This window comes from Lissotriton vulgaris, chromosome 4_1 (assembly GCF_964263255.1).
Source record: "Lissotriton vulgaris chromosome 4_1, aLisVul1.2, whole genome shotgun sequence".
In the NCBI taxonomy this organism is placed as follows: domain Eukaryota; kingdom Metazoa; phylum Chordata; class Amphibia; order Caudata; family Salamandridae; genus Lissotriton; species Lissotriton vulgaris.
This window is the reverse complement of record NC_141691.1, coordinates 18,601,675-18,673,763: the sequence shown is the minus strand read 5'-3', so window position 1 is coordinate 18,673,763 and position 72,089 is coordinate 18,601,675. Positions and strand designations below refer to the sequence as shown.

Genomic DNA, 72,089 nt, shown 5'->3' with positions numbered 1-72,089 from the left:
TAAAGGCCGATATTCTTTTCCCAGCCCGAAAAAGTAAAGTGTGGAATGTTGGTATTCTCCCTAATAGACTGTGCAAACGGTTCTACATATAAATTAAAAATAAGGGGGGATAAGGGGCAACCCTGCCTAGTTCCTCTGCTAATTTTAAAAGGAGTTGTTTGTGTACCATTCATTAATAGTGATGCTCTAGGGTTAATATATTGTAAGCCTATGGCCCTGCAAAAGTTGGGCCCCAGATGGAATTTTATCATTATTGCGTTCAAGTATGCCCAATTTACCCTGTCGAACGCTTTTGTGGCGTCGAGGGTCATAATGGCCAGGGGTAGGCCAAAAGTTGAGGCGATGTCCGTGGCTCCCACCAAATCGTAAGTTAAGTCGGTAAGTTGCCGGCCTCTGATAAATCCCTTTTGATCAGGGTGAATGATCAACCCAATCTCGCTTCCCAATCTTGCGGCCAAAATTGAGGTAAAAATCTTGTAATCATTATAAAGAAGCGAGATTGGGCGATATGATCCACATTCGGCTGGGTCCTTGCCTGTTTTTAGTATTAAGGTTATATTGGCTTCCCCCCAGGAACTAGGTGGTACCTGCCCTCTAATCATTATATCATTAAAAAGGTTCGTAAGGACTGGGGTAAGAGTAGAGTTAAGTACCCTATATAATTCTCCTGGGAGACCGTCTGGTCCCGCGGCTTTGCCCTGTGATAATTGCTTGATGGTATTAGAGACTTCTAATTCCGTTATATCTTTATCTATATTTTCAGTTTGAGAACTTTCCAGTTCCGGGAGAGTTATATTATTCAACCATTCGTTCCCTTCCTCTTTATTAACGTTAATTTCCTCTGTGTATATATTCTGGAAGAACTCATTAAAGGCTTCCCTATGGCGATGTCTGTTGACCTACTTTTAGCTTCTCCAACGACCCTCACTTCTTTAATGAAATTTCTAGACTGGTCAGCTTTAATCTTCCAGGCAAGCAATTTTCCTGCAGCTTCACCGTATTCGAAGTGGGCGAGTTTGCTTGCCTGCCATCTTTTGTTTATCCTCTCCTGCAGTAGTATGTCTAGCTTGGCTTTTAATTCTGTTTTCTCCTCTTGATTGTCTGAGAGGAGCTGATCTAATGATTCTAGATGAATCAATTCTTGCTCTATATGTCGAATTGCCTCTTCATATTTCTTTCTCCTGTATGAGGCCCTGTCTGTAATGCAACCCCAGATAAAGGCCTTCCAAGCCTCCCATACCATGACCAGGGAGGTAGAGCCTAAATTTTGTTCTAGAAAGGAGACAGTTTCCTGCGTCAGATAGTCTCTCTCCTCTTCCTCCAATGAAATTGTTCGGTCGAAAGACCAAGATGGATGAGTGGATTTCTGCTCTAATTTTACAGAGAAGAGAATAGCAGAATGATCTGACAGATGTAGAGGCAGATATGTTATACTTTTAACCTGATCTTTAATGGAGAGACTGAATAGAGCATAGTCAAGTCTTGATTTATGTCTGTATTTGTAGTTGTGGTAAGAGACTCCCATTGCATTACCAGCCCTTTGTCTCCATATATCTATTAGGCCAAGATTCGACATACATCTAAGTAGTATATCCCTCATATTACTATGGGCAACAGCTCTAGAAGTAGGAGATTTGTCTAATTTTGGATCTAAGACAAGGTTGAAGTCTCCAACCCATATTATTGGGTCAGAGCAGGTAATCAGATGGTTCTGCAGGATGTTTAAATAAGAAGAATCGTCCTGGTTAGGACCATAGTAGCTGATAATAGTGACATCATTTGAGTGTAATAGAGCATTGACTATCAACCATCTGCTGCTCGCATCTGTTTTCCAGCCCGTGATCTGGGCCCTTGCTGCTTTTTTAAAAATAATGGCAGTGCCACGGATACTAGTATTATGGTCCGTAGTTATAAATTTACCAACCCATTTGAGCTTTTTAAATATATCTGTGACCTCCTGTTTATTCAAATGTGTTTCCTGGATTGCAATGATCTGTGCGGGTGAATCTCGTAGGTATTGATTGTAAAATTCTATTTCTCCTCGCCCTAACACGCAGACCATTTACATTCCAGGATAGGAATTTAATATCTGACATTAATATTTAACAAAGTTTCCCAACCCTCCCCTCTGATACTTTTTTTGCAAAAATGCCTATTGTTAACTAAATCTCTATCTCTTTCTATTTTGGACGAACAGCCACTTTGAAACACTGTTGGATCCATATTCTTCATGATTATAAGATTCGGTTTATGAGGACTTTATATTTTGCCTTTCCCTTCCCACCCCTTCCCTTCCCATGCCGCCCTCCCCTGGAAACCCCCCCAACTTACTCTGGCATGATGTATTGCCAGCTTGTCGTCTCTGACGTGTTCCTGCTCCATGCCCTAATAACTAATATCTATCTTATAGGTCATTATTCTTTAAGATATAGACAATGATAGTTCATAAAGCCTTATTTTTTACCCCTTATCTAGTGGTTATTTTATAACATTTTGTTACTATTGAAGGTACTCAGATGGCCAAGGATGAATTTGGGCAATAGTGTGGGAATTGAGAGTAGCTCCATTGCGATCTAGTGCCTCAAACTTTTGAGAATAAGTATGCTGGGGGTTTAAAATCTATAGTGAGATTCCCAAGTTTGAAGTGGATGCAGCGGTGGTCGGTCCAGTGGAGTACCATGGTATGGTTGAAGGAGACGTGGGGGCTTGCGGCGAAGATGTGGTCAAGCATGTGACCGGTGGAGTGGGTGGGTGTTGTGATGAGTTGTGTGAGTCCGAGATTGTCTAGGTTGTCATTCAGGGTGGTGGAGTTGGTGTCAACATTGTTCTTGAGGTAGAAGTTCATGTCCCCGAGGAGGATGTAGTCCGTAGAGGTGAGGGCATGTGTGCTGATGAATTCGGCAATTGAGTCGCTGAACTGTGATCAGAGTCCGGGCGGTCTGTAGATGAGGGTTCCTCTGAGGGTGGTGTTGGGGTCCGTGTGGATCTGGAAAAGCAGGTGTTCGGCAGTGCTGAGGGTGTCATCGGTGTTGATCGAGACTCTGAGAGTGTTCCTGTGGACGGTGGCGATTCCTCCTCCTACTCTGTTGGTGCGGTCCTTGCGGGTGATCTTGAAGCCTTCTGGGATGGCTATGGCTATGTCGGTGCTGAGGTAGGGTTCAGCCAGGTCTCCGTCAGGAAGGCGACGTCTGGGGAGGTTGAATCGAGTAGGTCCCAGAGTTCAACAGCATGTTTTCGGGTGGAGCGGGTGTTGAGAAGGATGCATCTGAGGTGGTTGGGTTCTTTCCTGGTCGGCAGCACGGTGGGACGGATGCTTGTGAAGCAGCAGTTCCGGCAGGTGAAAGCTCCGTGGGTGCGCTTCGGGGTGGCCTGGAAGCAGGTGTGTGATTGTCCGGTGGTGAGTGCGTGAAGGGCTCTGGGATCATAGCGGTGTCGGGCGTCATGGCATTCGTGGTGTCCAGGGGTCCTGGCGCTGGGCGCTGTCCAGGCCGGACAGGCACAGACGGGCATGCCTTAGGTGCATCACTGGCATACGAGCGGCGCGCACGCAGCACGCGGCCCTGTAGCGGCTTCCATATGAGGGGATGTGGAAGGGAGGAGCAGCTGGGAGGCGGGAGCGGGGCGCGAATGGGATTGCAGGTTGGCGGGCCGCAGGGACACAGTGGCGGGAAAATCGGGCGGGGGCCACGGGGGAACAGGGCACAGGAAGGAAAAACAAGTTTAGGCAAGAAAACAAATACAGGTACAGAAGAATAAAAACAAGTCTGGGCAAGAAAGCAAGTTAGGCACAGGGGAATAAAAACAAGTCTGGGCAAGAAAGCAAGTGCAGGCACAGGGGAATAAAAACAAGTCTGGGCAAGAAAGCAAGTAAGGCACAGGGGAATACAAATAAGTCTGGTTGTAGTGTAGTTCCTAGTTTCCCACTAGGCCCTGCGCATTGGAATAACATAAACAGTAGTATCGACGTAGAAGTGCGGATCTTCCAGGCCTCCACTGACTATGCTAAACTTAATTGGGTTTGTTACCAACTAGCTCAGAGGTCACTGGAAACTTTCTTCTCTGCATAGGAAGTGATCAGCTTTCCTGGCACAGACAAGAAGGGATTCAGTTTTCCAACAACCGTGCAACATGACAACTTTGCTCCTCAGATCAAGAGTCGATCTCTAGGGTCGTGTGAAACAATAGACAGTTATTTTACTCAGTCAGGTTAGTGCAGTTTACTTTCACGATATGTAGAGAATAGAGAGACGGGCATTTGTCAATAAAAGGTTAACATTTATTGAACAGTCTTTCTTCTCGTACAAGAGAAATGTATTGCCACAATTGCAAGACTTGTTATGATAAAAAGTACGTACAGTAAGATAAGTATTGCGAGATAATACTGTAAAAGCATTGATATGGTTTCTTAGCCATACAATGGTTTAAAAGTAATAAAACATATATACAGTCATATATACATTAGGCTAAAATACTCAACTGGTGCTTCTAACTACGCCTACCCCAGTGTACCTGACCTAAGCCTAACACCTGGGAGGGGAGTAAGTTAGTAGCTCTAAGTTAAGTTGGTTTTGCCAAGGTTTGCTTCAAGAATTCTCTTCTAAGGGTTTAGTCAACACCATACCTCTGAATAGAATGATGGAGGTCTGGTATCTCCTTCAGGGGGTCTCGGTATCCCAGTCACCCGCAAGGGTAGACCAGAAACGCTGGAGCTGGATTTCTCTGCAGGAGAAAGGCAGCGTCTCTCTTCAGCGCGTCGAGGAGGAGGAGGGGGGACAGCGTCCGCGGGCAGCTGGCATCTGCTTGGGCTCTTCGCAGAGGGACGGCTGTTCAGCTCCTAGTGTCACCACACCATTGTTCGCGCTATAGCAGCGATAATGGTATCAGCAGCTTCAGGCGACGGGCAGCAGGCTGCAGCAACAGGGTGCTAGCTTCAGCTAACAACGGGCAATTGCTTAAGGCAACGTTGGTATTATTTATACCTGACAGGTGCCTGGTTTGAGGTAAGTTTGCTGGACATAAGACGTCAATTAAAGATGTCACTAGGAAGTGATAGCTATCAGTTGCTCATTAGAGTTCCATTACTAATCAAAACACAGCAAGCGGGGATTTCCAGGTTTGCTGAGTTTTTATCTTGTTGAAGAACTCGGAGTGTTAATCTAGGAATATCAGATAGTGACTTCTGCTCTGTCATTGCACTAATTGGTTGCAAAGGAAGTGGCAGAGAACTATTCTGGAATGTGGCTCTCTTCGTGTGAGGCCAGAGATGACTTTCTGAATATCGCACTTGAACGGTTATGCCAATATAGGGAATAAATGGATTTATAGCCGAATAGGGGCATAAGGTCACAGTATCGATCAGGATCCTAGATAAGCACGCAACACCCACTCCACGGGTTCATGTCCATCAAATTACTAAAACTAGAGCAATAAGATGCATGTGTAACATTGCCCACCCCAAAATACATATATGCATTTGAAATAGGCGTATAATGTAATACGTGAAATTTAGGTACTGTACGTTTTTTAAGCATAGAAATCAATCAAAAACTATAGCATATGAAATCAATGAACGAGTATGCAAAAAGAATTACACATGAAAAATCTCAGAAACAGAAGAAGGGCGAGATAAATCATCACATATAAATGCATTGCAATAAATGTGCTAGAGGCTGGTGTAAGGTTGTTATGTCTCTAGATGTGTTTAGAAATAGAAGTGTGAAGCTTCTGTTCTCTAAGAATAGTTTTTACTTTAAGCAAAGAATTTGTTTGTGCCAAAAAAAAGGTGAATATTAAAAAATGTTCAATTCAAAAGAATTATTGCTTGAACGGGGAAATAGAGTTCCATCGCTTTTAGCAGTTTTTGTTGATCAAAACTGAAGGCCGAATTCAGAGTTCATGGGAACGCTGTGTGTCGGAAAGCTTCTCAAAGTTATTATTTCTGTTCGGGTGAGAACATCGTATCAGACAGGCTCTCAAAGAATTGGTCTACAAAATCAGGTAACAGTTCAACCAAATTCGATAGTGCTGTAACTTGGCAGGTGTGAGAATGATTGCTGTCATCATAGTCGGGATCAGCAATGCTCACAGTAGGTCGTACCTGGGTGATGTTGCTTTTGTCACTCGCTCCACTGTTACCACCTAGTCGTAGCACAGGAGTCTCAACGAATGCCGTCATCAGGATTGGTAGCCGCTGGAACAACACAATGCGTGAGCCGTTATCGGACTGAGCAAAGTATCGACGTCCATTGGTACTGCTGATGGAAGTGAAAGACAGATGTCCAACACGCACTCATCTCCGCATAGCATACATCGTAGTACCGGTAAGATACAGTTCTGCCATATAGGTCTGAATGAAAGGAACCAGGTCATGTTTAGATCTCTCAGCGTTGGCCAATCCAAGGACGTTAGTTATCCTGTCCCGGTAGCGCATTGCTAGGATTGTCTCTTCCATTCCCATGGGAGCTATGTCTGAGCTTTGGCTTGCCATAACGAAGCAGGATGGTCAAAAATAAAATCCCTGCTACAAGTCCCAAAAATAGGGGTATGCCGCTAAAAACAGAGTGGACAAAATTAGGAACTATTCCCAAAATTGCTTGAAAAGGTGTTAGCAGTCCCGTAAAAATTGTCTTAAATATGCCTGGGATGCCTGTGGCACTAGACATGTTAAGGAGTTGGCTAAGCATTTCTACGAAATGCACGGGGCAATTTGTTGATAAAAGTTCATGAACTTCCGTAGCTGTCCTTGCAACTAGAAGATCATACGTCTCTTTTGATGACGTTATGGGCACTGTTGTCTGCAAAAGCACAGACTTCATTTTGCTTAAATTATCAATTCGTATAGAATAGAGATTCAGACGAGGCCAGATGGGAGTCTCTGTGTTTACAGGCCCACTCGGGAACAATGCTGGCATACAGCATTTGACCATGGATGTTACTCTTACTAGATAACTTTTCCCTGGCACAAGGCCACAACATCTGTGATCCGTTCTAAGAATGTAACTCCCGTTTGCAAGTTGCATAAAGAAGGGCTCTATCTGAGTTGCAGGTGTGACAAGCTGGTGGCATGAAAGGTTGTTAGAATTTCCATCACAAGCTCCGTGTAAATTAATACCCTGACACAAAAGTATACCGCTTAGTGAATGTTTATAATTTTCACCACTAAGAAATACATTTTTGTCGCTGTCACTATAGCAAGAATGTGTGTATGGTAATTTCCATTCTGATTTTACATATCCTTTACCCAATCGTTCATACTGGCCAGTAAATATGTACTCAAGGCACTTTTTAAATCGGAAAGTTGTTATCAGAATGGTGATAATTACGTGTATTATCCATTCAATGACAGGACTTTCTGACATTGTCAATGGTAATCTCTCAAGTTTTTCGATGTTCAGGATTGTATAGTCTGCTCCTTTCTGTGCCAAACTGATTTGTTTATCAGTAAGGTTAAAAATGGAAAATAATGACGTTGTGTTGATTAAACGCCAACGCACATAGCCTGAACGAAGATTTTGCAGCATCCAGCCCAATTGTACAATAGAACGTAATTGAGATTGGCCATGTTGTAACATTAGCAAGTCTCTATCTATTATGTCAAAGGCAGAAGATACAATATTGTCCAACAAATATATTCTGGAGGACAAAGTCATTAACCCATTGTCCACTACAGAAAGTGATTTTTCCAAATTAATACGATCAATTTCTCGTATTTTCTCTGCTGTTTCAATTCGTGTGACTTTCCAAGCCTCGTTGTACGCAGCATAGATACTGGTCGCTATGAAACGCTTTTGACGCTGTTTGCGTGGTCCAAGAATGAAATCGCGCAAATCAGCACCATCTTTTAGTAAAGACAAGTGTTGCTTAATTTCAGCCAGTGTGGATGATGTTAGCCATTCAAGGCAGAGTTTCCCTACACTGTATGTTGTTATTATCCCTGGATGTTGTCTCTAGGAGTATCTAGGGTCTAGTCTGGTCATTGTTAACCGCTGTGTTTTGTTCAGGAATCTATCTTGACAGTTGTTTGTGTCAATAGGCCAGATTAACCACTTTTTCCAATCAGGATGTGTTCTGTTAAAATGTAAAATTTGTGACACGTCTAACTCAATATCTGTAGTTGTATTTTCAGGTATTGGCTTTGAAATAGACGGTGTGTTTAGGTCTTTGATCTTAGCTAAGCCAAGACAGGATGTTTGGTGTATTCTGTCATTTAAAAACATCATTTGTTCTGGTATCATGCAGCTTCTGAATAGTGCTTCAAGGCCTTGTACCTGCCAATCTTTTGTACCCCAAATTGTTTTCGTTTCAATGTTATTTTTCCAATAATCAAAACCAAATGTCAACATGTTTTCATAAAATGCTTCTGAATATATCAATTTAGAATTTGTCAGCATTGTTGTCATTCCTGTTTTATCTAACAGTTTGTAATAAAACGTTTCTGCATCACTGGTGTTAAACCCTGAGAAGTACTTGAATTTCTCAAAGAATGTCTTAGAACTGCTTTTAGGTGGTGTAGTACAATGTTCCCATTGATTATACTTAAAAACATTTCTAGGCTGTGCAGATTTATGCAAATAATGATCACCATAATGTGTATAACAGAATAATTTCTCATAACTAGATGAACCTTGTAAATAATCATGATCTGTGAATCTAGCTGACATTACTAAATCAGACATCATGTCATTATTACTGTTAAAGTCCCAATCATCAGAGAATGTACTAGGATTTACAAAGTCACTTAAGGAAACCTTCAGTTGATGAGGATACTTCAGGATTTCGACCGGACCATAGATCTCATAGTCAGTTTTCTCCCATACTACCCCACCAGGTATTGGAATTGCTGTGACATTTACTGTTGACAGTTCTCTTTTCTCCACGTGGGATGATCTGTGTGGTTTCAGGACTAAGTTGATGTTCTGACTTGCTTTGTCTGTTGTACTATATTTTCCCTTAATGAATTTTCCCAAACAAAGTACCATGATGAGCCAAAGCAGGAGGAAAAATACATCTAGACCGAACCAGAACTCTAACCAAGGTGAAATAAGGTAGATTTCCTTCAGTTGATGAAAGAGTTCCGTTGCTTTTTCTTTAAAAGTCTTTTTTGTTTCTGGCATCACTTCGGGGTCGTTTTGATCCTCAGAGAAGTTGTCGAAGTTGATGAAATAACTAGAGGCAGTTCTGTCAATTGTTGGGATTGTTCTTTCAATCTGTCTTTCGGTAGCACTTTCTGATGCCACATTATTGTAGACTGGTGTTGTTTCTTGACCAACTGTTTCAATCTGTGTCCCAAGAGGCACGAGTTCCATGGCATTATTGCATAGTCCTTCATTGTGCACTGCAGGCTGATCGAATGTGGTGAGTCTTTCAGCTTGAACCTCTTGGATTGTTGCAAGTTTGGGTATTCTGTTGTTTCTTGGGAGTCCACTGGGCCTACTGTTGATTATAGGCCACATGCTTGTGGTTTTACCAGGTCGATAGACACGACTCTGTTCTCCTTTTTACCAGCAAGGGGCGGTAGTACAACTGATCTTGTTCCGGTGACTGCCAAGACAGGTACTGCTTTTCTGTAAGAGGGCCCAAATTCCTTCTTCACCGCGATTTTTTCTCTGACTAGATCCCCAATCTTTGGAATCCAGACAGGCCTTGCTGGGGCTGTTGCTTGTGGTGCCTCGTCAGTGGTAGATGGCTGTTGCTTTAACTTTATGTTGCTTAAGGATTTTCTTGTTTCATTCAGTTCCTGTAAAACAGCCAAACGATCTTTGATGTCAAAGTCTGTTGTTTTTTCTTGTACCACTGATATCTGACTATCGAGGTCCTGAATGTTCATTCTAATTCCGAACAATAGTTTGTATGGGCTGAAACCTTTTAGAGAATTTCTTGGCAACTTATTAAGACTAGTCTGGACACTTATTAGATGTTTGACACACCCAGGTGCCTGAACCTAATACCTTCGCTGTTATAGATCGCTTTATGTCCCGTTTTTTTCTTTCAACCACACTATTCCCTTCGGGGTGCGACGGACAAGAATACCGCAACCCAATTCCCATGCAGGCCATGGCCTCCTTATAAGCTCGAGAGCTGAAAGCAGGACCCTGGTCAGAATGGAACGTGGTAATTGCGTATGTGCCGATAAAGACTCGCAAATCTCTTATAACCGTTCTAGCGTCAGCCGAGCGCTGGAGACCTCATTTTTTAAGTGTGTTTAGCCTTAACTATTAATAGGATGCAGGATGGGGTGTAGACAGCGTTACGCTGTTTCTGATCGGTAGCCGGTAGCATGGTTCACCACTGCGATCCCTGTTGCAGTTTTCACAGTTGTTTGCATATATTTGGTGTTGTACACTCATTCCCGGCCACCAGTATACTGATTCTAACTCTCTCAGAGAGTCCCTGATTGTTTGGTGTCTCAGACCCAATCCCATGTGTGCGTCTGCTATTAAAAATATTCTCCTGTTCGTGTTTGGAATTACCCTATCCCCCACTCCAGGGATTCAAGCAAAAGGAACGGAGTTTGCATCGATTACGTATGCATAATTGAGTGGATAGTTCACGGGCAGTGCTGCACAGTCGCCTTTTACGGTCGTTTTTACTGCCAGCATGGTTTCCCCGTCTGTGTATTTTTCTGTACGCTTTTTTGTGGCTACGGAAGCCGGTTTAGTTGCTTCCGCTAAGGCTGTATTAGCCAATTAATTCCCTGCAACGTGAACGCCATCACGTTGAAGACTCTGTGCGTGAATCACGTGAGTCTTTTGTAGTTCTTTCTGTAAAAGAGCTACCTGTTTCCAGAGCAATTTATGCTTTATTGTGGCACCTGTGTCATCTTTGTAGTCGTTTTCAATCCACCTCTGCAATTTATTGTTGTAAGAGTTGACGCAAAAATGAGAATCGCACACGATAAGTGTCGGGAATTCACGTTCTGCATTTTCGAGCGCCATCTTTAAACATCTAATTTCAGTTCTCTGAACCGAACAGTTTCTTACAGATTCAGTTTTTGTTACTTTCGGTCTGAATTTACCGCACAGCCAACGACCTTTAACAATCGCACAGGCTGCATCGTAGGATTTGCTCTCTACGTTGAAATGCTGTACAAAGCTATCTGTATAGATTATACAGGCGTACTGTGGGAGAGGCAGAAGTTCGATTGGCAGAGGATATTCTTCTTCATATTCTAAATCATTCAGTTCTTCGAATTGCGGGGCGAAATAGTATTTTACATATTCCGCTCCTAGAGAATCTACACACTGTATCCATTTAGGATCCAGTGACACTGTAGGCAGGTTTACTGGGCTGAATAGCACCTCGAAGGCGGATTCCGCTGTGAGGATATTAATCCGTTTGCCGTGTGCTAGTTCTCGTTCATTTGCTAATGCAATTTGCACTGCTTTCACAGTTCTTTCTGTGTGACTGAATGTTTTTTCTACTTGTGTGTACAAGTGAGATTTAATTGAAATTGGTACCTTTTCTCCCTCATTAGAGGTCAGGTACGTGAATCCGCATCTTCCTGGGATGACTCGGATTACAAGATCGCGTGTGTTGTCACGCGTATCTAATTTTGTTTTTGCTAACATGTCTGTTTGCAGTGATCTCAAAATTTCTGTGTGTTTTTGAGTCCAATTGATTTGTTTAAAATCAGGTTTAATTAGTTTGTAGAGAGGATTAACCCTCTCTGCGTAATTTAGAATGTAAGTTCTTCTGAAATTCAGAAAACCTAGAATGGATTGTAAATTCTTCAGCGTTTTTGGAGCTTGGAGTACAGCGCACTTCTCTAAGAAGTTGTCCACTAGGCTTTTCCCTTCACTTGATAATTCGCACCCTAAAAATAGTACTGTCAGATGGGCAATTCGAGACTTTTTAAAGTTGAATTTGTAACCCTCTGCTGCGAACCCAAGTATAATGGTGTTCACTCTTTTCAAGTGAGTATCCAAGTCGTCGTCTGTGAGATAAATATCATCTACATAAGATAATGCCTCATCATCATACATTTGTAGTAACTCTGTTACCCTAGCTGAGAATAGTCCTGGGCTGTTCTTGAACCCCTGTGGGAGTCGACAGAATTTTTTCTGCGACCCAAATGCTGAGAAAGCGGTCAAATATCTGCTTTCTGGTGCAATGTTTTGACAAAAGAAGCCATTAGATATGTCTAATGTCGTTTTATATTTTTTCCTAACTATGTTATTCATTAGGGCTGCACTACGCGAGTTTTGGACTGCAAAAGTTTTGCAACATGCATTAAGGTGTCTGTAGTCCAAAACTAGACGATATGAATTGTCTGGCTTGGAGACAGGAAACAAAGGATTGTTCATTTGGGAGGTGCATGTTTTAATCACCCCCTGGTATTCAAGTTGATCTAAAATCTCCCTGACTTGTTTTTTAGCTTCTTGCTTAATGGGATACTGCTGTTGGGCAGTTGGTTCACTTTTTAACTGGATTTTGTGGGGAGGTGAGTCCTCATCCCATCCTACATGATTTTTATATAATGCCGGTGCCTGGGCTACTGCCCATTTCCTTGCATATGTATATTTTTTGTGAATCGGAATGTGATTCGAGAAGGCAGGCATAAACACTTGTTCGCCACGAGGGCACTCCCTGACAAACTCTGGGGGCCAATCTTTTTCAGCTAACAGAATATCATAGCCTTTTGAGAGTTTATCCCAAAATAGACCCTTTATTTTCCTAGTCTTATCACCCTCCATACGCAATGTTATTTCGTATATTGTATGGTGTCGGCAGTTTCAACCTGAATGTATTCATTCGTGTCCACTGTCTCCAGATGACTCATAAAGATCTTGCGCGCTATACTGACTGCTCTGTCCAACATTGTCAATGCCCACTCCCCGTTTTTCAAATGTGTCCTCAGTATTCTCGGCATGTTCGATTACTCTAATACTGGCTACCTTCTTTTTAGGAAATTGTGATTTCTTATTTTGAGCAGGTTCCTTGTCTTTGGACTTGGTGTGCTCTCCTGGGTCTGACCGTCCTCTTCTTTCCGAATTCTGCGAAAAAAATCGAGAGGGACGTGTATCAATACTTTGATATCTATCAGGTTTTTTCAGATTATCCCTATTTCTAAGGTTATATCTTTTCTCAGAGGGCTCCCTCTGGGGAGACTGGTGTTCTCGAGTCGGAGTTCTTTCCCTCCATCGAGAAGACCTTCCTCTGGACTGGAAAACGTTTTCCTTGGGAGTGGATTGTTTATTTCCATCCTAGCTCTTTTTAGGAGTGTTTGAATTATTTTTAATAAATAATTTTACTAACTCTCTATATGCGTTTGTTAATTCTCCTATGTTAACTAAGAGTTCTTATTTTGACATTTTTGCAATGTCCGGATGTGGTGTGTAGCCGGCTAGAACCAGCCACGTTGCTCCTGGTCTACCTAGTAGACCGAGCCTGGTAATATGATCACTATGTTTTAGGGCGCCATTAAACCAGAGCAGGTGCTCTTGGAATTTTAGTGGGATTTCAGTCTCCTCGAAAGGAGCGTACTCTTCCGGAGGTTCCTCTATTTTGTAATAGTGAAACTCTTTTGTTGTAGCCTTTGCCGCTGGAAAGTTTATCCATGAATAGAATACCTCTCTCTGCCGATAATCGTGAGCCTCTATCACGAAAATTACTGTACCACCTTGTGGTGTCAGTCCGTTCTCTATAAGTTTTAAAGTTATAGATTTTCTCAAGTGGACCGGGATGTCGATAGCATCCGGGTCAATCTGTAGGAGACTCGAGTCTTCCTCTATTAGTAGGGCTGCCAGTCTAACTGCTTTCCTTTCTTCTTCACTGTCTGTCATTTTATTAATGCAGGCTTTGCAGAGTTGGTCTCCAAGGAGACAAAGATTAGGTGCACAATATTTTGGAACACTGTATCCTTCAACGTTGAATAAACCAGAGCTTTACATAGGAATCTCTTCCTACTAAGGTCGGGCGGATTTTAACCTTTCACCCACTCCAGACGTCTATTGGAGTATTTACGGGAGAAAGGGGTCTGTGTGAAATATGCACGACTGAGAGACTCTAACGTCTTGCGTTAGTTTATCACCTTACCAAACGTTGGGCGCCATGTAGTGTAGTTCCTAGTTTCCCACTAGGCCCTGCGCATTGGAATAACATAAACAGTAGTATCGACGTAGAAGTGCGGATCTTCCAGGCCTCTACTGACTATGCAAAACTTAATTGGGTTTGTTACCAACTAGCTCAGAGGTCACTGGAAACTTTCTTCTCTGCATAGGAAGTGATCAGCTTCCCTGGCACAGACAAGAAGGGATTCAGTTTTCCAACAACCGTGCAACATGACAACTTTGCTCCTCAGATCAAGAGTCGATCTCTAGGGTCGTGTGAAACAATAGACAGTTATTTTACTCAGTCAGGTTAGTGCAGTTTACTTTCACGATATGTAGAGAATAGAGAGACGGGCGTTTGTCAATAAAAGGTTAACATTTATTGAACAGTCTTTCTTCTCGTACAAGAGAAATGTATTGCCACAATTGCAAGACTTGTTATGATAAAAAGTACGTACAGTAAGATAAGTATTGCGAGATAATACTGTAAAAGCATTGATATGGTTTCTTAGCCATACAATGGTTTAAAAGTAATAAAACATATATACAGTCATATATACATTAGGCTAAAATACTCAACTGGTGCTTCTAACTACGCCTACCCCAGTGTACCTGACCTAAGCCTAACACCTGGGAGGGGAGTAAGTAAGTAGCTCTAAGTTAAGTTGGTTTTGCCAAGGTTTGCTTCAAGAAGTCTCTTCTAAGGGTTTAGTCAACACCATACCTCTGAATAGAATGATGGAGGTCTGGTATCTCCTTCAGGGGGTCTCGGTATCCCAGTCACCCGCAAGGGTAGACCAGAAACGCTGGAGCTGGATTTCTCTGCAGGAGAAAGGCAGCGTCTCTCTTCAGCGCGTCGAGGAGGAGGAGGGGGGACAGCGTCCGCGGGCAGCTGGCATCTGCTTGGGCTCTTCGCAGAGGGACGGCTGTTCAGCTCCTAGTGTCACCACACCATCGTTCGCGCTTTAGCAGCGATAATGGTATCAGCAGCTTCAGGCAACGGGCAGCAGGCTGCAGCAACAGGGTGCTAGCTTCAGCTAACAACGGGCAATTGCTTAAGGCAACGTTGGTAATATTTATACCTGACAGGTGCCAGGTTTGACGTAAGTTTGCTGGACATAAGACGTCAATTAAAGATGTCACTAGGAAGTGATAGCTATCAGTTGCTCATTAGAGTTCCATTACCAATCAAAACACAGCAAGCAGGGATTTCCAGGTTTGCTGAGTTTTTATCTTGTTGAAGAACTCGGAGTGTTAATCTAGGAATATCAGATAGTGACTTCTGCTCTGTCATTGCACTAATTGGTTGCAAAGGAAGTGGCAGAAAACTATTCTGGAATGTGGCTCTCTTCGTGTGAGGCCAGAGATGACTTTCTGAATATCGCACTTGAACGGTTATGCCAATATAGGGAATAAATGGATTTATAGCCGAATGGGGACATAAGGTCACAGTATCGATCAGGATCCTAGATAAGCACGCAACATGGTCAAGAAAGCAAGTAAAGACACAGGAGAATAAAAGCAAGTCTGGAAAAGAAAGCAAATACAGGCATAGGGGAATATAAACAAGTCTGGGCAAGAAAGCAAGTTAGGCACAGGGGAAAAATACAAGATTAGGCAAAAACAATGCAGGCAGAGCCGTGCAGCAGCGTGGGGAGCTACCTGCCTGCGAGCAGGGAAAGATCTTTTTTAGCATGCGGATTAGTCCAAAACAATTACCAGTTAATGTCTTCACATGCTCCACCATGGATAGTTTAGAATCCATTAGCACATCCAGCTTTTTACCCAATTTTTGGGGCGGGGAGCTTCTCCAAGTTCCTCTGGCCACCAGTCCTTGGTCCATATCTGCTCGGCTTTGCTGAAATCTAGGGTCTCAGTTTTATTTGAGTTCAATTGCAGGAAGTTATTTTTCATCCCTACTGCGATTTTGGACATGCATGACTTGAATCTGCCTTTTGTACCTCCAATGTCCTTCTCCATCGGGGCAATGATCTGCGTGTCGCCGGCGTACGAGATGGTATGGAACCCACATGATCTAATAAAGGAGACCAAAGACGACACATAGATATTGAACAGTGTGGGACTTAGCACAGAGCCCTGGGGGACTCCCTTGTCCACAATTGTGGTCCTGGACACAAAGGTGTCCAGTTGCACACATTAAGATCTTTCAGAGAGGAAGCTCTGTACCCAGTCCAGCACCCTCCCCTTGACACCAATCACTCGCAGTCTCCTTGAAGGATCCTGTGAGAGATGGTGTCATAAGCTGCTGATAGATCCAGAAGAACTAGCATAGTAGGTGTCCCTTCATCTAACAGCAGCCTGATCGTGTCTGACACTTCAGTTAGTGCAGACTCCGTACTAAAACCTACACGTTGAAGGTTCACCATAGACTCCATGATTTTTGAGCATAGGGGTAAAAGAGAAATGGGCCTATAATTTTGAAGATCCCCTGATCAGCCGAGGTTTTTATTGGCAAAGGTTTAATAAATGGCTTTTTCCATTTTAAGGGAAAAGAGGCAGATGATAAAGATAGATTACAGATTTCTTTAATAGGGTTTGCCAGCTCCAGCCCCAAGCCAGACATGATTGGGGCTGGGACAACGAGTGAAGGAACGAGGCAGAAGCGCAGTTACGGCGTACTCCGGGTAAGTGACTCGCCAGTCCACGTCTCCCTATGAGAGGGGTCCACCACAATGGGAGATTCCAATTAGTTCATTGCAACTAGAGGATTAAAGGGTCCTAGGTGGAATAAGGAGAGGGAAGATTTTACACCCTAAACCCCTTACCTTTAAATGTCATGTGGGAGGGAGCAGACTTAGCATTTACTTCTGAATCCTTCCAGCGGTAACTAGAACCAAGATGTAAACCCCCACCTAAACCGGTATGTAGGGGGATTACACTAAGTAGTCAAGCACCCCATCTAGGCCATGTCAAATTACCACTGACAATAGTAGGAATATATAGAAATGCAAGACCTGCTCTGTAAATAGATGGTGTTGGGCCAACTATCATGGGTGGATAACAGCAGCAAACACATAAGAGTGGCACAAGAGAAGAGAAGAGAGTCCCCTTTTTTACAGTAATAAGCTTAGCAGTAGGAAAACCATGATATGATGGGAGTATAAACAGTAACGGCTCCTTCTTATATATATTTTTTTGACCAACAGAACACATCCAGTTCTTGGAAATACCGGCGACATTTTATGCCCGTTCAAGGAATGTTTTAATATACCAAGAGGTAAGAGAAAGATATAATAAAGTATTAGATTAGAAACAGGCACATAGGCAAGACACAGTTAAGATACTATGTTCATTACCCCTATAGATATATGAAAAAACAGTGAAATAGCCTGACAATATTTAAAGAAGACACCCCAAGAGAAGGAGCTCCGAGGTCAGGAGAGAGGTAACTATAATAAAAACTGTTGTCCTATACAGTTTATAAAATGCTAGAACGATCCTTTAACAGTAGGATTTTATTTGACAGAAAATATCCACAGTAGAGCTTGCAGAACCAAAGTGTGACGCAAAGCAGACCCTATTTTGGAACGTCTCCTACATCATTTGGGGGTGAGATTATACTTTATCTACTTTAGACAGGTTCCTTCCAATAGAATCCCTCCCTAGTTTAAAGTAAAGATAAACAGGTTTTCCACACTGAAAACGATTCGGAGGGTATGTCACGCTAGCTGCTTAATAATTCTACTGTAAATGTGGTAGGGCCTTGTCCTCAATGTAGTGTACAATGCAAACAAAGTTAAGTTGTCTGATGTATCTATAGTGAGTTAAGAAGTAACAGCCATCTAAGACAAGAGAAGCCAAGACATATTGATTCAAGAGAAAGAGAAACTGGCATTATGTACGATAAATGACTCTGTACATTTCTCCCCATATACCTACAGATACGGTGTAACTATCCACTTCTTGAAACCCCAGCAAGAGAAGTCCTGAGGAAGGTGCCACAGAATCAATTGTACTGCACCGAAACGCGTCGACGCATTGTTTTTTGCTTAAAAGAATCCAGTCAGGGCCGGGTAAAACTTTAGATGGACATCCAACCCCTTCACTAAAGCTTTATAGTAGTTAAAGTGGTTCAGGCCATTGGATCTGGTTATATTCAGTGGCAGAGATATCTGGGAGCCACATCGATACAAGGGGTTCTGTGATTATATGTAGTTCCGTTTTCTGTCTATTCATTGTCAATTTGTTTTAGATATGTCTCTATTGGTCGTGTATTCTATTATTGTGTCTGTATAATATGATTATGCTTGTATAACACTGTCCCTATTTAACTTTTATTTTTTCAAGGTATTTTTCCTTGGATTTTAAACTGTATTGTAAAAATTGTATGAAATTGCTTTGCCTTTTTTATTGTTTTCTTATTTTGCTTGATTTTGGCTTTTAATAAATAATAGATTGTTAACAATTCTATTTCTCTGTGGAAACCCTTTTTTATATTTTTTAACACATATTGCACTGTGCGACTTTCTTCCCTAATAAGATAGGGTAGGAGTCATCATTTAATGAGATGACCCCAGGGATTCCCCTTTGACTAAATGATTGGGAAGGAGCCACATCCGCCGGAGAACCTGATTTACTATGTTTTAATAACACGAGGACTTGCTCCAATGAAATGAAATGAAATGAAAGAAAACTTGTACTGCGCAACCAAAACCCGAAGGCATCAAGGCGCCTATCAAAATAATTCACAAAGAAGGCAAAACAGAACTACAGGTAGGCTTTCGCGAATAGCCGAGTCTTCATGGCCTTTCTACAGGACTGCATAGTGGGAATTGACTTAGTTTCCACAGGTAGAGCGTTCCACATTGTTGGTGCTGCGGTAGAAAAAGCTCTACCACCCCATTTAGCTCTGCAAATGCGGGGTACTGATAGCAGAGACTTGTTCGCAGAACGCAAATTTCTAGATTGGCTGTAAGGAGCCAGGAGAGCTCCAATCCCGGCTGACCTATTTCCAGCTAAGGTGCCATAGGTCAGGCACATCATTTTAAAGGAAATCCTTTCCTCAATTGGGAGCCAGTGTAGAGATTTCCTTGCGGAAGTGGCTGATGCACGTTTGGGTAAACCTAACACAAACTTGGCCACCCCATTCTGGACCATTTATAGTTGCTGCGGCAACCCCTTGTTGAGTCCTGCATACAGCGCATTACAGTAATCAAGTTGGGAGCCTATGAGTGCCACCACGACTTGCTTTCTCGCCTGCTGGGAATGATAGTGTTTAATCTTCCTCAAGACGTGGATTATGCCCCATCAGGAGGACACTGTTCTATATACCTGCTGACGCATACTGAGGGTAGGGTCGATCAGAACTCCTAGATTTTTAGCTAGAGCAGCAGGTACCGGGCAGACTCCCAATGAAGCAGGCCACCAATTCGCCGACCAGATGTCCTCCTTTCCTCCAAACACCAAGATCTCCGTCTTCTCACCATTTAGTTTCAATGAATTGCAAATCATCCATTGAGCAACTGCCTCCATACAGAATCTAAAATTGGAGGCAGCCGAACTGACAGGCTGGGAGAGGGAGACCAGGATCTGGGTATCGTCGGCGTAGGAGACTACCTCCATCCCAAAAGATCTTATCAGTCTGGCAAGTGGGGTCACATAGATGTTAAAAAGGGTCGGACTTAATGCCGACCCCTGAGGGACACCACAAAGCACAGACAGGGATGGAGATAGAAACTCCCCCAGCTTCACTCTCTGTTCCCTCTGGTCAACATTATGGGATTGAAATGCTCCAGTTTTGAGAGCATGGGCTTTTCTGAAACCCGGGTTTTTCACATTTGCTCCGGATTTTATGCCAAGGAGTTGTAGATGTTATCTATTTTGCTAGTGAAATGTAGAGCAAGCTCCTCACAAAATCTTGCACCGTAGGACCTGCGAGATTGCTCACACTAGGGGTAGTGAACTACTTAAGAATTCTGAAAAGTTCTTTAGAGGAGCCCTTAGCTTCTACTATTCGAGTGGCTAATTGTGAACTCCTGGCCAGGTTACAGTTGCTGGGATAGTGCCTGTGTAATACATTATAAGCCGGTCTATCTTCATTTGATTTTCTTTTCCTCCATTTGTATACTTTGACTCTGCAGTCCGTTTTCTCGGATTCCAAACTGTACAGGGAAGGGTTTTACATATATGGTTGTTGTTTTTATGGGAGCAATGATGTCAAAGATCCTGCTCATCTCTGTCTCAAGAATAGTTATAGCTTTGTTTACATCATTGCACTCCTGAAAGGATGGAGGGCAGAATTCTGGGCCAAATGTAGTCAGAGTAATTTTCCTCCATTGTCTGCGAGTAACTTTACGTCCCTGGGCCTGGGACTGGCTTCTGCAGGCAGAGAAAGAGAAGCTTAACCCCATATGATCAGATCAGCTAACTGTCTGAGGAGGTTCAGTTAAAAGAGTAGAAATATTGGTGAAGATAATATCCAGAGTATGGCCTGCTATATGGGTTGGCTCACTAATTATGGGTAAAAGATCTAGCATGTCCATGGATGCCAAGATATCTTCTGTGTCACGGTCCGTGATGGTATCAAAGTGAAAATGAAAGTCACACCTGATGAAGAAATTATCACCATATAAAACATGGGGGGCAAGGGTTTCCAGTAGTGTGGTACAGAACATCTTTCTGTTTTCCTCCGACGGGTGGTACACTGCAGCCCCTGTGACCTTCTGACAATGAGCAAATTCCAAAGAAAAAATCACCAACTCCATATTAGGTGAGGAGATGGTGTCCAGAACGTTTAATCTAGAGTAGGGCGGGTGTCTATCGCCAGTCCTCCTCCCCTCTTCACTGCTCTGTCCTGTTCGTAGTTGGCCTATACTCCATTTACAATGAGCTAAACCTTCATTATCTAACAAGATCCTGCCTTCACAGCTGGAGGTATGCATGGAGATCTTTACCTTAAACAGCTCCTCCCATGATTGGATCATGGGCGGCATAATAAGTGAAGCAGAATTTCCTGCCATCTGGCGGCGTCCAGGTGTGGATGGGCGCAAACGGGCTTACCTTTTTTTTTTTTTTTACCTTTGGCGCACCTTCGGCGTGCCCGCGGTGCGCCCACTGCGCACGTCTGCTGCGCGATCGAGAATGTGGTGTTTATATGTGTTTAGGCGGCCTGGCACTAGAGCGCTAACTGCCCAACATGGCGCCAAAGTTCCTTGTCACTCCGAGGGGGTTATCTTTCTCCACTCAAACGGCTATTACAGAGTCACGGTGGACCGGAGAGACCCTTGGTACCCTAATGCCCAACACATCACAAATTATCAGGTAAGTGTTTAAAAATAAAGTAAAATGTAGTTTTTAGGAATTTAAAATATACAATGAATATCACACAATTCGTAAGTTCTACAAGCGATATTCAATTACAGATGTATATTAAATCAAGGTTTCATACTAAGCACATATTTACATTTGAAATGCTAAATGAATGAACCATGAAAGTATACATTTATGAAATGGCTCATAAATACAGAAGAAAAAAGGCCAAAACCATTTCATGTCAGATTACTTAAAACTGGTTGTTTAAGGACAAAGTCATATATTGTCTCTGGAAGTATTCAAAGAATTCTTCTTCTCTATGAATAGTTCTACTATAAGCTGATTACTTGTGCCAAAAATGAAAAATACAAATTTGGAAAAAAGACAATATATCATAGTCAAAAGTTCTAAAGTTAGTCCATTGTATTTGAAAAATGAAGGTCAAATTCAAAAGTCTCTCAGATTACAGAAGTCTGTGTTAGGGATTGGAGAAAACATGAAATCTTCTAATCCTGTAGACAAAAAATCATCTGTCATTGCAGGTGAAAGTTGGATTGCCTTGTTCAGAAGATTAACCGCACATAGATGAGAAGCATCCCCTTCAGCATTGTTTGGATCAGCAATGTTCATATCAAATGTTACCTGCATGCCTGTTGTTTCCTCCCGTACATCAGCAGCATAATTTTGCTTGATAGAGCGTAGCTGAAACCGACCATGTTGCAACATGACCAAGTCTCGTTCCATGATGTTTATGGCAGAAGATACAATGCTGTCCAATGAATATATCCTGGACGACAGAGTTGTTAACCCATTGTCAACTACAGATAGAGATTTCTCTAAATTAATACAATCAATTTCTCGTATTCGTTCTGCAGTCTCTGCTTGTATAATCTTCCATATTTCATTATGTGAAGCATATATAGAGATCCTGATAGTTATTTGTGTCTAGTGGCCAAAGCAACCATTTGTTCCAATCTGGATCTGATCCCTTGTGATGCAAAATATTATGTAATTCAACCTCCCCCCGTGTAGAGCTATTGCTCGCAGGTATTGGTATGGTTGGTGTGTTCAAGTCCTTGATCTTGGCTAACCCAAGGCTAGACGTTTGTTGGACAGTTGCAAAAACAACAGTTGATGGACATAATGCAGAACAATGTCATACATTCACCCAGGTATAGAGATCTGGGCCTAAATCCATTGTTTTTTTGCAGTCCACACCACCCCAGTTCAGACATGGTCATATGCAAACCAGCCTTGACCCAGTGCCTTATGGGAACAGTCCAGCCCAAACTGCCAAGCCATGTCATTCCTGGACCGGAAAAAAATCTTCCGAGGACTGGTTTCTGGCTATCAGCCGTTTTCAGCCTGGATAGCTTGACTCCAGTGATGTGGAGAGCATGGGACTCACGTCTGAGCATACCCATCCCACTTGGGGTGACAAATGCAAAAACAACAGTTGATGGACAGAATGCAGAACAATGTCATACATTCACCCCAGTACAGAGATCTGGGCCTAAATCCATCATTTTTTTGCACTCCACACCACCCCAGTTCCGACATGGCCATATGCGAATCAGACAGTGTCATTAAAACATAATTTGCTCAGGGATGATACTGGCTCTACAGTTGGGTATCAAAGGATGCAGAATTAATATGTTTTGTATTGGTCAACATAATTTTTATTCCTGTTCTGTTTATATTTCTAAAATAAAATGTTTCTGCATTCAATATACTGCATCCCTGAAAAATATGGAAACTTATTCACAAAAGTTTTTGAGCTACCCTTTGGAGGCATAGGATGATGTTCCCATTGGTTATACATATATACATTTCTAGGCATTGTTGATTTGTGCAAGAAAGTATGACCTTACTGGTTATAACAATACATTTATTCATAGTCTAATTAACCTTCTGAATATTCATTATTTGTGAATACTGGTGACATCTCTAGATCAGACATCATATTAATAATCTCGAAGTCCCAATCATCAGAAAAGGTACTAGAAGTAATAAAGACACTTAATTAAAACTTAAATAAGTGTGGAATCTTCACAGCCCCGACGGGCCAAAAATGTCCTATCTTGTTTTGTCCCAGCTATACCATCAGGTATAGGAACAGCTGTGATGTTCACTGCTGACAAGTCTCTTTGTTCACGATGGGATGATTTGGGTGGATGGAGGAGTAAGTTGACTTTCTGACTTGCTGCGTCCATTCTTACATATCTTTCATTTATCAGCATACCCAGAGTAATTACTGGAGTTTACCAAAGTAGAAGAAAAAATATTCCCAACACAATCCATAATTCATTCCTTGGTGAAACCAGATAAGTATTTTCCAGGTGATGGCAAAAGTCTGTTCTTTAAAAGTTCTTTTTGATGGCGTTATTTCAGGTCCGCTGGGATCCTCAGAAAAAGTATCAACGTTTATGAAATAGCCAGAGACAGTTCTGTCAATGGCTGGAATTGCATCTGGATTTGTTGAATTCACTGGAACCACTTGATCACTTGTTACTTCATTGTAGACGGGTGCTCCTTGTCAAACTGTTATTTGGGTCTCAAGAGGAACGAGTTCATAGCTTTGTTGCATAGTTCTTCTTTTCTCACTGCAGATTCTTCAATGGTGATGAGTCTCTCAGTTTGAACCGCTTGGATTGTAGCTAGAGGAGTGCGTCTGCTACATTGTCGGAGTCCTCTTGGTCTACTGCTTAGTATCGGCCACATAGTGTGGTTTGATCAAGTGGATGCTCTCCTTTTTTCCAGCAAGGGCAGCATTATCACTGTTCCTGTTATGTGGATTGCTAGGACAGGTACTGGTTGTCTGTAAGAAGGCCCAAATTCCTTCTTGTCCGCAATATTTTCTCTGACTAGATCACCTAACTTTGGGATCCAGACAGGTCTTGCCTGGAAGGGTGGTTTTTCCCCAGTGGTAGTTGGCTTCAGGAACACGTTGCTTTGGTTTGTTCTCAGTTCGTTTAAGTCCTGTTAAACAGCCAAACGATCTTTGATATCAAATTTCTCAATTTCCAGCACTGATGTGTGACAATCAAGGTCCGGGACCAACATTCTTGTCCCAAATAGGACCTATTGTGCATTGATACCCACTAGAGAACTTCTTGGCAAGTTGTTAGGACTACGTTGGGCACTTATTAGATGTTTAACCCACCCTCACCGAAAACTAATCCCCTAGCTGGTATAGATTGCTTTACGTCCCGGTTTTTTCTTTCCACAACCAAATTTCCCTCAGGATGGAATGGACTAGAGAACAGCAATGCAACGCCCAAACGGGCCATGGCTTCTTTGTAATCTTGGGAGCTAAACACAGGACCCTGGTCAGAATGTAGCTTGCCAATTGCGTGGGTGCTGATTAAGACTCGCAAATCTTTTATAACAGTTTGAGCTTCAGCCGAGCATTGAGGCCACATCCAAAGGAACCTTGAACACGAATCCACTGTGGCCATGATATATTTGTAGTTACCATCCCTTTGTAAGGGACCGCAGTGGTCCAAGTAAACTCAAGCTAATGGTTTATCTGAAAATAACAGGGGCGTCTGTGCAGGAAGTTTCACAGTTGAGACTTTCATCTTTTACATATTTCACAGTCCAGAACATTTTTTCTGGTCTGCTTACTAATGCCTGGCCATCAGTACCTATTTTTTAATAAGGTTACTGTGGCTGAAACACCTGCATAAGCAGAGGAGATTACTTCATGTGCTGCAAGGATTAGTCCTAGTCTATGTTTCATGTTTGGAATTACCTTATCGCCCACTCCAGGGATTTGAGCAAAAGGTAAATTGTTCGCATCAGGTATATATGAGTATTTGAGTGGAAACCCTTTAAGTAACGCTGTACCGCGGACTTTGCTTGTAGCATTAACAGGAAGCATTATTTCATTGTCTATTTTTGTTTTTGAACAAGTGATTGCAGCTATGAAAGCCAATTGTACAGCCCCCTTTGCAGCTTCATCAGACAATTATTTCCCTTCAACTTGAATGACTGAGCATGTGCATCACATGAGTGTTTTGTAGTCCGTTTGGCAACTGAACTACTTGTTCCCAAAGCATGTTGTGCTTGATTGTGCCACCTTTTGAATCCTTGAAACCATTTTGAAGCCAATTCTGTAAATATTAATTTTAAGATTGAACACAATACAAAGAATCACACAGTATGAGTGTGGGGACTCCTCGATCCGTATTTTCAACTGACATTGTGAATGCTTGCAGTTCACCTTGCTGAGCTGTACAATCTCTTAGAGAATGGTTTTTTAGTGACCATCGATTTGAATGTACCATTGAGCATATGACCTTTAACAACCGCACATGCAGCACTTTAAACTTGCTTGACTTCCGTAGCGGTGTCTACTGGTTCGTCAGTATAAAATATACATTCATACTGGTCTAGAGGTAGAATTTCATCAGGCAGAGGACATTTGTGTCCGTATTGCTGGAATGCTTGTGTTTTCAAATAAGGATCAAAAACGTATTCAACATCAGTTGCAGTAAGAGCATAAACCCATTTCTATCCATCTCAGAGGTAACAATTTAGTATTTGTAATGCTCACTTCTGTCACTGCCTCTAAGGCAGGAACAGGAGTTATGGCCAACATACATTTCCCCTGTGCCAGGGTTCTTTCTATTGCTACAGCGGTTTGAACTGCTGTCAGAACTTTTTCTGTAGAAGTGAATTTAATTTCTGCTTGTGTGTACAAATGTGATTTGTGTGCAATTGATACTTTTTCACCTTCGTTAAAAGTTAAGTTGGTGAATCCGCATTTACCCGCAATGATTCGGATCACTAATTTGCGTACGTGTTTGTAAATGTTTAGTTGCTAACATGTATTTTTGTTGCGAACACAACATTTCTGTGTGTTCTTGTGTCCAATTTACTGTTTTAAAATCAGGTTTGATTAATTTGTAGAGAGGTTTAACCCTTTCTGCGTAGTTTAGAATGTAAGTTCTTCCAAAAATCAAAGAAACCTAGAATCGATTGTAAATTCTTCAGCGTTTTTGGAGATTGGAGCAGCGCCCACTTTTCTGAAAGTTGGCTGCAAGGATTTTGAAAATGCATTTCCTAGCAAAAGGAAGTTGAGATAGGCAATTCTTGATTTTTTTAAATTGAATTTGTACCCTTCAGAGGCGAAGCCAAGTCTAATGGTGTTCATCCTGTTCAAGTCATATAGATATCATCAACATATGACAATGCCTCGTCATCATAAATTTGTAGTAACACTGTCACCCTTGCTGAGAATAACCCTGGACTATTCTTGAATCCTTGAGGGAGACAGTAGAATTGATGCAGTGTCCCTTATTGAGAAAGTGGTCAAATACCTACTTTCAGGTGCAATTTTTTGACAAATAAAAACATTAGAAATATCTAATGTGGTTTTCAAGTTTTTACACACAATGTTATTCATTAATGCTGTACTGTGTACATTTTGCACTACAAATGTTTTACAGCATTAGTTTAAATGTCAGTAATCCAAAACTAGACGATATGTATTGTCTAGTTTGGAAACAGGAAACATAGGATTGTTCATTGATGAGGTACAAGCTTCAATCACCCCTTTATATTCAATAGTCTCCCTGGCCTGTTTTTTAGCTTCTTGCTTATCTGGGTAGTTGGTTGATTTTTTAATTGGATTTTATGGTGAGGTGTATCCTCATCCCCTCCTACATGATTTTTGTATAATGCTGGGGCATGGACCACTGACCATTTCCTGGCATAAGTATATATTTTAAATGTACTGGAACATGATTAGAGAAGGCTGGCATAGTGATGTCTTCGCTATGTGGGCACTCCCTGACGAATTATGGTGGCCAGTCCCGTTCTGCTAGAAGTAAATCATAACCCTTTGAAAGTTGTAGCCAAAAGAGTGCTTTCACTCTTCTTGGTATGTCTTACTCCATCCGGAGTGTTCTTTCATATAACCTATGTAGAGTGCTAACCCTAGTGTCTGCAGTTTCAACTTGAATGTATTCATTCAAGTCCACTGTGTCCAGAAGTCCTTCAGCTTCTGGAGAGCTATTGTTACTTCTGCTGCGCTGTCCAACATTGTCTGAGCCAATTCTCTGTTCTTAAGTTGTGTCCTCAAGATCAGCGGCATGTATGATTTTTAGACCTGCAACCTTCTTTTTGATGAATTGAGTTGTTGGTTTACTTTTCTGGTCATCGTTGGACTTCACGCGTTCTTTTTTTTGATCTGACCATCCTCTTCTTTTGGATGTTTATGACGATATCTGAAAGCTACAAGAGGAACGTGCATCAGTAGCTTGATACCTGTCAGGTTTTCTCAAATTATCCTTATTCCTGAGGTTATACCTCCTTTCGGAGGGCTCCTTTTGAGGGGAACTACCTCAGGCATGAGAACGCGTCTCTTTAGAACTTTGTTTGCTATTCTCCCACTTCTTTTTAGGAGATGTAGGAGTGTTTTTAGTAAAGGCCTTTTCATGACTTTCAGACAGTTATGGTTTAACTGGTTTCCCACCTAAACTGTATCTGCCTAATTCTTCATTGGATTTTTCAATTATTCTGGCTAGTTCTTGTAGTTATTCTGTTACATCAAATTCCCTTAATTTTTGGTGGATTGCAACTGATGCTGCTTCTCATTTCATATTAGATAATAATATGGTTGAGACCTGGGTGAAATGTTTCAGTAATTTCATACCTAAATTCAGAGCAGGCCCTGCTCCGTATAGTTTTGAATCTGTTTTAGGACATCAGATATTACCACCACAGACAAAACACCAGTGTTTTAGTGTAGATAGCAGCAAATACTGTACTCCTAATGGTGCAGTCCTCCAGATGTGGTGTTATCCCCATTGGTAAACTGATTGTTAAAATTCTATGTTTCTCTTAAGGGCTGGTATTAGGAAATACCGTTTTGATTAGAGTAATATTTTGAGCTATCTAGACTGGATTTTGTTCACATTTTGGGGGCAATTTTCCCATGACTGCGTGTAAAGTCTGTAGTGTGATTTTTAGTGTATTCCCCTGGTGAGAGGTTTGTTGTGGAATAACTACTGGAGGTTGGACAGTGAAAGTCTGCCTGACAAATTGTACCAATTGTCTATACATTCTGATTAACTCTTTGAGTTCAGTAAGTAATTCTATGTCTGACATTTATTAAATGTCAGGATGAGGTGTATAATCCTGACATCCTGACATGTATAATAAATCTTTTATGGTGCTTTTGAACCAGAGCTCATGCTCCTGGTATGTGAGTGGAATTTCAATATGCTCCAAAGGAATATATTCCTTGGGTGGATCAGTGAAACATTTTAGTTACTGGATTTGATTCTGAGAATACTATCCATGAATAGAATACCTCTGTCTGGTGATATTCATGTGCCTCTATCACAAAAACTGCTCTACCACCTCTTGGTGTTAGGCCATGTTTTATACGTTTTAGAGTGATGCTCTCCTTAAGTTTGGAGAAATGATTATAGCATTCTCATTGGTTTCATTAAAACCTGTTAAATTAAAAGCTGGAACAGCATTGTCACCTGTAGCTTTAACAGTTTTGGTGTTATTGTCTCCGGTTAGGGACATTTTTGTTTAATGAAAATTGCAGAGCAAGATTCAAGGGAACAAAGATAAGGTGCACAATATTTTGGAACACTGTATTCTTCAACGTGGAACAAACCAAAAAGGTAATACATAGGATTGTTGTCCTCCTCAGCTATGGCGGATATTTATCTCTACCCACTCAAGACATCTAATGGAGTTTTATGAGTAGGGGTCTTTGAGAAAAGCACAACTGAGTTACTTCAGTATCAAGATTTAAATGGGTGCCTTACGAAACGTTGGGCGCCATGTAGTGTTGTTCCTATATCCCTAATAGGCTCTGCGTAATGGAATAATATACACTAAAGTTTTGACATGAGACTGAGGTCAGTATGTCTCTATTGAGTACATTAGCCTTAATTACTTGAGTGTGCCAGATAACTCATCGGTCACTAGAAACTTTCTTGAATGAACAAGAAGGGATTAGTTTCTGACAACCGCATATAATGACATCTTTGTTTCCCTTAGAGTCGGAACAATATCTTCAAAGTCGGGGAAACAATAGATAACCGTTTCACTCAGTCAATCGTGCATGCTTCGTTTCTACAGAGTTTGCACAGAAATAGAGAGACAGGAGTTTCAATTAAAAGGGGTTTATTGAACAGTCTTCTTTCTCATGCAAGAGGTATGAACTGCTACAATCATAAGACAGAATGCAAAGTTTATTTATTTATTTCATGCCTTTTTATATAGCGCAGACTTTACCCGAATGTGTCAGAGCGCTTCACAGTAGGAACATAACTGATACACGAGGAGAAACATTACAAGTGAACAAATTACAATAGCAAATGTTAAGTTACATGAGGCAAACATGACAATTGTGAGCAAACAAAATACAGGAGGTAGAAAACGGTGCACTACAGGAAGAAAAGGTGACAAGTGTGCAGGTTACAAAAGCATAATAAGTACAAGTAGAGGTATAATACTGCAATAAATGGTAGACACTCAAGCACAAGAAGAAACGTTACGTAGGCACTGGTGGTACTTGTGCAAGTATCTAAAGCAAACAAAATGTAAGAGGTAGCAAACAGTGTGTTACAAGAGAAAAGTGACGTGTGTATGTTACAAATGATTCCCAAACACAGGTAGAAGGATACTACTGCAATAATTGGCAGAACACACTGGGAAGGTACTTCCATAGTAATGGAGAAAAGGATTCTCTATAATGGAGGGTCTTCCTTCAGATAATAGAGAGGGTGTGTATTACATGTGGTAGTGTCTTTGAAGGAGAAAAACTTTGAGGTCAGTTTTGAAGGCCTGCGAGAAGGTGGTGGTCCGGAGCTGAGGCAGAAGTGAGTTCCAGATTCCCACCGCGTTGCCAGGAAAGGATTGGGCCATTGATCTTTCCTTCTTGAAAGTGGGAGGTGCAAGCAGTACATTTTCCGCATTACGTGATGGTCTAGAGCCTCCAGTGAGTTTCAGTTTATTTGCCAGGTAGCGAGGAGAGGAGGAGTGCAAGGCTTTATGGGTGATACATGCAGTCCTATAGATAGATCTTGACTTGATGGGAAGCCAGCGGAGGGTAGATGACATGGGTCAGATGTGGTCGCTTCTTTTGGCTCCATAAATGAAGCGAGCTACTGAATAAAGAATAGATTTAAGGGGGGATAGGTGGGATTTGGGGAGGCCAGTGAGAATAGAATTGCAGTAGTCCAGTCTGGAGAGGACCGGCGATTAGACCAGGGTTTTAAGGTCTTGCTCCGGGAAGAAGCAACAAATTCCCCAAAGAAGGCTCAGTTGGTATGGAGCAGACTTTGCAATGGAGTTGATGTGGGTGACTAGATTGAGTTTTTTGTTGAGTATGATACCCAGGGATTTTGTGCTGTCAACAATGATGGGTTTATTGTTAAGTTGATTCAACTGATCCATCCATGATTGAACCTGTGGAGGAGAGAGTGATGAACCCCCAAGGAATAGATGTTCATGCATAATAAATGAGTTCTTGGAGAAATCAATATCCAGGCAAGGGAAGTTCCTAAAGCTTAAGAGTTTAGTTTTCCAAGAATTCGTTGTGATGTATATGAACGGATGTAAGTAGCAATGCCTGTATTTGGGTAGCATGGAGTTTGCCTAAATAAGGTATGGGTTTCTATGCCTTTATAAGGGCAATGTGAATTGTACCTATATAAGGGCATGAATCGGGAAATTCTTATGGAATCTAAATCGATACATAACAAAGGGTGGAGGAAATTGCTGAAGTGTACAGATGGAGATCCCACTGTAGGTGGGCAAAACCTCCTGTTTTATCCTACCTAGAGCTTTTTGATTTGATCAAAACCGGTTGAGTGGGACATTGCATCAAAGGTTGCAGCATTGTGGAGCCTTGCTCAACCCTGCCCTGACAGATGATTGCTGCTTCAAAAAAAGTTACTAAGTCTGAAGGTTATACCTTGAGCCAGGGCAAGGACATACATCTTTCTGTCTGAGATCCAGTCTCCAGCACTGCAAAATCCAGGTTTTTTCCACTGAGACCAGGTACTGAAAAAAATCAGCTTATCCTGCACATCTTGATGATGTTACGTACGTCTTTGAGGGATATTACACGTTCCATGTCAGAAGGTCAAAGGTTTGACTGGGGTGTTTTCTTGGTTTCGTTTTTTACTTAAAAATTGTTGGTGCTGCTTCAACACAGCCAATATCTTGGAGTGGTGTATAATATTTTAGGATCCTATTGTAATGTTCCCAATTGTATGTAAATGTAAATGTATAGGCATTTATATAGTGCACTACTTACCCGGAGGGTCCCAAGGCGCTTCGATGGCTGCGAAACCCTTCCTGGCTTCCCTGAGAGATGGTCCCTTAATGGGTATCTCCAGGGTGAGACCAGGCATCCCCGGCGGTCTGGTGGGGCCGTTAGTGAAGATGAGGCAAGCTAATGCCCAGAGTTGCCGAGTGTGATCGCTGATCAGAGTGGGCACCGAGGCGAGAGAATTATTGAGTCCGCTGACCCTGGTCCAGAAACCTGCCGCGCCGGGATTCGAACCCTGGTCGCGGGCCGTCCTCTGCTCTCGGGTCTGCCGCCTCTAACCAGTGAGCCACACTACTTCACACAATTCATGCCCTTAGATAGGTATAAATTACAATATCCTTATATAGGCATAAGAATCATAACCATATTTAGACATAGCTCATGCAGTCCAAATACGGCACAGCTACTTCCACTAGTTCCGAGAATCAACAACAATTTAATGGAAAACTCTGGTTCGGCAGCTTCCCCTTGCTCGAATACTGACTTGTCCAAGAACTCGTGGAGTTTTTAAAGAACTGAGACTCTTTGTAGATGTTATTATGCCCACCTTTACGTCAAACTCAGTACCTTCAACTTTTAAAAATGCCCACCCTTGCCCAAGCAAACACACAGTGGTTTGGAGCAGTTTGACTATCTACTTGCCTGACACGCCCTGCTACTGCAAGTGCCGAAAGAAGCCGACCCTCCAACAGACGCATTGAGACAGACGCTGTCTTTTCTCATGCCGAGAAATCCAGCTCTAGTGTTTCCAAGCTACCCTTGCGGGTTGTTGGAAAATTGAGTCCCGAACCTGACCTTCTTCATTCCAAATCAAGGTACGGAGCTGATTAGACCCTAAGAGAAATCTTAGAAAGATTCTTGGAAAAGAATACTGCATATATGCTACACCTCACTTACTTCTTTCTTCGTACTAAGCTTAGGTTAGGTTAGGTACATCGGGGTAGGCGTATTTCAGAAGCACCAGTTGAGTACTTTTAGCCTCTATTATTTATGTATGTATTTATCTATGGTTTAGGAACCATACAATACTCTTACAGTATTATTTTATTCTACTCTTTCTACTGTATGCATTATATTTTACAACCAGTTTTACGATTGTAGCAGTTCATTTCTTGTGCTTGAGAAAGAAGACCGTTCAATAAATCCTTTTCATTGAAAAAGCCTGTGTATCTATTTCTCTGCACCTCTGGTGAAACGAGGCATGCACGATTGACTGGGGGAAATACCTATCTATTGTTTCCACGACCCTGAAGATCAGTTTTATCTCAGGGAAAAAAAGTTGTCATGTTTATGCGGTTGTGAGAAACTAAATCCCTTCTTGTGAACTCGAGAAAGTTGCTAGTGACCTCTGAGCTAGCTGGCACTCACAATTAAGTCTAATATATTTTGATAGAGACCTATTCAACATAAGTCCTACGTCACATCTACAGGATATATTATTCCAATGCGCAGAGCCTATTGGGAATATAGGAACTACACTACAGGAGCCTGTTACCATCTTGTAAAACAGCTACCAGGGGTTTAATGGAGATGCTCTTAGAACATTGTTTTATATAACCAAAGTGTAATTTTTAGTTGGTGTGAGCACCCACTCCCAATTAGTAACTCATTTTTTTTAGGAAATATTGACAATGTGGCAATTTCCTACACTTGAACACTGAACAGATTTTGAGTGAATCTGATGGGACCCACATGGCTATACTTTAAGTTTTTGGTATTTTTATGATACTATTTTTTTTCATAGTACAATAAAAAAGACTACAAACAAAAAAGCCCAAAACAAACTTAACACACAAGATGATGGACAGAATTTTGCACAGTGGGAAAAAATTCAGCCCAGTCAAAGATCTGGGTTTAAATCATTGTTATTTTGCTAACCACACCACTCCAGTTCAGACATGGCCATATGCAAATCAGTCTTGACCCTGTGCCTCATGGGAACAGTTCAGACCGAACTGCCAAGCCATGTCTTCTCTGGACTGGAATCAAGCATCCTAGGACTGGTTTCTGGCTACCAGCCGTCTTCAGCCAGGATAGCTTGACTCCAGTGGCATAGTGAGCACGGGAACCATGTCTGGGCATACCCTTCTCACATAGGGCGAACAGCAAAACACACAAGATGATGGACGGAATGTTATACATTAGCAAAACATTCACCCCCAGTCACATATCTGGGTTTAATCTGATTTGCATATGTCCATGTCTGAACTGGGGTGGCGTGTTGAGCAAAATAGGCTGGATTAAACCCGGATTTGTGACTGGGGGTGAATATTTTGCCAATGTGAAACATTCCGTCCATCATCTTGTGTGTTCTGCAAAACCAAGCTTGTTCAAAGAATGAATAGCAAGTGCATATTTTGAAGGACTAATTTTAGTGGCAGAATAGCATTGCTGTGTTTGTGTCAATTAAGGTGATGAGACATGCGGCACCATTCACAACATTATGCTTTGCAAACAGTATGCTAAATATTTCTAAGCTTCACTCAGCTGACATCAAAGAAGAATAGAATTTAGATGAGGTTTGGAGCGCACACAAATAAAACTGACATTTGTTTATCAATCATTTGTAATTTAGATGGTTTACTATAAGAATAGGTGCACGCACAGAAGAAGTAGAGTTGGAAACTTTGAGTAATTGAAAATGTCATCATATTTTGATCTGAAAGAGCTCCATGAACAATACTTGAAGCCAGATAAGGCGGTGGGAGCATACACTTCAAAGGATTCTGCCTTCCTCGATGATTCAGTTATTAAGATGTTACCTCTTTTGAACAAAATATTTGCCTCAGGTATGTTCCTATAACTCCTGTTATCCAAGCTGAAGAAAAGGAGAAATATTACTGTTGTACAAATATATGATATATGTTTATGCATTGAATTCTAAAAAATGTTATAAGAGCTTCTTTGCTTTCTGTGCATTAATTGTTTCATCGCTTCTGGTTATTTAAAGACAAGAATGAATAATAAATGTATTTCACATTTTTGATACTAGTAAAATCAAAAGTCGGAATAGACAGTGGACAGAATGACCAAATTTTAAAACGGCAAAAGCACATTGATGATGAATAGTATATTGTAAAGTATATCAATATTTACAATCTAACCATGTGCAATGTAAGTAAACAAAGGAGTTACAAAATCTGGGGAGAAGACGAACATGAGACATTATTCTTACAGACTTGAAACTTTGTTGCCCAGTTGTGTACCGGCAAACCACGAGAAACCATCACACCTCCTAGTGTTCACTTTATTGTTGCGATCGTTCAGGTAAGCACCCTTGCGCTGTTGTGTATAATTGGCTTTAGTTCTTGACATGGTACAGTGTCTCATGTTCGTCTTCTCCCCCACAGGTTTTGTTGATCCTTTTTTATTTATTCAGTTTGGTAGATAATTTTCTCCTCAGCCTTATATTTGTTTTTATCCATTTCTGTTCTTACCTTGATATCCTAAGGTTTTATTTGTACCACGCCTGGGATACTTTATTAGCCATGACTTTTTGTTTGACCAATGCTTTGTTGTCTAAAGTAGAGTTTAGCCAGCATGAAAACTTTGCGAAGCTATGTTCCAGATTATCAGTAAGTTGACAGGGTGAGGCGGTAAGGGAGTCTCTGAGTTCGACCAGCTGTAGCTTGTGTCAGGCTCTACTAGGGGTTAGTTGAATTGTGTCTCTGTGCCTGGTATTTTCCTCAAACTCTATCTTCCAGTTGACTGCCCAAAGGTCTAACCAGATGAGAGGAAAAGAGGGTAGCTGGTTAATATTTGGGTAGTTGGAGAAGATCCCGTCAAGCATTTGTCCAGCCTTGTGGGTCGGGTCTATGGAGATTAAATATAATCCAAGTACATTTATTACATCAATCAGTTTTAGGTAGTCTGGATCAGCTTAATTTTCCAGATGGAAGTTAAAATCACCTAACAGTGAGAAATTCTCATTAAGAATAGATGATTCATGGACCGTGTTAAGCTCATAATCAAAACCACTTCTGGGTCCTGGTGGATGGTAGATTAGCATTCCCTTAAAAAGCTATGAGTCTGGTAGCTACATTGAGAAGTTTATTGCCTCAAAGCCAGAGGTGGTTGCTGGCTCAAAAATTATTTTGAAATAGTCATGAAAAAAGACAGACCTCCCTCTGCACTTTTTTCGTTGCCTGTCTCACCAACGGATACCAAATCCAGGATGGGGGTAGCTGCAACAAATTCTGGGCCAGAGCCACGATCTGCCCACATTTCAGATACAAAGGTGACATCCATGTGCTACACTTGGATGAGGACGGAGATGCTTCACTAGGGACCTGGTGTTGAGTAGCATACATGAAATGTTTGCATTTGTTGGACCACCACGTTTTCTATATTGCAGGTCAAATGCCACCTTATAGACTGAGTTGATTGCAGAGTTGGGTCTAGAGCACCTGGTGTGGTTAGGGCGAGAGAAATGGGAAGGAATATTAGGGCAGAGGTCAGGGGGGCCTTTACCATAGGATCTCAGTGCCTCCTGAGTGTACCGGAGGATCCCCACTGAGTTTTGAGACAACCAGCCAGAGGGACATGGTGCTGAGTGTTGTCCAGGCAAAGACTGGTGCAAGTGGGCATCAGCGCCATTCTCAGTTTTTATGGACAGAGGCAAAGGGACTTAGGAGGGAGACTAGACCGTCTCACTCCCAAGATGGTGTCTGTGAACTGCACAACAGAAGTGGGTGCAAGCCTGACCAGACCTCCCTCCACTCTCTCAGCAACAGCTGGAGTGGACCAGGGACTAATGGAGGCAGGATAGCAAACCCAGGAGGCAGCCAATGTCTTGAAAAGAATGAGCAGCAAAAAGATAAAAGCAGGTATTTTAAAAATGTAATTAAAAATGCTTGCAGGAAAAAGGAGAGTTTACTCCATCTGCATACCCTACTATACCCAACTGTCATCAGAGAGAGAAGACTGAAAGGAAAGACCAGTCCCACAACAAACCCTATTATGAACAACCAGTTTGCAAGAGAGGGGTCTCAGCAAAGTGGTCAATCCCTGTACAGGCCCTACTATCCATAGTTGTTGTTTGAGAGAGATGTTTGAAGGCAGAGGGTAGCCCTTCTCCTACTCCAGTGTGCACACCTATTATTAAACAGAGGGTTTTTAGTAAAGGGGTTAGTGCCTCCCTATACAATTATTGTACTACAAATCTGTTGCCAGCCAACAAGAGTACTGCAAGAGCAGCTTGCATGTGTTTGGTAGTGAGACTTGCTGTTTGGGGATCTTTGATACTGCGAGACACTTGCAGGATGTGCATGGAAAATTACCGGGCATGCCACAAGGATTTTTATGATCCCACAAGTGTTTCACAAATTTGTATGGAGAGAAGTAAAAAAAAAGGTACAAAACTCAACCAATAGTTACCATTCTTATTACATGGCTCAAAGATGCTGTGATGTGATTGGGTGAAGAACCAGAGATAGCTCAATTTCTTATTGATACTTTGGAGAAGACGGAAGTCTGTTTGAGCTGTGCTCAGTAGAAGAGAAAGAGACTGGTGTCTTCAGCTGCATTAAATAAAGAACTCCAAGTACATGCATACATTTTGTTGTGAAGTGTCAGTAAGTGTGCTAATGTTGGTAACCATAAGGGGGTTTATCTCTGCTTTTTTGGCTTTAAAAGCCAACTAAGTGGAGATAAAATTATCTCCCTATTACCTAGCCGTCGCTAACACCAGTTAGCGACAGCTAGTAGGAGATAGCGACCATCTTGGGCCCCACTTTGCATGGCAGTGATATTTATCACTAATGACAAGCAAGTGGGTGCCAAGATGTTAGCGACTGGAAACAGTCGCTAACATCGCTATCTCCTATTACCAACTTTTGGAGATATTCGCGCTAAGCGCAAATATCTCCAAAAGCTAACACCTGCCCTGAGCAGTTCTTAGCCATGTTATCCAATGGTAGGTGGATAACATGGCTAAGAGCATTAGCTCGGTAATGCATGAATATCGCTGACTTTTCAGCGATATTCATGCATTGAGGACAATTTTTATCGCATTTGCAATACCAAGGTTTATCTGCAATAAAAATCGCCACAGCTCAGCGGTAAATTTTTGTCTCTAACCAAGCAATAGCGATAATTATCGCTATTGCTTGGTAATATGCCCCAATATTCTACAGCATGTATACCGAGTAAAAAACTGTTAGGGGAGTTGTAGCTTTTGCAAGGTAGACACTGGAATGTAGAAATATCAGCACATATAGCAGATTGTGTTGAAAAATGAAGTGTTTCAACTGTATGTACTTGTAAGTAAAGGAGGCAGTGTTTCTCAATATTAAAACAAAGAATGTTGAATGTGTCAATACAATCTCTTGTTTTGTTTATGAACCTCATCCTACATACACTTTAACTCTATGAGATATATGGATTTCTCGAGTGAAACCTCTTGGCAGATGTGTCTCTAAGAGGAATGTCTTACTTTATTAACTTGTATGAAATGTAGTTTGATAGCTGGCTATAATTTGTTTGTGACAAAATGTACTGGTTGAGAGTGTGGATTTTTCTGAAGAAAGATACTGGGAAACAGAAGTTGTCAACAAGAAAACTACATTGTAAGAAAATACATGGAGGACAAAAGAAGGTCTTGGCCAGTTTTGAAATATACGGGAAATAATGACTGTGAAAAGTCAGAAAAAAGTAATAGCTGGAGAGGTGAAAATGTTTGTATGAGAAACTATGCTGAGTCCTTTTTGTTAGCTGGCATCAAATCAAAACACTGCCAAAGACTTTTTAAAGGGTGTGGTGGTGCAGCTACACCAGGCTGCTCATCCTAATGGAATGAAGACATTACGAATTAGTAAAGTTTGTTGTTTTGTTTATTTTATGACTGCTATTTGGCAGGCTAAGGTGGCTAAAGGGCAGGAAAAGATGTTCCACGCACATCAAATCCAGTAGGAAAATGAAGAAAAAGTGTGGAAACATTAGTACCTGCTGATGAGCATCAGAACTTATTTTTAAGTATTAGTAAAGTGCATTGTTTTGTTTGTTTTTTAAGTTTTGATATAGTTAGTTAATATAGCTGTTGCAGTTTTGTAATGTTAATAAATTGTTTGTTTTTTACTACTGATCTGAGTCCTTAATATTTGTTATAGATTGGAATATATGTTCAGTACTGTACTGTTCCATCTTCAGGGGGTGCAGAAGTACTCCTGCATGTATATATATCTAAACAGTACTATGCACATATTTTATGCTTGAGAGAATTGTTAATGGAGAAGTCAATAGTATGGATACTCAGCTATGGTGACTTCTAATGTAACATTGAGGTCTCACTAGAGAGATCAGTTGTTGTGCTCACTGTAGCATTCAGACCCCTGATTTCAGCACAGAGGCCAGCGTATCATCATATTCTTCAACGCACTGCTATCAGCTGGTGGGGATGTGATAGTAGAGAGGGCTCTTCTTTTTCATGTTACTATACTTCAGACCCTGGAGAGAATTTTCGTAGGAGGAGTCTGTCCCAGTGTAAACCTCAGTATGCTTCATTGTCCCATGTGAAAAGGTCTGAGGGAGAGGTGTGTGTCCCCATATTCAACAATCCAAACCAATCAACCAAGACACAGTTCTCAGCACATATTTCTATACCCTACTACTCACAGCCTAAATGGCACCTATATTACTCAGGGGAGATGTCTCTGCTGACAGAGTAGTATGTTTACACATAATAGTTGTTATGACGTCTCAGCATAGAGGTAATTTCATCCCCACACCATAATTGCATATTTGCTATGCTGAGAACAACTCTGGCCAGAGAGGTACACTTATTTTCACAGCCTAATTTATACACACATCACCTAAGACACAGGTCACAGGCGAGGGGCCAATCTCCCTCCCCACTGTGCTATATAGACTAACCATGCAAGAGTGATATATCAGCAAACAAGGCACTTCCTCCCCACAGTCTGCTATGCATACCTGTCTGCATGGGAAGAGGTATGAGCAGAGAAATACATTGATTGGCACTGTGTTTCTCAAGACTAGGTCAGGGATCTTCAAACTGGGGTCAGCATTAAAAGGTTTGAAGAACACTGCTCTAGACTTCTCAAGAACACCGGGCCATGCACGGGGGCCTTGCGGGGCTTCAAAAGTCTAACTTAGGAGCAGCATTGCTCTTTCGTCCCATTGCATGGTGCAAGGGTGAGGAAATCATTGATAAATATGACTCATAATTTCTGTAACTTTACACAGCCTACACATATCAAGAATGAATCTCTGAACTCCCACTAGTCAGGTGAAAGTCTGCCACTGACAGTAGAATTTTTAAATGAAACATATCTAACATTATAAGGATATGTTTTCCTCCCTACCATTCACACATTGCAGCCAATCACCCTGAGTATTGTGGCTGCAATGTGTCTGCATAGTATGGGAATTTGCCCAAAGTCAGAGTAAGCTCACACACATGTAAACATCATGTGGAGCGGCTGGATAACATCATTGTTTCCAATAAACATGTTGCCTTTTCATCTAATATATGGTTAATGTGTAGATTGCATCATAAACAAATCAAGCACACATAGACATCAAACTAATTATAGGATCACAGCAAATTACTAAACTCCTGACTTCAGCTATCTAAACCATATGTCTGTATTTTAAAACTTGAATCTTAACCGGAACGTAAACTACTTATCTATATCTAAACAACATATATTTAACATAAATCCCCAATCCCCATAACATGTATGAACAAATTCAACACATAGACAAACAGGTTGTAAAACATCAACTGATTTAAACACATATTCATACACATATAATCTACAATCCTAACATTGTCTCCCCTTCAAATAACTAAGTTATCTTACTAAATATAAGACTAACTCTACCTTACCCTACATGTAAGCTATATCTAAAAACAAAATAAAATCTAACTACCGAGCAAAGCGGCATATTTACAATGACTTTACACCGCTATAGTATTACTTTTTTGATGCTGTAGCGTTTTATTTAGCACCTTATTTAAAAAGTGGCCACAAAGCCCTGTAGCATTCGCCTTTCCACTGCTAGTGCTTATTTTTTGCAACACCAGTCCTGCTAGCGGCATTTCCCCAAAATGATATGTGAAGGTAGGTGTTTCCTCAAAAAAACACTTGCAAAACTGATGCTGCCATTGGTACGAGGATTTTTGGAGACCCTGTTATTTTTCAAAAACTGCCGCTAGGTTCCATTTTTGCCAGTTTTTAACCTCTAGGGAAACGCTGATCTTAAAAATGACACTAGCACACTGGTACAAAGGCAGAACAGACCCAATGCCATTTGGCAAGCTCGACTATGCCTCGGATCAACTGCTTTTGATGCTAGGAGTAACAAGGAGAACACCAGCACCACCAGAGAGGAAACACAGGAGAAAGGAGCGGACATACTGCCAGAGGATAACCCTCATTGACCTCATGGAGGAAAAGGTCATTATGCATTACAGGCTCAGGAGGGAGTCTGTTGTCCGCCTCCTACACCAGATTGTGCAACAGAATACTTTGAGATAGTTAGGGGTCGGGTTGATTTGTTTTATATGTATGAAAAAACTTAAAAAAACGTGAAAACATTACAAAAACTGTATGATTGTTTAGGCTTCTATGTGTAGGTAGTTGATGTTTAGGTGCTGTTTCTGTTGTCCTGTGTGTAAATGGGACTTAAGAGGGGGTGGGAGGTTGATGTTTGTCATGTTGTGCTATTTGTATAGAGTAAACTAAGTTAAGTTAAGGTCGGGGTAAATAGTAGATAGGCTAAGTTAGTGTAGGATTTATTGTTGTTACTATTCAAACTTTTATATTTACATTAAATCTAAGAGTTTGCTACATACAGGTGTACTTTGTGATTTCCTGTGTGGGAGTGAGCATCTGTGCTCAGGTGAAGTTTTATACTTGCAGTGCCTGACAATATTTGTGATTAGGTTTCTTATCTATAGACAGGGATCTATCAGACTGCCCTTGAGTTTACATGATCTTACGATTAGACATTATTGAGCAGTAGTCCTGGCGTTCACGGATGATTAATGACACAGAGCTCATCTTGTGTTCACATACAAGATCGATGTGTGTGCTTCTAATGCAACATACATTGGAAGTATGTTGTGCTCAATGATTTTTGCACATATAGTAGGCATTTGGCATTTGAGCTCACACACTAGTAGGTATCCCAAAATCTCTCACACTTACAGTGTTTAATTGTCAGCCCAATGTTGTATGCTTGCTGTTAACAATGGATGGACTCAACACATGTGGAGAGACTGAACCATTCACAATGACTGCTTGACCCGAGTTGAACTTAATACATAATACCACATACATAGAGATTGCAATCTATGTTACACTCTCACTGCCTAGCATTGTCCCACAGCCCAAAAAAAGGTCCCTTTGGCCAGTAGTGGGTGTAGTGGCCTCCCAGGATGTCCAATTGTGAACCTTGTCCTGATTCATCGAGACACACAACATACAGGTAGCAGTTATTGCTGCCTTTAGTTACAAGTGCTAATGTTTGTAGGAGATCACAGCAAAAGTTGATTGGAAAAAGTGCTCAAAAGGATGTTTAGCACCAGTGGATATTCAGACACAGTCCATGTGGGGAACATGTCATGGGACATATTGAGTTGAGGAGTGCTTCACTCAGGAAGCTGTTCGCAGTATCATTAGGGAGGAGAGGCCATATTGTCAGTGAAATGATGATAAAGGTAGACAGGGCAAAGTCTTTGAGATCACAGGGACAATAGAGGTTCCCTGGTATGTCATTCATCAAAGGGCCTCAGAGAAACAGGGAATATGTCTCAGATAAATGCTACCAGACAGTTCTTCATGTGAAGAAATCTTCCTCCTCTGATGTGTGTGGTGTCTCCTGTGAAGGTGGTGTTGTAGATAAGGCAGCTGAGGGAGGCACACACACATCAGGGGCTGAAGATGCAGCGCCTGTGCCTGCCGCAGCATACATCTATGTCAAAACATGAAGCAGCACAGCGGCGAGGAGGATCTGCTGGTTTTACAAAACAACCGCAACGTCACAGTGAAAGGCAGCCATTGCAACTATATGTCAGTCCTGCTTCCGCTCCATGAACTCCAAGATGGTTCTAATAGCACCCAGATTTTTTGCCACATCACTAGAGTCACTAAGGCAGGGCAGTTGTTCATGCCTCTGCCTCATGATACCAGTGATAACAATCAGGGACTGCTGCAACCCAGGGAGCAGAGAATAGGTATCTCTGATGGGGGCAGTGTTGTCCCTATTGGGACTGAGTCACCCACAGGCTCCCTCTAGAGGGGCTGCCACAGTCTCCATCCTCAACCGCACCTGATCTGCCAACTCCCACTGGACTCCTTGGAAGGTATTGGTTGGGTCCTGGTAGCCTAGGGGTGGCAGGTGGTACCTGTTTGTTGTGAGGTGGGGTATGTGGAGATGCCACAATGCTGCTGACCCTCACTGAGTACAGATATGGTAACCTTACGGAGTCCAGGAGCTCTCGGATGATGCCATGGTCCATGGTTGGTAGGTTGTCATCATTGTCATCATCACTGATGTCCGAGACAAGGTGCAGGCCAGGGGGTAAGGATTCATCCTCTGCAATTAGATGGGGAAGTCTATTGGTGATGTGGTCTACATAGTGACAGGGCTTAAAGCATGACATGACACTTTCAGTTTCTCATTGATGCGTAGGACAGCTGCTACCTGAGGATGTGGATGTCAGATATCACTGCATTTTGATTTCAGTTGACAGGACCTCAGCATTGTCATAAGTACCACTGTGTGCCTACTCTGATAAAAACCTTACTAGAAATGGTGCCACATGGAGGTACATAAGGGAGACTAGCCCTGATCTCCTTCTCAGGAGCCACAAACACCAAAGAGGTACAGGTCATGCTTCATTACAGGTACATTTTAGCCAGCTACCGCCATTGCTTCTACTCATGTCCAGAAGGTGCATACCATCACAGGCCCTCAGTATGTTGTTCAGATCCGGCCTTTCACAGCATTACATACATGGTAACATTCACTGTTGTTCCTGCTGCATAATTCATCCATTGATCAGGTCATACAGGGGGTTTTCAGGCACTCCATCACGTTAGCTGAAATAATATTGACGCTAACGCACCGCTAATGCGCTGATCCATTGCTTTCGCATGAATGCCTATCGCGTGTTTGCAGGAGTTATTGTTTCCTTTCCCGGACACTATTGCATCTTACTGATGTGTTCATAATACATCGATAAGATTGAAAAAAGTGTCCAGTAAATGAGGCGCTAAAAAGAATGCTGATACCTTGCCCTGGCGATCACTATGGCCTTTTCTAGATATTATATGCTGCCAGGTGTGGTATCTTTTTGTGTGGTGTTTTCCCTGTTTCACTGTTAGAAGAGTTGCAATAATACTTTTCACATTGCCTCTTAAATTAAGCCTGGCTGCTCTGTGGCAAACTACCATGGGGTGACCAGAGGTTAATTAATTGTAATTAAATTAAATTTAATTACTTCAAAATATGCAATCATTGATCAATTTCTGTACATTTTTCTTACCAGGTGGTGTAAAAGGAGAGCTGCTGATCAATCTTTCTTGTGGTCCTTTCTTCCAATGGGTTATTCCAGCCTGTGACAATTTTTCAAAAATCGTTCTTGGCGCCTCCACTGATCAGGTTATTGAACTGATTGAGAAGTGGCGGAAAAATGAACCTGGAGCTCTGGACTGGAGTCATATAGCACAGGTGGTTTGTGAGCTTCAGGGCAACAGGTATGTATTCTACACCTGATAATGTATTGCAAAGGCCTACCTTTGTTTACCTTGCCAGCATGTGTTGTGCCGAGAGCAGCAGGTTTCCTAGCATGAAATCAATCAATCAATCAATCAATCAGAGTACCTGTAAAGCGTGCTACTTACCCGTGAGGGTCCCAAGGCGCAGAGGGGAGTGTGGGGGGGGGTGATGCTACTGCTCGAAGAGCCAGGTCTGAGGAGTCTTCTGAAGGCAATGTCAAAGTTTCCAGATGTGAGCTGCAGCTTCATGCCAATTTTGTTGTTGTTGATAGTAGGGATTTTTGGGGTGTTTGTCAAACATATTTGAACCCGTTTGTGAGCAAACATAAAAACACTGCCTCTCACCATTTCTTGAAATGCCTCACATCAAATGATGCACAAAATGATTCTCTTGTCATAAAACTGGTGGTTAGCCATGTACTAAACACATTTTGTGATTTGGTAAAAGACTTTTTGTATAGCAAAAAGGGGTACTAACTCATTCTGAATCACAAATAGAAGCCATGAAGAGTGCATTGCCTCTTTTTTTTACGATTAGCGTTGAGCTTTGTCACTGGTTTGTGACAGAAATTGTGGTAATCACATATTCCTGTAAGGAACATGGACTGCTTTGAAAAAAAATCCATTTTGGAATTCAAATACATGGACTGTGGAATGCTGTTCCCTGTAAACCTTTATCCTCATGTTTAGAGCCAGTAACTGGGAGTCAAAAAAACTGCACTACCTATTTAGTATACATTAGGTCAGGTTTTTTGACACCCAATGTAATGTCACATTTTGTAATGCAGCTCTATAATACATATTGTGTATTGCAGATAGTTTAAAAGAACTTGGCGCACAACACCCAACTACTATTTGTGACTTATCTGTTTGTATACTATGCCCTTAGCTTATTAGGACATATACAAATATGAAAGTCAATATTTTAGCATTCAAAATAGTAAGAGAACATTAAAAAATGGAACAACTAAGGACATGTTTTGCTTATTTTATCATTGTACAATAGAAGCCATATCAAATTAACCCCTTCCATGCTGAAGACGGACCCGTCCGTCATGCATCACGGTGGGCGTGTGCTGATGACGGCTGCGGGCCGTCATGAACCCTTCCACTCATTAAAACGGCCACACAGGTGCAGAATGGCGGCCGCGCCTAAGGGGTTAAAGATGGATCTATGCTATACCAAATCCAAGTTAAAAAAATCAGGGGCATATTTACAAAATGCTTCCGTAGTATCTTTGTTTCTGGAGAGATCCCCCCCAGCTATGGAATTTCCACACACATAAGTATTCATTTGAGTGACAAAGAGGAGTTGCCAGAAATGGGGAATGCTTGCTCCTAAAGGGAAGGGAAACGTCAGGTGTATGGAAGAGTTAAAGGAGGGTTAGATAGGGGTTAAGATAGGAATGTTCACCCATCTACAAAAGAGTATCCCCATTACTTTTCACAAACCACTCTTCTAAAGTTACTGTAAACAAAACAATATGTACTCCACAGCAGAGGTGGTGTAAGCCCAGCACCGCACATGGCTAACCACTGATAATGTAACACCATCCCATAGAAAATAGTATAGATGTCTTGCTACTCACCTTACCCACAGCATGCAAAAACCAGCCACTTGTTTAAAAAACATGCAGCCGCCAGTGTCCAGGCTCAATAAAGAAAGAGTTCACGTACTGGGTAACAAGCAAGTAAAGAGGATAGTAGCCCTGGGAGGATATAGATGTTGACATTGCCGTAATAAGGAGGGACTAACAGCCTTATAAATTAATCCAAAGGCAGCATTTATGAAGGACAAAGACACAAGCTAATGAAAATATGTGTTGGGGAGTAGGCGCGGCTTGGGTTTGATATTGCGTTAATATATCATGTGATATAGTATCAAATTATGGTTTTTTTTGGATTGTACTACCATATTGATAAAGATGAGAACAATACATAACAAGTCAGTGGTAGATATAGATGAATAACTGATGACAAAGGCATGGGCCTGATTTATATCTTGGTGACAGAGTTCCCCCCCGGCCAACATACCTCTCACCTGAATTAAATGCGAGCAGACATTATGTTTTGCCACAACAGTGAGTACATCATCATTACCATGAACAAACTTCTCCAAAGGCCCAAAGGCATACGTGCTGGTGGAGAATTGGTTATATGTCCATGTACACAATTAGGATGGGCGGACACATAGCTGTGTCACTCCCAGGCACACCGTGGTGGTAAGTGACAGTAAAACATAAATAATTATCCCTTCCACATGGGAAATGACTCCCAGGGCAAGGGAGGGCATTACCTTTTTCTTCTTTAATTCGCTCAGTAGTATTTGTTTATTAAATGAAAAAGAAAACTTTTTGGTGTCAGAGCCCTGCACCAAATATCAAAATAAATTGACAGAAACTGCAGTGATTTTGGTTCCTGCCAACACTTTATAAATGAGCACCTGCTTGTTGGGCATTTATGAATCTGGAGGGCGGTTCCTCCACCAGGGCGAAGGAGTCGCTCCCTGGCAGGAAAATGGACTGTCCATTGGAATCTAAGTCAGGGCAAAGTTTTAATCGCTTTCCTAAAGATGGCTAAGTGAGGTTCTGCACTGAGGGTCAATAGGAGAGAATTCCACATTTTGTCTGCAGAAATAGAATAAGATCTGTCTCATTAAATATCTGATTTATGCTCAAGGCAAGTAAGCAAAAACTGGTTGGCTGAGCACAAGTACCTTTTAAGAGTATAGGGTACACATTTGGATGTCAGGAACTGCATTGATGTGAAATGTGGCAGACACATGTACGGACTTTAAACTCTGATGCAGACAGGCGTCCGATGAAAAAAATCTTATTGATGATGAAAATATATTGTTTATTAAAATACCTAATAATAATTGATAACATAGATTAGCCAGTTAAACTTCGCTTGAAAAATTCAGCCTAAACTGAAATAAAAGATTTACCAAGAGTTAATGCCAGCTTCTATCAATGTAGGGAAGATGTTGCCTAAGGTCCAGCATTGAATAAAATATAATTGATGCCCCGTGCTTCTTGTAAGTTGTTGAGAGATTTGCATAAAGGTACATGCCCAGGTTTTGTGTAACCCTTACATGGGAGGACATGGAGTATATAAATTCAGGCCAGCAATAAGGAGTAAATCAGCCCTTATGAGAAAAGTAGTGGGTTTCCACCCGGGATGGAGAGCACGGCAGAGTGCCAATGCTTTTACTCCCTTCTCTAAGTAGACGCAACCTTTAGGTCTTTACAGGAGGAATATGAATGTGGGGGTATATTTTACATTTTGTTCACATAGCAAAATGCAGTTAACCACCTTGCTGCTCTGCATCAAAGGTCAGGAACTTACTAAATGTAATATTATATGGGGCAGTCCTGTCCTGTCTGGCACTGGCACACTTTTGGCATCTTTTCTGGATGGGGAGCTAGTGGCGGCCTCTCAGGTGGGGAGTAATGTGGGTCATTTTGGGGATGTCCAGGATGATTATTCTGAGGAGCTGGGTGGAGATGCCGGTTTAGAAGGTGTTACCATAATCGAGGTGGCTGGTGACGAGGGCCTGAGTGACAGTCTTTCTGGTGTAGGTTGGAATCCATCTTAAGATTCTGTGGTGCATGCAGAATGCGTGGAAGCAAGAGGTGGCGATTACATTCACTTGTCATTTCATGGTCCGAGTTCTGCAGGCCGCCAGCTCTGGTCCCAGGTGGACCGTCCTATGCTCCGTCGATCATCTCCTTGCTTGAACAATGGTCATATGCATGCATATAAATAAGGCAGTAATCTAGCGTACTCCTTCAATGTGAACCCTACTCTAAGTGTACTGAGAGTATGTGTAGGTATAATGCCTAAAATCCCACCATGGGATGATCCAACCCCATTACCTGATGAGAGAGAATGAAGCTAACAAACAGGACACCCCTTATGAGATGTCAGACTGCGCCTGGTAATTCTTCAGCATGCAAGGAACTATCACGGTCAATGGAAGAACCTCCTCTACTAATATATCAATATATATATACACCAGGCAAACCATGCATAGCACAAAATGCAGACAAGCAGGAATTTTTATAAAAGAGAAGAGCCAGATAAGTAGAAAACATGTCTAGGTAACTATAAGACACTCATTTTTTCTGTCAAATCTAAATGTTACACATCACAATAAATTCAATGTTCCTAAAACTCTTTTTCAAACTATACAAAAATTGATCATGCCAATTGGTTCTGTTCTAACAATTATTAATCAAGAATGCTGTGACTATCTAGCTTGTTCCTCTCAGGAATTCTTTGTGCATATTTTTAAAAAGTTTATCAGCAGTGGCTCCACAAATACATTTATAGGATCAAGCTCCAAGTCAGTTAGCTTTGGACAATTTACGACTCCCTGAGTTGCACATATAGCTGAACTTATCCCAAAGTTTAAAGCAGGTTCTCCTCATGACCCATGCCCTTCTAAGATGGTTCATCTTTTCCGAGAAATCATAGCATGCCATTTATCTACTATCTTATCCACATGGAGTTTTTTCCTATCTCCTGGAAAGCAGCCTCAGTGCTTCCTCTCTTAAGGAAACATAATATTAAAGGTGAGTACATAGGGACTCCATGGGTTCAGAGTGAGAACACAACTGCATGCCCTGTACAACTCTATGTGGGAGTCGCAGTTGCAGTGTTAATGTTTAAGGACCCTTTTGTAATAATCCAGGAAACAAGTTAAAATCCAAGTAGTTTTATTCAGCAGCACAGCATCGTGTAGACGGCTTCAAGTCCAAGTACAACTGACATTAAGATGCAGAATGCATCACTAGGAAAGTTCTGAGAACCAGAACACCATGGGGAAAGGCTCATGCCATTAAAGGGGAAGTGATATAAAGACAGGTATACAGTGCAGGATGTAACACATTCCCAGTGGCTTACAAAGTATCCCTTTGGAACTTAGAAGGTAGGATACTGTAGTACCAGAGTTACCGAGCCCAGGGAAGCCGGGTGCATAGGGCTGAAGAGGTGTCGGGAACTATTGTTGTTCTCAATGGGAAACTTTAAGGAAATGTCACTGCTGGAAGAAAGAAGAAAGTCACACAGGTTTCAGGGACTTTATAGTTAATGGGACATTAAATCATACAAAACCAGAGAAATTTGGCCGTTATACTTAGTTGAGCTAACTATAACTCGTGCCCCCGCAATGCACTGCTGATGATGTCATATATTACATCATTAATGACATGGTCAGTGACATCCCTGATGACATCACTGATGACATCTCATCATGTCCGTCAGCGGAGGGGAATTTAGTGCCCAGGCCTATCGGGGTCGCAAGTATCCAGCATTTACAGAAACTTCATCCAGCACCCCAACTTCTAAAGAACCCCAAGATGAATACTTATAATGTCTTTATGACAAATGTTCCTAGATTAAAACAGCCAACCAGAGAGGATGAGGATTCATTATTAAATAAAGTAACACATTGGATCAGAAGTAAACACCAATGCCTTTACATAGTATGATCTAACATTATCAAAACTGAAGGTCTCCAGCAAGAATCAGGGAACATGGACAACTTAAAGTTAACCTTCCATTCTAGGTTTATTGCAGATAATCTAAAAGCCATGAATCTACGAACTCACTCATTTTTTTTTTAATCTGGCTTTTGTTTCAGACAGAACTAAACTCCTGCAGATGAGAAAAATAGTGTCTTGCATGACCAATAGGGGATGAACAACTTTGACCTTGTAGATTGACTAAATGAGCAGGGCATAGGTACAATTGGTACAATTTCTTTATTTGAAGAGTTTTTTTTTTTTTTTTTTTTTTTTTGTCCTCATTTGCCTTCCCTTCCAAACAAGGGTAATACCAACCACCCAGCACGTTTTGAAACGTGATTTGTTTTCTTGGTGGCAGAGATATCCCAAAGAGGAAAGAGGGTATCTTTTAACTCCATCTAGGTATTTTTCAACCTGTAGGACCAAAATCGATTCTAGGCTGGCCATGATCCAGGAGCATTGATGGCATAATCATCGGACCCGGGAAAAAAAAAAAAAAAAACCCGGGTTCACCTCCAATTAATTAGAAGGTCCCAGAAGGCCAGATTGCGCTTACTAGCGGTTCTCTTAAGGTCCATTTTGGATGTTTCGTATAGGGATGAAAGCCACCGAGAATGTAGTGGAGGTGTTTTTTCTATCCACTGTATACAAATTTGTCTTCTCGCCAATAGCATCGCATAGAAGAGAAAAGATTTTGCCTTGCCCTTAATGTTTTCTTCTAGCCCAGATATGACAAGTGGTAAAGTTATTGACAAAGTTGTATGTAGAATAGAATTAAGAGTATTCTTAACCTCTTCCCAAAAATTCGAAATATCCGGACATTCTATGAACATGTGTATGTCACTAGCACCTGCCATATTACATTTATTGCATTTTTTATCTGGTAAAAATTTAGACAATTTTAGTGGTGTTATATAGGCACGATGTATTGAAAAGAGATGGTTAGGTCTCAACCATGCAGGTTTTACAGTTTTATACAGTAATTCGCAAGATTTTTGCCATATATCCTCACATGGAGTGCCGATCTCTGATCTCCATAACTCATCTGGTAGTTTAAACTCGCCATCGCTTTCCTCCAACATCTGCCAATACCATGTAGCTACTTCTTTCCCTCCGGTTGGTCGTTCTACCAGCATTTGTTCTAGTGTACTAATTTTCCCAATACTGGTATCTATACGGCTCTGTGATCTTGCCCAGCTATCTACTTGAATGTAAATCTAGACAAACCAAGTCCTACGAGCTCGTATAATTCATTCCAAGTTATTAATTTCCCGTCTGTAAAGAGTTGGCCCCATCTTATTACACCTGCTTGCTTTATGATATTAGAGAGGCTATCTTTCAGACATGGTGGTAAGCCGGGTGAATCCCAAATTGGGGAATAAGTAGAATAATATGACAGGCCAATTTTTTTCCTTATGTTAGTCCAAGTTTTAGCCCATGATTGTGCTATTTTAAGTTTGATTTTTTTCAAAATTTTTTGGCTTCCAAATTTAAACATAAAGCCCTCTGATGTTAGATTTGCCCCCAATAATATTGCTTTGTACATTGAATTAGACGTAAGATTGGATGGAGTTTTTAATAACATCCTTGAGTGTGACATCTGAAATGCCCATGAGTAGTACAGCAAGTCTGGAAGTGCAAGGCCCCCCTTCTCTCTTCTTCTTCTTAGTTTTTTCCATGCTATTCTTGTTGTTTTATAATTCCATATAAAAGAGTTTAATTCTCTTTGAGATTTTTCGATTTGCTTTGGCTCAAATGCGATTGGAATTGTATTAAATATAAAAGTAAACTTGGGGAGGATACACATTTTAACTAGGTTTACTCTGCCCATTATGGAGAGCGGTAGATGTGACCAAGATTTTAAGAGTTTTTTACTTTCCAAATGTATTCTTTCTAGATTGTTTTGTCCGATGTTCCCCACCTCCTGAGTTATTCTTATTCCTAAGTAGCGCATAGATGTTGAGATATTTATCCCTAACTGTATATTTGGAAGATTCCATACCATTATCTCCGTTTTGCTGGAGTTAATATCATAACCTGATATATTGCCAAACTCTTTTGCACATGCAATAATAACTGGAAATGCTTTAACTGGGTCAGATGTAAAAACCAAAATGTCATCTGCATACAGTGCTACCCGCCTTTCCCACTCTCCATAACTAAAAGATGGAATATTAGCCTCGTCCCTTAGAAGTTGAGTGAACGGTTCAATATACAAATTAAAAAGGAGAGGGGAAAGCGGGCAGCCCTGTCTCGTACCTCTAGATATGTTAAAGGCATCAGTCAAACTCCCGTTAATCATTAACCTAGCCGAAGGTCTGTTATATAATAGTTTGATTGTTCTGCGGAATCCTTCCCCACAATTGAATTTTTTTAATACGTCGTTTAGATAGAGCCAATTGACTCTATCAAACGCTTTTGTTGCGTCTAAGGTCAATGTAGCCAGGGGTGCAGAGACGGCAGTAGCAATATCTATAGCCCCTACAAGTTCATGAGTTAACTCCGCTAGTTGTCTGCCTTTAATAAATCCCTTTTGGTCTGGGTGGATGATATTTCCCATGACACTGGCCAATCTTGTGGAAATAATAGTTGTAAATATTTTATAATCACTGTTAAGAAGTGATATTGGTCTATATGACCCACACTCTAATGAAGATTTTCCAGGTTTAGGAATAAGTACGATTGTTGCCTCTCCCCAAGATTTAGGTGGCAGATCTCCCTTTATTAAGATACCATTGAAAAGTACCGTAAGCTCTGGAGCTATACTATGTTCAAGGGATCTGTAAATTTCTCCAGGGAGACCGTCCGGCCCTGCCGCTTTTCCTTTTTTCGAATGATGAATTGCTTTTATTACTTCATCTACAGAGATCTCTTCCTCTAACATTTTACTCTGATTCATTAATAAAATATGGAGTGTAATAGCATCTAACCACCTATCTCTTGCTTGTTGATCATTGGGGAGATCTTCTTTGTAGATCTCCTCAAAGAATTCAAAGAATGCATTCCCTATTTCTTGATTGGTTGATCTTGTCTCTGTCTCGCCTGCTATCTTAATTTCTCTGATATAATTTAGTGTTTTATCGGCTTTTATTTTCCATGCCAATATTTTTCCTGCGGCTTCCCCGAACTCAAAATTAGAGGATTTACTCACTTCCCACCTTTTATTTATTCTTTCTTGTAGAGTATTTTCTATCTGTTTTTTCAGTTCAGCCAGTTTTTCCTTTTCTGCAGATTTTTCTACATTCGGATCTATCCTTAGTTCTAGAAGTTTCATGTCCCTTTCTAATGCCCCAATCTTTTCATTGTATATTTTCCGCCTGTAAGAGGCTCTATTAGTAATCTGTCCTCTTAAAAAGGCCTTGAAAGTCTCCCAGACTACTGTAGGAGCAGCAGAATTATTATTAATATCAAAAAAGGTTAGGGTCTCATCTGAAAGGTATTTCACCTCTTCCTCCTCCAGCAAAAGTGTCCGAACAAAGGACCAGGATGGGTGTTTAACTAAATTGTCCGTTTTTAAAGTAAATTCTAATGCGGAGTGATCTGATAGGTGTGATGGCAGGTAATTTATTGATATTAGAGTTTCCTTTAGGCAATAACTAAAAAGAGCATAGTCGATTCTAGATTTGTGTTTGAAACAACTATTTCTAAGGGAGACTCCTAACTTATTACCCTCTCTTTCCCTCCAAAAATCTGCCAATCCTAGATGTTTCATGATTGATTTGAGGGTTTATCTTGATTTTATGGAGCAAGAGATTCTAGATTTTGTTGACTTATCTAATCTTGGGTCAAGAACAATATTAAAGTCTCCCATCCAGATTATTGGCTCCTGAACCGAAATTAATTGATTCCTTACAGCATCCAGATGTGATGGGTCATCTAAGTTAGGACCATAGTAACCAATCAATGTCCTGATCTGACCCATGAGAGAGGCTTTGACTATCAGCCATCTTCCTGTGTTGTCTTCCTTACAGTCTAAAATTTGTGCTCTCACAGATTTTTTAAAGATAAATACTACCCCTCTTACATTCGCATTGTGGTCAGTTGAACAGAATTTATCTATCCACCTTTGTTTCTTTATTACATTAGTAGCCTCTGATTTAAGCAAGTGAGTTTCCTGCAACACAATGATCTGCGCCTGCGAGTCTCTCAGATATTGTAAGATCCGATCTCTTCTTCCTCGTACTCGCAGACCATTGACGTTCCAGGACATATAATTAATATCTGTCATAATTTTTAACTTCCGTCCCCACCATCACTCTTCTTTTTTTTTTTCCAAAACTTGATGATTTTCTGATGTTTAGCATGCTAGACTTTGAGACTTGAAAGAGATTGATTTTTAAGGTCTTAAATTGAGCTGACAAATGAGGTTTTTTTTCTTTCTTGCCCCCCCACCCCTTCACCCACCCCCTAGGAAACCCCCCCTTACTTATTCTGGCTTGGTGTTGGGCCAGATTTCCGCCCATCAGGAGCCTATCCTTTGCCTCCCCACTGCTGCCTTTTTTTACATCTAGGACAAGGAAAAAGAGATAGCCACGTCTGAGCCATTTAATGTAAGGAGCCACCATTATATAACACAGCAAGAGGGGAATTTGAAATATTGAGTTTAGGTGCAAAAGAGTTTCTAATCCTAAGTGATTATCCGTGTTTTTTTTTTTTTTTTTAACTATATATATATATATATATATATTTTTCTCTTTTTTTTTTTTTATTTAATCTTTGTATCTATATTTCTCCTCCTGTGTATATGTGCATGTGTATCTTTTTTTTTTTTTTTTTTTTCCCCTTCTAGCTAATTTGAATTATGTGCTTGAGCTTGGGCGTGATCTCTAATGCAGTCCAGTAATTCGTCAGCATCGTGAATAGAACGGACATTATGCATCTTATTGTTATACATAATTCGGAGGAACGCAGGAAATCGCATCTGTACCGTTGCCCCAAATGATCTAAATTTGTCCATACGTTGCCCCAGCTCCCATTGCCTCTCCAATGTAGTCTTTGAGAGGTCTGAACGTATCTCAAAGCTGAAGTCAAGACATTTTATTGAGCCTGCTTTTAATGCTAGGTTTAGAATTTTTTCTTTTAAAGCATATGTCAAGAAGTTGATTAGTACTTTCCTTGGCTTAGTTCTTGCCGGGTTCATGCGAAACGGATCCCTGTGTATTCGCTGGATGTCTTTACTTAGTTCTTCTACTGTCTCTTCCAAGTTGAGTGTGTCTTTTATTAGACGTACAATGAAGTCCTTTAGGTCTCCACCTTCTTTTCCCTCAGGTATTTTCAGGAGTCGAATATTATTACGTCTGGAGTAATTCTCTAAAACTTCAATTCTCTCTCTCATGTCATCACCGTCTTTTTGGAGATTATAAATTTTTGATCTAGCCGCCTCCAGATTTTTGTTCAATAAACCTACCGAACTTTCCAATACTTCCGTCCTCTCGCAGAGACCTTCAACTTTCTGTCCCAGCTCTTCACAAGTAGCTCTTATTTCTACTTGATTATTTTTAGAAATTGCAAAGTCTTGTCTTATCTCCTCTCTCATCTCTGAGATTGAGGAGACTATTGCTTCTAATGCACTGCCAAGCACTGGATCTATGCTTTCTGAGGTTTCCTTTGATTGGGCATCTGCTGAACCAACTAAAACGCTCTCTGTGTGTGTTTCTAATTCAGACAAAGTAGGCTGAGTGGTTTCCGCAGAGACTACTGTTGGCCCCCCCACTGATAATATAGCCTTTGATAAGTCCGATTTCAGAGTAGACACACCATGCTCGGTTTGTTCAGATTGTTTACCCAGCTGTAAACTTTGATTTTTCATGGCTGTCGCCATATCTTGTGTGATCTGTAAAACTTGTGGCAGAGCTCTAAAGTATGAACGCAAGGATGGGGTTATGTCCCCTGGAGCCTTTAATTTTTTATTTCTGCTCTTATTTTTAGGTTGTTTTAACATAGAACGTTTACTATCTTTACTATCTTTACTGTCTTTAATTGGCTCTGGCTCTAGTTGATTTTTTTTTTTTTTGAGCTTGACCTCTTTTTGTGCTCCCTCCAAGGTGCACTCTGGGAGTTGAAGTCCTTTTTCCCCCAATTCTATCCCTCTGTTCCTGCCCTTTGTTTTACTTCTCGTAATCCTTACTTGCAAATCTTGTGCTCCTTTATTCGATTCACAGGCTGTGCTGGGAGCCTCCCCAAACAAGCAATAGATCTTACTTGATTCTTGCGCAGAGACGCCTGGACCTTTGGAAAAACACAAACCAGCCTCTGCAGCTTCCGTCGTGTCATTTGAATCCACTGCTCCCAAAACGATCGAAGTGGTGGTTCTCAACGCCTCTCCCCCTTTTCCACTTCCAACTACAGCCGCAGTGTGTATGCTTCTTGCAGCGGCCGCACGGCCGCGTCTAATCTCCACGGCTGCCCGCCCCCAGCAGAGGAGAGAGTTGGTGGCGGCAGCGGGAGAGCTGAACTGCAGGCACATTCAAAGCCGTTTTTTTACAGGTTTTTACCCCAAATATTGGAGCGAGAAGACTTCAGCTTTCTCCAAAGAAGGCTCCGTTTCAGGTACCGTTCGTCACAACTTAATTTACCGCATATCCGTTCAAGGCTGCAGCGAGGGCTCAGGATTCAGCTCTGGGCGTGCGATCCGCACCTAGCCTGCGGTCGCCATGTTTCCCCCCTGAAGGTCTCCAGCAAGAATCAGGGAACATGGACAACTTAAAGTTAACCTTCCATTCTAGGTTTATTGCAGATAATCTAAAAGCCATGAATCTACGAACTCACTCATTTTTTTTTTAATCTGGCTTTTGTTTCAGACAGAACTAAACTCCTGCAGATGAGAAAAATAGTTTCTTGCATGACCAATAGGGGATGAACAACTTTGACCTTGTAGATTGACTAAATGAGCAGGGCATAGGTACAATTGGTACAATTTCTTTATTTGAAGAGTTACTTACAACCATTGCAATACATACAAAAGAAAACTATATATAAAATATTCGGCCACCATCATACAATGTCATAATGCCAAAAGTGTAAAAGGCTTCTGTAGCTTTTCAGTGTTGAAATACAAATTTAGCCATGTGGGAGCAACTTTAAAAATAACACGGTTGCCTGTATCGTTTAGTGCTCCCCCTTCTTAGATTAATAGTCCAAATACCGAAATGCCCAGCAGCTTTAGTGTCAGTTTGGCATTTTTGCCTCGGCCGCTTTCAGGAATCGGACCAATCTAGTGTTTAATTGTGGTGATACCATGTCGAAGCAGGCCAAAACTGCCTGCCTCCTTGTCCGAATCCCTCCTTTCCTGGAGCATCACTGTGAAAGAGTAGATGATGTTTCCCTGGCCATTTTTGCAAAGACTGCATAGTGTGAAAGTCTGCACCTTTTTCCATGGAGGAAGGTGCTGTGTGCATGGTATAACTCTGAGGCATAACTTTAGGAATTTTAATTTCAGGGCTTTTGAGTAGCCCAAGCTAAAATATTGTTGTGGGGCTAGGGTCTTGTACGAGTTCAGAGTCATCCAAGCATGCGCTCTGGCGGAAAAAGCAACTTTATGCTCCACCAGTGACTGTGATTTCAAAGACTTCCACACAAATTTTTGGAAAACTGAATGGTGACGATGTGTGCCCCATTAGGGCGATAGGCCTGTGTTTGTCAGTGCCTCCTGAAGGTACAGTCTTGCGGGCAAATTCTCCCTCTGTTGTAGATCTTGCCACAGGAGTTGATTTAATACCCATGTGTTTATTATATGCGATGTTTGAGCATGTATAGGGTTCTGTTTTCTAAGTGGCTTCCCAGGATGAACAGGTTGTTGATTTGAGATCTAGTGATTACACTTTTAAATTCCCCCACATTTGTAAAATTGGTTACATTTTTTTTAATGTAAAATAGATTTTTTAATCTTGTAATAAGCTCTTGTAAGAGAAGTTTTTTAACAAAGAGACTATAGTTTTGTATCTAATAATTAATCAAGATTCATGATTTTTCTACATTATTTTCTTGAGTTCTAATTGGTGCTGTTAGTAGTGTTGTCAGAGTGAACTATGATTGGAAGTAGCATGTGTGTGATGTTTTGATAAAATCAGAAACCCAAAGGGATTGTTGTTTTTAGTGCTTATTAGACCAAACTCCAGTCGGATTTGCACCAGTGAGGTGTAAGTCGGGAGGTTGAACATGTTTCTTTATGCTTTTACCAGCGTTTTGTCCAGAAGATTGGTATCTCTCCCGCGCTGTACTTCGCTACCATAGGTAATAGAAGGTAGGATTTTGGCCTGGGCTACCACTAAGAGAGGGCTCAGCATTGGACCTAGTAGTTTAGCTGATAAACCTTTCATGGTTAAGGCAAGGATCACCCCTTTCCTTTTGCTCTCTTCTTGTTGTCGGGTGAATGATCCTTCTTTGTCTAGATAAACTCCCAGATACTTGTAAGTCTCCTCTGATGCAATGTGTTTGTCGCCCAGATTCCATAGGTAGCTATTTTTTCGTTTGCTGTTGATTGTTAAGAAGATGTTGCAGGCCAACTGCTGTGTGGCTGAGTAGCACGACCTCTGACCCTGCTTGCAGGCAGGTCGCACCCCACGCCACCACACGGCCACCGGCTGCCTCATGTCCTGCTTCATGCCACCTGCCTGGTTCCTGCCATTTCACGCTCCTTCCCGCCACTGCGTCCCTGTGGCCCCGCCCCCCTGCTGCCCATTGGACAACCCGTTCCCGCCTCCCAGCTGCTCCCTCCTCCCTCTCCCCCTCTTAAGGGGCCGCACAGTGGCGTAGGAGTGACCTCTGACCCTGCTCGCAGGCAGGTCGCTTCCCACACTACCACACGGCCACCAGCTGCCTCATGCCCTGCTTCCTGCCTCCTACCATTTCCCGCCGATGTGTCCCTGTGGATCCTCCCCCCTGCTCCCTATTGGCCATCCGACTCCCGCCTCCCAGCTGCTCCTCCCTCCCTATCCTCCTCTTATGGAGGCCGCACAGCGGGCGCGCGCAGCGGGCTCACCGCTGGCACACCGAAGGCAAGCCAAAGGCAAGCCCGTCTGCACCTGTCCACGCCTGGACCGTGCCCAGAACCCCTGGACCCCGCAAGCGCCACAACACCCGACTCTGCTACAATGCCGGCAGCCTCTACGAACTCAACGCCGGCCGAAACCACACCTGCTTCTAAGCCACCATGAAACGGACTCACAGACCTTTCTCCTGCCACACCTGCAGCTTCACTTCTGATGCATACTCCTCAATACCTGCGCCACACGCAAACACGCTGTCGAGCTCTGGGATCTGCTCCACACCTCCGCCCCAGACGTGGCCTTCCTGACCGAGACCTGGTGGAACAACTCCTTGGTGCCCGACATCGCCATAGCCATCCCAGATGGCTACAAGATCACCCGCAGGGATCGCGCCAACGGAATCGGAAGAGGATTAGCCATCGTCCACAAGTCCACCCTCAAGGTCGCCACCCACACAGACAACACCCTCAACACCGCCGAACACCGGCACTTCCGGATCCACACCAACCTCAACACCACTCTCAGAGGAACACTCATCTACAGACCATCCGGACCCTGAGCTCAATTCAGTGACTCCATTGCTGACCTCGCCAGCATCCAGGCACTCGCCTCCATGGACTACATCCTGCTAGGGGACCTGAATTTCCACCTCGAGAACAACAACGACGCCAACTCCACCACCCTAATCGACAATCTCGTCAACCTCAGCCTCAGACAACTCGTCACCTCACCCACCCACGCTGCAGGCCACATGTTGGACCCCATCTTCTCCACAGGCACCCACGTCGCCTTCAACCACACTAACTAACTCCACTGGACCGACCACCCTGAATACCTGCAAAGCAAACTCTGTAAGCAGACCTCTTGCCGTAACCTGAGATGGAATGAAAAGGCTCTGCTGATGACTCCACGTATTTGGCGGGCGTGTTTAGGGGGCAAAGCTTTCTTTTATTTTGCCCCTAAATATTGGTTGGAACTCCCTGCCATAATCCATGCATTAGTCCACATCTTACATGTTTTTAGGAAACTATTGAAGGCTTTCCTATTCTAATATATCTCTGCAGCTTTGGTACCTATTTTTTTCCCCTTCAGGTTTTTGCCTAGTTAGCGCTGAGATGCCCCTGGGTGAGTCATGTGTGTTATAAGAGTCCCTTAACATAACATTAACCACTGCATCCATTTCACCTTCAACAACCCAACCACGGACCACCGCTCCCAACAGCTACCTCGCCGCTGCTGGACAAAAGTCACCGAAGACCAGCTGATCACCACCCTCGACCAAAACCCACCCACTGAGCCCACCAACCCAGACACCGCAGCCCGCAACCTCAAACAGCGGATCGATGACTGTGCCAACACCCTCGCCCCACTCAAGAAACCCTCCAACAACCATGCCAGCAAGAGAGCCACCTGGTTCACTGACAAGCTGCAGACCTTGAAACGCGCAAGACGGAAACTGGAGAAGATATGGCTCCACGAATGCACTCCCGACAACTACGCAGCCCACAAGGATGCCACCCACATACATCACCACCTCATCAGATTAGCCAAGAGAACCTCCTTCAAAAGACCGCATGGAGTGGTATGGCTCACTGGTTAGAGGCGGCAGACCCGGAAGCAGAGAACAGCCCGGGACCAGGGTTCAATTCCCGACCCGGCAGGGTCGTGGACCAGGATCAGCGGACTCGATAATTCTCGCCTCGGTGCCTACTATAACCAGGGATCACACTCAGCAACTCTGGGCATTAGCTTGCCTCATCTCTACAACGGACCCCCACATTTGCTGGGGATGCCTGGTTCCACCTTGGAGATACCCGGTAGGGACCATTTCACAGGGATAGCCAGGACAGGTTCCCCAGCGGTCTACAGTGCCACGACGCCTCAGGGCAGCAGTGAACTTTCCAAGACCACATACATACATACATACATTACATAACAATGCACACAACAGCAAAGAGCTCTTCAGCATCGTAAAGGAACTCTCCAACCCCAGCGCCAACGGCAACGACATACCGCCCTCACAAGAACTGTGCGACTCACTAGCCATCTTCTTCTGCCGCAAGATTGCTGACATCCATGACAGCTTCAACACCATGACCTCCCCGACTACGCCAGACCCCACCTCGCCTGTGAACACCTCCAGCTCCAGCGCCAACCGCCTGACCTCCTGGTCCAATATCAATGACGACGAGATACGCAAGGTCATGAATAAGCATGGGCGAATTTTGCGAATCTGGCGTTCGCGAATTTTGCGAATTTGCGAACTCGCAATCCGCAAAATCCGCGAATTCTCGCGAATTTGCGGATTTTTTTTTGTGTTTGCAAGGATTTCTGCCAGTTCGCAAGGATTTCTGCCAGTTCGCGAGGGTTTTGTACCAGTTCGCAATTGCAAACTTACATGTCGGCTCGCAACGGTCACGATTATGTTGTTTCTACGTCTGGTTCATCATCACAGGTTCCCAGAACACTCTGTTTCACCCCTGCCACCCTCTGTTTTACCCATGCCATCCTCTGGTGCATCAATGCCACCCTCTGGTTCATCATCACTGTAGATTATGGGGGGGAAAAGCAAGCACACCTGCCTGCTTCAACTGACATGAATTAATTTGGGGTTGATTTATTAATGTGTCACTGTTTTAAAATTCCAATCTGGCACCTGCTTCCTTATCTGTAATTTGCTTTCTGTTGCAGTGCAATTTTTTTTTCCAGGACCTTTGTGGCCTACTTGTAGCTATTCTATGAGCCTGCTGTGAGGGTCAGAGCAGGGTCATATAATTGTTGCAATAGCAACTGAACTCTGGAGGGGCCCTTGTCAGGAAGCACTACAGGGAATGGTTACTAATGAGGAGTTTGAACTTTTGAACCTGCTGAATGCTTTTTTTGTGTTCGCAAGGATTTCTGCCAGTTCGCAAGGATTTCTGCCAGTTCGCAAGGGTTTTGTACCAGTTCGCAATTGCGAACTTACATGTCGGCTCGCAATGGTCACGATTATGTTGTTTCTACGTCTGGTTCATCATCACAGGTTCCCAGAACCCTCTGTTTCACCCCTGCCACCCTCTGTTTTACCCATGCCATCCTCTGGTGCATCAATGCCACCCTCTGGTTCATCATCACTGTAGATTATGGGGGGGAAAAGCAAGCACACCTGCCTGCTTCAACTGACATGAATTAATTTGTGGTTGATTTATTAATGTGTCACTGTTTTAAAATTCAAGTCTGGCACCTGCTTCCTTATCTGTAATTTGCTTTCTGTTGCAGTGCAATTTTTTTTTCCAGGACCTTTGTGGGCTACTTGTAGCTATTCTATGAGCCTGCTGTGAGGGTCAGAGCAGGGTCATATAATTGTTGCAAATAGCAACTGAACTCTGGAGGGGCCCTTGTCAGGAAGCACTACAGGGAATGGTTACTAATGAGGAGTTTGAACTTTTGAACCTGCTGAATGCTTTTTTGTGTTCGCAAGGATTTCTGCCAGTTTGCAAGGATTTCTGCCAGTTCGTGAGGGTTTTGTACCAGTTCGCAATTGCGAACTTACACCGCACGCAGCAAAAAATCCGCTGCGTGCGAATTTGCGGATTTTGCGGGAAATTCACGGATCTCGCGGATTGCGAATTTACCGAAAATCCGCAAAATCCGCGAGCGTAACGGATTTTCCGCCGATGCTTAGTCATGAACTCCATCCACTCAGACCCGTGCCCACACCACGTATTCAACAAAGCGGACGCTGCCATCGCACCCCAACTACGGAAGGTCATCAACATCTTCTTCGAAAGAGCGACATTCCCGGAAAGCTGAAAACACGCCAAAATCAATGCCCTCCTCAAGAAGCCCAAGGCGGACCCAAGGACTTCAAGAACTTCCGGCCAATCTCCCTGCTCCCATCCCCGGCAAAGGTCATTGAGAAAATCGACAACATACAACTAGCCCACCACCTTGAAGACAACAACATCTTAGTCCTGTCCCAGTCCGGATTCAGACGCCACAGACAATATCAGGCGTGAACTAGACAATGGCAAAACATCAGCCCTCATCCTCCTGGACCTGTCAGCCGCCTTTGACACGGTCTGCTGTCGCACTCTAAAGACACGCCTCCTAGAAGCCAGAATCCAAGAGAAGGCCCTTGGCTGGACCACGTCCTTCCTCTACGGCAGAACCCAGAGCGTCCGCATCCCGCCCTTCCAATCCGAGGCCACTGACATCATCTGCGGCATCCCCAGGGCTCAGCCCGATGCTGTTCAACGTCTACATGGCCCCACTCGCACAAGTGGTCCGCCAACATGACCTCAACATCATCTCTTATGCCGATGATACCTAGCTCATCCTCTCCCCCACCAAGGACCCGCACACCCCCAAAACTAACCTCCATGAGGGAATGAAGGCCGTCTCTGACTGGATGAGAAAGAGCCATCTGAAGCTGAACTCGGAGAAGAACGAGGTACTCATCATCGGACCCACCCCCTCAGCCTGGGACGACTCCTGTTGGCCGACCACACTGGGAACAGCACCGACACCCACCGACCATGCACACAACCTAGGATTCCTCTTCGACTCCTCCCTCTCATGCCTAAACAGGTCAACGCCGTCTCCTCCTCCTGCTACAACACCCTCCACATGCTCCGCAGGATCTACAAGTGGATCCCGACCGAAACAAGAAGAACGGTGACACAGGCCCTCGTCAGAAGCAGACTGGACTACAGCAATGCACTCTATGCAAGAAACCCAGCCAAATAATTTTTACAGAAGCAGTGGTGAACAAAACAAAGGGATATATGGATCAAACCACTCCAGACTCTATATAATATGAGCATCTATCAATTCAATTTAAGATTAGCTCCAAGAAGAAGGAAGCAACATTAACTACAGCAGAAGTCTACTACCAGTCGAGGATGGATATTGCCAACAGAAAGGTCCAGTCCTGGGGCAAGAAATGTGACATTAACTCAATACATTGATTAAAGCACGAGACAGTAGGTCAGGGCACTCAGAGCCTGCACCAGTAAGTTTTATGGTTAATAATTTGGGCACAAATAGTTGTGCAAAGAGCTGGGAACTTGACCTTCCTAGTTCCCACAATTTTGGAAAACCAAAAACACAAGGTAGAGGATGGCTTAGCACACACCTAAAGTCAAAGTATAATAACAGGAAATGCAGTGCAATATCCCAATTGGTGATTTGTGAACGAGATCGAATCTCCCAAAAGAATAGAATTACTCTTCAAGTTATTTGAAAAAATATCCTCATTATATTGAAGAAAAATCATATAAAGGAATAAAAAAAGGATCTTTTTTCAAATAACTTGAAGATTCATTCTATTCTTTTGGAGATTATTTCTTGTTCACTAATCACTAATTAGGATATTGCACTGTATTTCCTGTTATTATACGTTTACTTCAGGTGTGCTCTGAGCCATCCTGTACCTCAATAAATTGATTGTCATGAATACAGGAGGCAGAGAAATAACATAATGTTCACTGGCGTCCTGGAGGAACTAAAGAAAGGTGAGATCCTTGCCTTAAGTCTATGTCCATTCCTAACCTGAATGATGTAAACATTGATCTTGGTTAACGAACAAGAGAGTGTCAAAATAACACAGAAACTTAGCACAAATTCAGAGATGAAGATCTTCCTATAAGATTCACATTGGAAGTCTTTAAGGGATTTCTTAGAAGCCCTCACTCACCACCCTGGGTGGTGACATGCATCATCATCACGCCCACCAGGAGAAGCCGAATGCCTCCCTGGTGTGCTACAACGCCAGATTACTGCAGAGCTAGTTTTTGTGACAGTGATGTGAAAAATACGTGAAGTTAAAATTGTCAAAGAGCTGTATCAGAAAGAAAAAATGTTATTCAACGGTCAGCCTGACAAGGTTAAAATATGTGTAGGGAAATGTGCCAATTAATGTATTGTTTATTTCCACTCAAGGTGGGGTCGACATGTTTCAGCCCTTATGTGTATAGTTACTGGGCTTTCTTCAGGACCATGTTTTGTGTACCTCGGCGGTGTGGGCGCGCTAAGGTCCACCCTACCAGAGGACGTGACAGTTAAAATTGATTGTGTAAAATTGTGCAGAAAAATAAACAAACCATCAAGTTGTGGGAATTACCTCTGCCATCTGGATTCTAAATACATGTTAGGTCTTCTCATCACTCAGACTAATCACAGTCAGGCATTAATAAGCTTGGTTCGAGATATTGCCTCATGTCGTCTTGTATGAAAGTGTATGTATGTATGTATGTATTTATACAGTATTACTAGTGTGAGACTAGCCAAAACGAGGATGTGCACATGGTCAACAATAGGTATAAATTCAACCAGTGATAGATAAGAGAGATTGGTTGTAGATGATTGTGATGCAGTGTTCCTCAACTCTTCCTTAAGTACAGCAGCTTTGTGGCAGTTCTTGATCACGGGTAATAGATGGAAACGTCCTATTGCCTTTTTTCGTCTTTCTTTACACTTCTCAGTCTACAGTAAATGTAAATGTAAATGTAAATGTATTGGCATTTATATAGCGCACTACTTACCCGTAGGGTCACAAGGCGCTTCGACCACTGCAAAATCCTTCCTGGCTTCCCTGAGAGATGGTCCCTTAATGGGTATCTCCAGGGTGAGACCAGGCATCCCCGGCGGTCTGGTGGGGCCGTTAGTGAAGATGAGGCAAGCTAATGCCCAGAGTTGCCGAGTGTGATCGCTGATCAGAGTGGGCACCGAGGCGAGAGAATTATCGAGTCCGCTGACCCTGGTCCAGAAACCTGCCACGCCGGGAATCGAACCCTGGTCCCGGGCCGTCCTCTGCTCTCGGGTCTGCCGCCTCTAACCAGTGAGCCACACTACTTGGAAGTGGAAGTGTCCTGGATGTGTGTATGCTGAGATCCACCAGAGCTTGAGCCTGCATCCATTTGGCTATCGTAGAAGGGACAAATTAGGAATACTAAGTAACTGAGAAATTTGGAGACCTCTCTAGCATCTGTCACACATGGCAGGAGGAGAAAGAAAGGCCTCAAGGGAAACTACTGAGAAAAGATAGAGCCGAGATGGGATGCCCTTTGAAAGCATGGGCTTTAGCTATCCTATTTTTAACTAGCGTCAACCAACCCATGACGAGCGTTGTTAACTAAACATAGCCCCACACTGGTTTCAATACTGCATCCTGTAGACACCGCCATAACCTTTTGCACCAATTATAAGCTTGCTGTAATGTTGTCCTCCACAAGCTTGATGTTCCAGAACACATGTTAATGTGTTTATTTCTGATCAGAGTCTTTAGTTGGTTTGACGGATTCATATTGTCTAATCTTATTCTATGACCCTCAGCTTCCATCATAATGCTCATTGACAAGTCTGCTTAGATTTTGGATGATTTCTGTCTCCTTATCTTGTCACTTTACATCTCTACAAGGTTATGTAGTGTGTGGGATAGTGGGGTTATAAAAGTGGTTAAATGGCAGATTAAGTTAGAGTGATTGCCAGTCCCTGAGCACTGCACCTGATGTTTAAATTCGTGTTTGTATTTTTGTATTCTTGGTGGACTACATTCCCCATACCTGATCTTCCTTTATATTTTCTTCCTTCCTTATCACACTCACCTGACACATGGTTGACCCCATACTTCATACATATGGTGTTCTGATTTTTGCTGAGTACCAAGTCTTTGGTTTCCTGGCAAACCATTGCTTGCCTAAGAACAGCCATGCCACCAAATAAAAGACAGCACCCACTTACTGCGGTATCATTCAATGCAAAGGTTCTAACTCATTATTTCAAATGTATGACTTTGGAGCACTATAAATTGGTGTAATGTGTGGTACAGTGAATTGGCTTATAGTGTTTTTAAGTGGAAGAGAGTGTGATAGAGTGGAGTAAAGGGGACTGAGTGGAGTTAGGTAGAGTGGATGACTTATAGTGGAATGGCGCTGAGTACAATGGCATAGAGTTAAGTGGTGCAGAGTGGAAAGGAATACATTAGAATTCCATGGAATGGAGTGTCCTAGAGCGGAGTAGCAGGTTGTAGAGTGCTGAAAAGTGTTGTAGAGTGGAGTGGCATGCAGTACAGTGTTATACAGAGGAGTGGTAAATAGTGTTGTAGAGTTGAGTGGAATACAGTAACATACAGTGGAGTGGCAAACAGTGGAGTAGTAATGCATAGTGAAGTACAGTAGTGTGTCATAAAGGAAAGTGGATTAACTGGGTTATAGTAGCCTAGAGGGAGTTGCGTAGTATCTGCTAGTGTGGCGTAGAGTGGCATACCGAGTTGTAGAGTGGTGTGGGTGTGCAGGGGCAGATTCTAGTAGAGTGTCTCACAGTGGAAAAGAGTTCAGTAGATTTTAGTTGTCTGGAGTTGTATAGAGTAGAGTAGAATGTTGCACAGTGGAGCGGCAACGAGAGGAGTCATGTAGAGTGGCTCAGAGTAGGGTAAAGTGTTATACAGTGGACCAGAGTGGAGTGGCATAGCATAGAGTGAAGTACATTGTCGTAGAGTGGGGTGCTGTGTTGTAAAGTAGAGTACTGTTGAGTGGAGTGGAGTGGAGTGGCGTAGCACAGAGTGGACTAAAGTGTCCTAGAATGGAGTGGTGTGTCATACAGTGATCTGGCATGGTGTGTCAGAAGCTGTTGTAGAGTGTCATTGCGTTGAGTGGCATGAAGTGCTGTTGAGTGGAGTGGTGTACAGTAGAGTAGTGGAGTGCAGTGGATTAGACTGTAGAAGTGTGTCATCGGGTGGACTGTAGTATATTAGGGTGGAGTTGCATAGAGAGAGTTGCTCAGAGAGTCATTGAAGGGCGCACAGTGGTATTGAGTGTAATAGAGCGTTAAATAGTGACATAGACGATAGAACAGTGTTGCCGAGAGGAGCGGCATAGAGTGGAGCAGACTTTGGTAGACTGTAGAGGTGTAAATTGTCCTCGAGTGGAGTATAGCATTGGCGAACACAGTAGACTGCAGTGGCATAGACTTGAGTTGTGTAGAGTTCAGTGTTATACATAAAGTATTGTACTGGCTTAGAGTGTTGTGGTGTACAGTATTGTGGCTTGCAGTTACTTAGCGTAGAGTGGAGTGGAGTGGCATAGAGTGTGGTACTACATAGTGGAATAGCAGTGGCATACATTGGAGCGGAGTAGAGTAGCATAAGGTAACATATTGTACTGGAGTGGAGTGCCATAAAGTGAAGCACCGTACAATGCAATAGGGTAGAGTCAAGTGGACTGATGTACACTGGAGTGGCATAGAGTGAAATGGCATATAGTGGATTTGCATAAAGTGGACAGACATGTAGTAGAATAGCATATAATGGAGCGGTGTACAATCTAGTGGATTAGTATTGAGTGGAATAGATAAGAGTGACAAGCTACAGATTGCAGTGTCATAGTTTTGAATATCATACAGTGGAATGGCTGAGAGTAGATTGGAATGGTGTCTTGTAGAGTTTGTTTGAGGGAGAGGTGTTGTGCAGTTGCCAGGGTGTCTGACTCTAGAGCATGTGGCTTGAGGTTCAATGCCCGGCACCAGCGGCAGCTCAGGTCAGCCTCATGTGACTCTGGGCAATAGCTCACTTCACCTGCCCGATGGTCCGCAGCAGCTTGAAACCCTTAATGGGGGACATGTTTGCGCATTACAAATAGGAATTAATATTGGAGTGAAGTGACTTGTCATAGAGTGGAGTGGACTGATGTGTCGTACAGTGGAGTTGGCTGTCGTACATTGGAATGGGGTGACATGTCACAGATTCTAGTTTAAAAAGACGTAGTGTGAAAATGGTTGAATGGATGTACATGAAATTTGGCAAAAATGTAGAATATGGTGTGCAGAGTAATGGCAGGCAGTGCCATGCGCTGCATTGTGTTTTTCCAGATTTTCCAAGCAACCTAGGGTGACACATGATGGCCTTGCGTTGCTTGGTATATCTGACTAAGTATTGTGTGATGTATTCTGCAGGGTGCACCACAGTGACTTTGTGGTAAACTGTGGTACATGCCAATGACAAGGCAGTATATGACTAGGGATGGGTGGAATGCTTCCTTTTGTCTGCGGAAATGGCAGAATTTGGCAACTCGCACATTTGTAGACAGAGTTCTGGACAAATTCTTCCATCCGCTGCATGGCAGAATTTTTTCCCCATAAGTTTCCAGGATTGAGAATGAGATTTGACATCCCCTAGTGGCATTTTACAACATGGGCAGTTGCAGAGGTTGCAACCAGAGGGATGCCTTATGAGTAGATTTGCTAGTGCTTGAGAAGATTTTCTACTCGAGCGGCCGCAAAATCAACTGGAATGGCTGGGTACTCTTGTACACCACACAGTGCTATTCACGCAGAATTTTCAGTGCTGTTTATACAACTGGCTCTAAATTGCAGCACAAACAGTGCAACATGCATATTTACACCCATTTGCCGAACTCAGCAGAACCTTGCAGAGTTCTTATACAACTCAATGGAAATCTGCAGAGTGGAACTCAGCAAGTTCCACCCAACCTTTTATGTAAATTGCTAATGACTGCCTTTGCAAAATTACAGGCATCCATATTATTTTTACTACACTGTGTTCTGGGTTACACCAAAAATATAGGTCAGTTTGCTTTTATGTTGTCCCTACCTATTACCACTTTATTAAAGTGGTGATTGGTAGGGTAATAAATTTATATATTCCTACATACATTTAAAAAGGTTTACGGAGTACCGCTCATATTACATTTTTTAATACGTCCTAGGTAGTACTCTGTGATTTATACCAAAATATATAGAAAATATATAGAATCCTTATGTAATTTTCCTTATCTATTAACACTTTAATAAAGAAAAAAGGTAGGGAGAAAATATGAAACCTTATCTATATATAAGCCCCTAGGTAAACAACCTTTACAAAGCAACTTTTACCACGCAGTGCCTTTACGACGCAACTTTTACAATGCAAACCATTACAACGCATTGCGCTGGGGGGGCGCTCTAGGATAGGGAATAGGTTTAATTTACTATCCAACAACTTCCCTGCTATCCACGGGGACTGGAGTTGGAATAGTAAATTAAACTATTCACTATCCAGCGCCCCAAAGCACTATGCATTGTAAAGGCATGCATTGTAAAAACAACGTTGTAAAGGCATGCGTGGTAAAAGCATGCGTTGTAGCGTTCTATATCCAGCCCCTTCATCAGACAACATCCTAAAAATGAGATGTGGCCACAAATATCAATAAGTTCAAATGACTTATAAGTTTAAAAATACTTACCCTACTTACCTCTACTACTCATAGGATAATCTTCACACCATAATTTATAATCTTGTCAAATTTCATCCAAATCCGTTGAGCTGTATTTAATCACTGCATGCAATACACATTTCTATCTCAAGGGTAATGGAGCAAAAACATGTTTTCCCCCAATAACTTGTGAGAAAAGAACATGTTTTTATCAATAATAAATCAAAATTGTTTTTTTTTTCTTTTTTAGGGATGCTTGGCCTGAGAAGAACACTATGCTACAAGGAAAAGTCACGCACGTTGTTAAATATAACATCACTAATCTTAACCCCTTGTCTCCCACCACCCTGCCTCAAGCTGACTGCTTGATTTTGCCTCATTGTTTGGAGATCCACATGACAGATAAAGAAGGGTTCTGCAGTGCTTTAAGAAATGCCTCAACACTGTTAAAAAATGGAGGCAATTTAATTCTGATAGCGGCCCTCGAACAAACCTTTTACATTGTTGCGGATTTTAAGTTTCCTCATCTATGTATTGATGAAAGTTTTGTCAGGAAAGCACTAAGTGAGGCTGACTATGTCATTGAGGAGCTGCAGGTGTTTCCTAGGAAGTGTAATCAATTGTATGATTTGACAGATTACAGTAGTGTAATACTTGTTCATGCAATAAAATCAATTCCTGTTTCATGTACACAGAAACCATAATTGATAGACATAACGTTTACAAAGAGGAAATGAATAGTTTGTTCCTCACCTGAATCAAGTTTCTTCTGTCTTCTCCTTTGTTGACCATAATGCTTCTGACACCAGTGGTGCTCTGCTCTCTGCATCTCCTCACTGCTTTTGCTGGGACCACTTTCCCTTGGCTCTGCCAGGTTCTGTTTCAGTCAATATCCCCTTGTTCTTTACTGCAAAGTAAAATGGATTGTGGTTCAATCAATAACAACTGGAAAGAGTGATGATTTGATCTTTCATTTGATTCCATTTTGCAGCTGAAAAAATTAATTAAATCTTACAATAAAATCTTGTGTGTTTTGTTGTACAATGCTATAGCTGTGTGTGTGTGTCCATTAATGGTCATGAATAGATGGTTCAGCTATCCAGTTGACATTTCCTTTTAGAGAAAAAGATATAGCATTATTTCCACTATCTATAAACATTGATCTAAACATTGATCTATGATTAATGAATTCCAAATGTGCATTTTATATTTAAATATAGCTGTGAAACGCACTATTGAAATGTGTAATATTAGTAATTCTAATCATGTGTTTCAATATTTTGTAGTACACTAAGTAATGGGGTGGAATCATTCACTTCTGCAGACTCATTTTAAGATTATATATTTTTTAATAAATATTTAAAAGTCTGTCTATCAACGGAAATACTGCAACAGCAAGGACATTCCATCCAACTGTATTCCCTCCTCTCACCCTTCCTTTCCTCTGAACAACCACCCTTTTTACCCATCCCCCCACCCTAGCCACCCTGCTCCTTTCATTCCCTGCAGACATCTTATGTATTGTTTAGACATTTTACAATGGTCTATTCATTGGCGATCTATGGGACTGACTTCTATTTTGACATGCTGCCCATCCATCCTCTGTGATGGAGGGTTCGATCCATGCGCCTTCAAATAGACATGTAATTCACACACTTGAGATGACTGGGCAAAGTAATCACACCAGCAGACCACACTTTAAATCACACCTCCTTTCATATCATGAACTTGTACCTTTCTCTTTTGGAAGCTGCTAAAATAGGGTGTATTTGTTGTTTTGTGATACTACTATTTTGTTTTTTTTGGTTCTCTCCACTAATCTAGATATTTGTAAAATGTTATTTTTATCTGCCCATGTCCAAAAAATGGAACACCAGATTTTCAGATACAGAATTAAATGTTATGCTAGAGGAGCTATTTAGGACAGAGCTATAATTGTTGGTGCCCGTGTACACATTCTACCCAGAAAAGGCAAATGTGAGAGAGTTGTCACAAGTGTGAATGCTG

The 72,089-nt window shown here is 42.2% G+C and overlaps 1 protein-coding gene across 1 annotated transcript; it reads left to right on the top strand.

The window, feature by feature from the left end:
* Window positions 1–34,231: 34,231 nt before the first annotated feature.
* LOC147718245 (nicotinamide N-methyltransferase-like) lies at window positions 34,232–71,133 on the top strand. Its single transcript, XM_086918243.1, has 3 exons — window positions 34,232–34,418; window positions 44,147–44,354; window positions 70,333–71,133. Exons 1-3 carry the CDS (start codon window positions 34,271–34,273, stop codon window positions 70,784–70,786), a joined length of 810 nt encoding a protein of 269 aa, XP_086774369.1. The 5' UTR covers window positions 34,232–34,270; the 3' UTR covers window positions 70,787–71,133.
* Window positions 71,134–72,089: the final 956 nt, after the last annotated feature.

Coding starts and splice junctions, on each gene's coding strand:
- LOC147718245 (XM_086918243.1), top strand. CDS start 34,271: ATGTCATCATATTTTGATCTGAAAGAGCTCCATGAACAATACTTGAAG. Junction 34,419..44,146: donor GAACAAAATATTTGCCTCAG/GTATGTTCCTAT, acceptor TTTTCTTACCAG/GTGGTGTAAAAGGAGAGCTG. Junction 44,355..70,332: donor TGTGAGCTTCAGGGCAACAG/GTATGTATTCTA, acceptor TTTCTTTTTTAG/GGATGCTTGGCCTGAGAAGA.